The sequence below is a fragment of the Tauraco erythrolophus genome, chromosome 14 (assembly GCF_009769465.1).
Source record: "Tauraco erythrolophus isolate bTauEry1 chromosome 14, bTauEry1.pri, whole genome shotgun sequence".
Lineage (NCBI taxonomy): Eukaryota > Metazoa > Chordata > Aves > Musophagiformes > Musophagidae > Tauraco > Tauraco erythrolophus.
The window spans coordinates 8,910,361-8,979,726 of record NC_141478.1 but is presented as its reverse complement, the minus strand read 5'-3'; the positions used below and the strand labels follow the sequence as shown (position 1 = coordinate 8,979,726).

The following is a 69,366-nucleotide window of genomic DNA, read 5'->3' as shown; positions in this document are numbered from 1 at the left end:
GGTGATGGCGTTAGGGTGCAGAGAGCCAGAGCTCTGTTTCCTGGAGATGTAGAAGAAAAGCAAAGCTGAGAGGAAACAAACTTGATTCTGGCACAGGGAGGTGGATTCTGGGTGAGGCTGGTGGGGAGCCGCGGGAGTCTGGTTTTGGGGGTAGGCAAATGGGGAGGGGGCAGCAAGGAGCAGTGGGATGGCTGGGATGAAGGGCTAATCCAGAGCATCCCCATCTGCCAGATGCTTTCCTGGAGATGCACTGGCAACCACAGCTAAGTGGTGAAGGTCTGCTGCCACGGCCAGAGGTGAGCTGGGAGTGACCACACTCTTCCATGCACAAGGACCTGGCAAGTTGCAGGACCGCCTCCCAAGAGAACATGGCAGAAGTAGCACTGCTCTTTTGAAAACTCTGCCTGCGCCATCACCGAGTTAAATTATTGCTGTGGTGGTGCTGACGTTGTGTAATGATCACTTCTCTGGGCTGACACCACCTTGGCTCACTGCGGGCTCCACCTTGCAAAGCTGGTGTCTCAACCTTTCAAAAATGACGTCTCATCCACCACACGTCTGCTTGGAATGGACCAGCTTTAAGATCCTGATCCCCAAAGATCCCATGAAATCCGTCCTTGAATTTGGCAGTAGTGCCGCAGGAGGATTTTGCCGGAGTTATGCAGGGCTGGACATGTAGGGAGTGGTACAGGACTGGGAGGACGCATGACTAGGTGGTGGTGGTGGAGGTTCTCCTTCCAGATCAGCAAAGAGCTGCTGCCCAGCGGAGGCTAGAGGGTGCTGTGCTGCAGGGAATGGGTGTCCTTCTCCCTCCCTGCTCAGCATCCCTTCAAAGGCAGGTAAAAATTCACAGGAAGCGCTGCCTTTGAGGTGAGATGAAGACGAAGACCAAGGTGCTGGCTGTAGTCACTAACAACCTCCAAGGCTTTTTAAGACTAAAATATCAGCCCCGTCTAGCTCATTAGTTAGCACCCAGTAGGTGACATACAGAAAAGGTGGCTTTCCTCATACGGGTGAAACAAACAAAAAGGAGGGGGCAGAGACAGGAGTGGAGAAAAGGAGAGAGAAAATGAGGAACAGATCAGAAGATAAGGAAGCTGAGCAGAGCAAAACCAGAGAATAGAAGAAAAAAGAATGAAAATAGAATAAAGAAAGGAAATAGAAGGTGAAACCAATGCAGAGGATCACATCAGCTGCTGTGTCCAATTAAGGGCTTCAAATGTTCTCAGCGATGAAAAGGGAGATTTGCTTGGGAGAAAAATCAAGGAGCACTTCTTGCTGACGGCGGCTGAGGCTGAAAAGCCCTCGGCCGATGGAGCAGGATCAGCTCCTGTTTACCCAGCTGAGGTGTGGCTAATTCTGAGCCCAGCAAAGAGCAGAGCTGAGGAGAGGCAGAACAGGCAAGGGGGGGGCACGGGAGACAGGGCTGTGTTTGTACAGCAGCTGACAGGCAGCTGCAAGACCAGGCGAAAACACAGCATGCTCCCAAACAAGCAGCTCTCTGAGCAGATCCCTGCTCCTTGGAGAGCCTGCCAGCTAACTGCAGGCAGCCGGAGCGAACGTGCCTCCTGCGTGGGGCTGCACGTGCTCTGCAAAACACAGCCCTGCCACCCCGATGCCGCGGCTCTGGGGTCACTGTCCTCATTGCTGGCAAATTTGCTCTGCCAGGCTGCCTGCAGCAGGTGAGGCGGATGTGCAGGCGTAGCTAGAAGAGGAGGCAGCACAGGCAGATATTTTCTTACATTCCTAGGTTTTGCAGAAGACAACTTACCAAAAGTGAGAAGATGCAGACATGACAAAGGAGGAGGAAGACTGCAGAGGAGCCCCATTTCACAGCTACCCTAAAGGGACTGCACCTACCTGTGGGTCATGGGGAGGTTCTGGTGTTCTTTTAGGTGAGCAGCGTCCGTACAGCATGGTGTGCCTGTGAAGCCAGCCCTGCTCATGGAAATGAGACACATCAGGTCTTGATTTAGGTGACCTCTCTCCTGTTTTCCACCTTGAACTTGAAGTGGGATAGCAAGGACCGGGAGGGACCATCCTAAACTAGACAGATGGGGTTACCACACAAACCCCTAATAGCTGCCCTGGCCCCACCACCTGCACCGAACGAGGTGCTGGAGCTGTGTCCGTAGGTCCCTGGGGAACTTCTCCAGGAGGCACAAACGAACATGGCCCAGAACATAGACTGAAGGGAATGCTCCAGGGGGATGCAAAGCCGTGTTAGGAGCTAAGAGAAGCTGTGAAATCCACATTTTCACTCACTACATCTACCCTGGATGTGTCCAGCAAGAGCCACTGGTTTTACTGCTGGGGCTATCAGGGCAGCAGCCTATTGCCAGCAGAGGACAAGTGGGGACTCAGCACTGGAGCTGGGGCCGTTTAACTCCTCCAAGAGGCTCTGGGAGGATGCAGAGTAGGTGGGATTTGCATCTGGTATCAACTGGGCAGTGGGGCAGGACAAAGAGGCGAGAGGGAATAGTAACAGGAAAATGCCTGGAGGGGATTTGATGGCAGAGGGCAAATCGGTTCATGCCACAATAAAGGCTCCAGTGGAAGCTGGACAAGGTAATTGGTGTGGTGGGAGATCCCACCGAGAAGAAGAGGTGATTGCAGAGGACATATGGGGTATGATTAACAGAATGGATGTCTTAAAAACCCGTTAGCATACACCTCCCAGCAGGAGGGAGGGAGAAACACTTGGGAGACTTTACAGGGGTCTGGTACAAAAACTGAGCTCTAGGAAATCTCCTTTGGAGGCAATTTATGAAGCAGCCAGGGGATGGGTGGATACCCCTGCCCCTCAGGACACTGTCCCTGCTAAGGAGGTGTACACAAACCACGTGTATGGAAACTGTATGGAGACACCTGTGGATGTGCAGAGCTATCAGCTGGCTTCTTGCCCAGGAGCTGTTGTTGCTGCTGAGACATGAGGTAGCATGGCCCCAAGCAGAGCGGTTGGGGAGGACGCAGCTGCCCCAGCAGTCCCACAGCGTCCCCTGCTCCGGCCTCGTGTCCCGTTGGGCACGTGCTGCCCCCAGGGCTGGCTACGTGCGCTTCTCCATGGTGGGTCTGGACGCCCTGACCAGGCAACAGCCCCGGTGGGGCCGTGGCCATGGCTCTCACAGATGGGCTTCATTGAGGACACATGGCTGGCTTGGAGCTTGTTTTCATTTCCTTTTGAGGAAGAGAGGAGTCATGGGAGAGGAGTAACTGAGCAGCTGAGCAGGCTCTCCTGGACACGGACCGCAGTGCCAAATGAGCTCCTGCTGTGGTTTCCTCTGCGGCTCTGGAGGCTGCAGCCCAAGGGGCAGGAAGCGGCGGAGAAGGAGCTTCAACCAGTGTGCCAGCGGTGCAGGATCTGTCCAGGACAGGAGAGCAGCTTGTAGTCACCAGGGAAGGCTCTGACGGGTCCCGGGGCAGGGGGGATGTAAGGCTTTTTGCCAGCGTGGGAGCTCCTGCAGCAGCTGCAGCTGAAGGCGCTGGGCATCGGCAGCTTCCTCCCAGAGCAGAGGTCATACAGGAGCCAACATCCTGCATCAAGTCACCAGCCACCCCACACAGGCACAACTGGCTCCAGGTGGCCTCCAAGAGCTGCTTTGGGCTGCAGGAACCAAGGGAATACGGAGCCGTGTTTGAGGTGCGATTGCCCTGGATACTCCCTCACGGGTGCGAGAGAGAGGGAGGTGTGCAGGGACCTGTGCTTTCCTGCTACAATCAGCCATAGAGGTGGCTACTGAAATGTGTCTTAAAAGTGCCCAAATATGCCTCTCTTCAGGAAGAAACAAATCCCAGAGCTGTGGCAGATCTCCCCTTGCCTGCCAGGCTGCGGGAGAGCGGAGTGAGTGGGAGGCATGGAGAGGAGGGGGACGGGCAGAGTTCAAACCTTCTCATTATGCTCTGAGATACAGAGATCAAAAGGCAACTTCACAAATTAATGAGGCCCCAGCCTGGGCAGAGCCTCTCCCCGGCACGGATAGGTGGGAGGGGAGCATGCCGTCATGAGCAAACTGCCTCTTCTTCACCAGCCGGTAAGACAGGTTCTGGGCTCGGTGCAAACCCTGTGGCCCAGTTCGTTACAGTTCATTAGTGTTGTTACATATTCATATAGCATTAGTGCTGTGAGGTGCCTGATGTTTAATCAGGCTGCAAGCTTGCCTTGAGCCCTACAAGTATGGAGGACCTTCCTTCAAGCGTACGCGGGAAGCATGTGCACCAAATCGATGGCTTGAGTGAGGAGGGGTCTTGTGAGCGTGACAACAGGACAAGGATCCGTCCCTTTCCACAGAAAAGTTGGTTATCAGAGGAACCTCGATGATAAAGTTATCAAGTAAACAATTTAGTGCTTTGTGTCAAGGCAGGAGCTTGCCAAAAGCTTCCTGAAAAAGAACAAAAGAGCCACGGCTTATCTGCCTACGGCATCTGCTCCTCCTCTGCCACAGTCAGGCCACTCGTGCTGCTAATCTGCAAGTGGTTTCGATTGTGCATCACGGTGTACCACGGAGTGTCAGTTGGTGTTACCGGGTGGGTGTTTTCAACCAACGGGCTAGAGAGGGACAGCACGAGTGTGGGACGTGGGCTCTGCTCTGTCCTTCTTGGGCAGTCCCGGGAGACAGGCACCGCAGGGAACAGCCACCGCTGCTGTGCAGGGTCAGTGGTCGATGCTGATCCATCATCAGCCGGGACACAGCTATTCCCAGGGTGATTCCTCCTGTAGCAGATACGAATGACCTTTAGAAATGCTGCTGTTACCACTGGATGCTGAAGAGGTGTGTGTAAGAGGCCAAGCCTGCTTGTCTACCTTTTAGATGGACAAAATAAAGGGAGACATGTCCTTCCCTCCAGCCCTTCCAGCCCTTGGTTTCCCATCTGTCAAATGAAGATGAAGGCAACACCTTTCCTGTTGGAGATATGCATGGATAAATCCTTACAGACTGCAACGCATTCCAATTCAGAGAAGGGGGTTATATAAAGGTGCTTATATTAAGCACCTTACACAGACATACCAGCTCTAAGCTGGATATAATCTTGTTTATTGAGGTTAAAGCAAAGGACTTGAAGTTAAACTGGCCGGGATCTCATCTGAGCTCTGACATGATCAGCAGTGGGAATGGAGCAAAACTGGGGGACAGTGCTGCCCTTTGCCTCCTTCCTTTTAAATCACAAAGTTTTACGTACCCTGAAGGGCACTCAGTAGCTGTGCAGAGCTTTTCATGTCCTGAGGATATTCAGTATCTAGGTTTATTCAGATAGTCCTGAAATTCCTGGGACCTAAACGTTAGTATCCCTAAATGTAAAGCCTGAGCTTAAAGGTAGTGGAAAGGGCAGAGAGAATGGAAAGTTTTCTTTTCTCTAGAAAATAAACAGAGAAGTCGAGCCACATGCAAGGATTGTCCCAGCCAGTGGATGCTTTCTGCAGCCATCGGATACCATGTGCTGGCATGCTGGTGGGTGCTGCCGCCAGCCAGGGCTGCAGGAGGTTAGAGATGCTGGCACCGAGCACTTGGTTATCCTGTTAAAGGGATTAGGAGCAGACTGAGGCTTAATCCTTTGTGACGGTGCCGTGGATTGCTTCTTCCCACTCGGAGTGGCAGCCACGTGTGGCAGGACAGAGAGCTTGATCCCACAAACCTTCCCAGGACCTGTGCTGTGGCCTGAACCACAACTTTGGGCTCTAGGAAAGAGCTGTGCCTACGACGGACAAGGATGGCTACCTCTGCCAAGGATTTTTTTGGGCCCTCGGTGCTGGGGTGAGGGAAGAAAACCGTGTTGCTGTTGTGGGAGTGTTTTGGGTGGGGAATCCCTCCAGGGTGTAACGGCTGCCTTTCTTTTGAGATAAACCTAAGCCAGTGAACTCCTTTCTAAAACAGATAGCTGAAACAATAGGAGCTGCCACCCAAAAAAAGATCCATGCAAGGGCTGAATGGGACTTTGAGGGGAGTGGGGGGGTGACATTGCTATCTGGTGGGGTGGGGGAAGAGATCCTTTGGGTCAGAGGTGAGTGTCTGAGAGGGAGCAGAGAGGAGGAACACGAAACCAGGGTGATACCAGAGACATCACTGCAAATGCATTGACCGTCAGATGCACCTCGGCTAGTTTTATGGCGGATGGGGGCTTTATGCTTAAGCAAGGGGCAGGCTGTGTATTCTTCATCTCTTTCGTTCATGGGAAAACACCTTTGTATAAGCTTGGAAATAAAGAGGATTGCATCAGAGAAACACGCAGCCCCATCACTTATTTTCCTCTTTATCACCCCAGCTATGAGAACCAGGGTATTGGCTATCTGCATGGCTCAGAAGGGGTTACGGCATAGCAAAGCCTGGCAGATCTCCACGCAGAAGAAACCAAACCCAGCAGTAAATCCTGCTATAACAAGGCCTAAGTAGTCCCTGCAGAAGGGAGTGAAATTATGCCTGGCCTTCGACCTACCCAACTCTTTCAAGTAGAGCCATCCCTTGCAAAAACTTGGCGGCTATATGAACCTGGGGTGTGGTGTACATCTGTGGGGGTTGTCTCCATTCCTTGCTGCTTCCCTGTCCTTGACAGGTTGCTCCTCACTCTTCTATATCTCCCACAGCCAGAGCTTCTCTCTTCCAGCTGGGACAGCACGGGCTCTTCCCAACCCCGATTTCTCATTGAGATCCCCCATTCCATCGCAGGTCTCCATTCAAAGAGCCACTGGTGCCTCCAGGAAGTGCCATCTCTATGGAGAGCATAGCTCCATCTGGCCTCCACCACTCGCTTTTTAATATCCTTTCCCACGCACTTTTCTTGGGACATCGGCATTTGTGCCCCGAGGGACAGAAGGAAAACATTTGGCTTTCTGTTTTTAGAGAGGCTGATGATTTTTCTGCAGCTCCCTCTGAGTCTTGTGTCCTCTCCTAGACCAATCCAGGCAGTAGCCCCTCAAGAGGCTGAACAAACACCCTTGTCCTAGTTGCTTGTGCACAGGCCTGGGAATCTTGCCCTGTCCTCTCCTCCTCCTGACCTTGTTTTCCTCTGAACACCACAGCAGTAATTACCCTGAGGTTGAAGGGTTATTCGAAAGCAAGTACTGTGTCTTGTCTGCTCCATCCTTTCCAGCTGCTGTTTCTCCCTACGCTGGAGTTAAACTCTGCCTGGAGTTTCCTTTGTGTCGCTATTAATCGAAGGAAACACCAGCAGTGAGGGTGGTGGGTCAGGGTGGGAATATGTGTCCAGCTCCCTGTGTTCCTCATGCCGTGGGCTCCAACAATGCCACCAACAGCCAAATCGCCGGTGCACCAGGGCAGCGGGACCTGCCAGTGAGTCTGTCCTTGGGCTGTTGCACCCAGTCTGGGTGCTCTCATGGGCACTGGTTGACCACGTCCAAGAAAAGCATTAGCTGGATGCTGGAGTGGAGATGGAAAACAAGTTGGACGGACTGGTCAAAGTGCACGGCGCGCAGCTGGGCTGCCTCGCGCACTGCTGGCTGAGTTGGCCGTGTTGCCAAAGCTAGAAATGTAGCAACACTTGAGTAAAGTCAACATGTAAATATGAGCAGCAGGAGTGTCTGAGGTGGGTTAGTTAATGCTGAAATAGAGGGTTTTGCAAGAAGAGATAAAATCATCTTCATGTTTAGGAGGAGGGGTTGGAGCGGATTTCCACCGTGGGGTCAAATCATCTGGCATTCCCGAACTGTGCAGTTCTCTTTTCCAAAGTGTTTGCTGCTGAATATGAATTTAGCCTGAACATGCTTTAGCCTGACGGTTTCTGCCTTCCGGGGCAGAGCTCCCCACATGGCACCAGCTCCCCTCGAGAGCACAGCTGGGCTTTTCCAGCCCTCGGTGGCTGGGCACTGCTCAAAGAGGAGCTTCTTTGTGGCTAAACCAACAGACCTGTGGCGTGGTGCTTTGGGCAGAGAGCTGTTGTTCCCCTCAATCCTTTTACCGTGCACACACAACTTGCCTGCAAGCTGTTTTTCTTGATGCTGGTTAGGAGGAGTTTGGGAAAACCCGTGCCACTGGCATGCTGGGTGCCGAGGGTGGCACAGGGCGCTCATGTGTGCCCTGTCCTGGTGGAGGGGAAGCCTTCTCCAACTTTCACCCCACCCAGGGAGGGAAAAGTGGGGTTTGTGCTGCAAACCAGCTCTTCCTCCTACCAAGTGCTGGCAGCCCCCAGTGCACCCTGATCCAGCTCTGCACCCCTCTGCCTGCCAGCTGGGGCCGGGAGCCATGGGCACAGCCAGGCTCAGGAAGTCCTCAGCGGCCACCCGAGGGCCAAGGTCTGGAGTGGGATGAGCCGGTGGACCCCCCCAGCACCCGGAGCATCATCAGTGTGCCGTGGTGGCTAATTAAGCACCTTTGGCTCTGAGGCCGGTCTCCCAGCCCTCTCGCCCTCCCGCCGCCTGTCTGCACCCCGCAGCCCGCACCTCGGGGTGGCTGGGGTGCCCCCCTTGCTGCCGGCACCCCCCGCCTCCCCAGCCCGCAGCTCCCTCCCTCTCCCCGGGGGGCGGCTCTCCGGGGGGGCGACCCGCGGCTCACCCGCTGCCCGGCGCGGCGCGGCCGGTCCCCGCCCCGGGGGCGGGCGGCGGAGCACGTGGGGCCGCGCCGGGCCGGGCTGAGTCACTCCCCGCCCCGAGCCCGCGGCGGAGCGGAGCGGCGCGGCACGGAGCGGCTCGGCACGGCTCGGCGGCACGGATCGGGACGCAGCATGGAGGCGGCGAGGCCGTGGCGGGCGCTGCTCTCCCTGGGACTGGGGCTGTCGCTGCTGCTGGTCGTGGTCGGTGAGTGCCGGGATCAAGGTGCCGGGGAGCCCCGGGGTGCCGGGGAGCCGGAATGCCGGAGAGCCGGGGTGCTGAGGATCCAGAGTGCAAAGGATCCAGGGTGCAGGGTTGCCAGGTGTGCAGGGGATCCGGTGTGCAGGGGAGCCTGGGGTGCAAGGGGTCCGGAGTGCAGGGGATCCAGGGTGCCAGGGAGCCCGGGGTGCTGGGGATCCAGAGTGCAAGGAATCCAGGGTGCAGTGGTGTCAGGTGTGTAGGGGATCCGGGATGCCAGGAATCTGGAGTGCAGGAGATCCAGGGTGCCAGGGATCCCGGGGTGATGGGGATCCAGTGTGCAAGGGATCCAGGATGCAGGGTTGTCGGGAGTGCAGAGGGTCCAGAGTGCCAGGGAGCCCGGGATGCCAGGGGTCGGGAGTGCAGGGGATCCTGGGTGCCGGGGAGCCCGGGGTGCTAGGGATCCAGGGTGCAAGGGATCCAGGGTGTAGGGTTGTCGGGTGTGCAGAGGGTCCAGGGAGCCCGGGGTGCTGGGGATCCAGGTGCAGGGTTGTCTGGTGTGCAGGGGAGCCGGGGTGCAGATCTGGGGTGCAGGGTGGGAGGGTCTGGGCTGCCACATGTGGGGTACAGGCGTGACAAGTGAGAGGGCGCACAGCCCCAACGGCTGCTGCTGCAGGAGCTCAAGTCCACAGCCCTGTCCTTGCTCTGGAGCCGGGAATACCCCAGCCGGGCCGTCCCATGCTTTCAGGCTTAGATAACCGTGCCCATGATGTAAACAGCTTCCCTGGGACTGCCTGGCACAGCACACCTGGCCTGGCCAGGGGAAGCCCTGGGAGAATCAGGTCCATCATCACCCTGTGGGTCATGCCTGGGGTCTTTGACTCCGAAAGGGGAGGGGTGAGACCAGGGAAAAGGGGAGCAAAGCCCAAGTGCGGGCTCTGGGCCAGGGGATAAAGGGCAGCAGGAAGGTGTGCTGTGAGGAAGGTCCCATTTGTGCTCCCTCTCCCTGTGGAGAGGTGCCCATTTTGCCCTCCTGAGACAGACTTGACCTGACCTCCCCCAGCCCCGCTGGGATGAGCTGTCCCAGTTTTCGAAGGATGTTATTTTTGCCTTCCAGCCAGCCTGTGGGTTCATATAAGCAAACATTTCCAAAAGCGGTTGCTGATCTTTGTTGCCTTAGTTCCTGACTGTCCAGCCTGTGACAGCTCTGTCCCTGACCGAAGAAAAATGTGTGTGGGGAGGATGGAGATGCTGAACTGCTCCGAAACCAGGCTTGAAACAGCTGAGGAATAGGAGCATCCAAAACTACTTGCCACAGTGGAAAATGTGACTTGTGTACGTCGCTGCTAGGCAGGGGGCTGGCTAGCAAGACCACCACGTAAGGGATTAGTCTTGGGAGGGTATAAAAGGGAGGCCAGTTACTTGGGATAATTGAAGTATGAAACTAGGACCCCTCCTGTCCCAGCGCTGGGAGAAGCCCTTACTCCTTTGCTTCTGTGTCCCAGCCCAGAAACTCGTGCGTCGGAGGCAGCGTGGATGCTGGGGAGCACACGTTCGTTGGCGCTCTGTGCCTGGGGAAGCAGCTGGCTCGTGCTGTGGAACAGAAGCAGCTCTGTTGGCGAGGCCTTGGCTGGCTGCCGGGAGAGATCCTTGGGATGGGGTGGCTGGATGCGCCCGAGATCTGCGGAGGGGCGTGGGGCAAAGGCATCCCCACGTATCAGCACGAGCTCTCTCCTCCCACCCTGTAGCTCATGGCAGCGCATTGATGGAGCATGAGGTCATGCAGAACAGGCTGGGCAGCACAGGCAGCAACTTGAACCAGTGCCCAAGTTTTTCTGCCTCCCGAGGCTGGGCTAAGGGAGCTACAGCATCTTTTCGGAAACCTTCACATAAGGCTGGCCTGTCTGCCACCAGTGCATACCCTACAGATGTGGAGTGTCAGGAAGAGTAGGATTAAGTCAAAGGAGCCCTGCTATTAAAAGACTAATGAGTAGGAGCTCACTGAGTAGTAGCTTAGGCTAATGAGAGCCGTGCTGTTTGGTGTGGGTCCGGGCAACGAGCCCACAGCTCATTAACTTCCACCTTCTCCAGGGCATGCAGGTAGAGGGGGGTTATTCCTGGGTCTCCACCTGAGTTCAGACCTTGTTCTGACTCCTGCGTCATGGCAGAAAAGAGCCTGACGTCAAGGGATGTGCTGTCCCAGCGCTTGACACGGAGTTATTGAGGCTTTCAGCCAGATCTGTGGGAATCTGGTCTAGGTTTATGGAGAGTGTTGCCATCTTGCAGCTCTTGGGGCAGAGTAAATTAGGGATGGGAGGAATTTCAGCCTGGCCTTTGTAGTCTGATTCAGCAGTGCAATGGGGAGCAGAAGGTTGATGGGTGCAGTGGGTTGACCTCCGCTGGTTGCCAGGTGCCCACCCAGCCGCTGTCTCACACCCCTTCCTCAGCAGGACAGGGAGGAGAAAAGAAGATGAAAAAGTGCCAGTGTGGCTCCTTTCCATGGGGTCCAGACCATCAGGAACAGACTGCTCTGACGTGGAGTCCTCCATGGGCTGTGGGGAGACAACTTGCAGCACCACGGGCTGCAGGGGAATCCCTGCTCTGGCACCTGGAGCTTCTCCTCCCCCTTCTTATTCTCTGCCTGGGGTGTCTGCAGGGCTGTTTCTCACATTTTTCTCACTCCTCTCTCCCACAGCTGCTGCACTGTGTTTTTTACCTTATCTTACATATGTTATTGCAGAGGCAACACCAGTGTTGGTGATGGGCCCAGCTTTGGGCAGCAGCGGGTCTGTTTTGGAGTTGTCTGGGATTGTCACCAATGTGGGGGCAGCTCCTCTTTTCTTCTCGCAAAAGACACCCCTGCAGCCCCCCAGCTACCACCACCATGTAAACCCAATACCGTGGGAGATGCAGGAGGTGGATGGACAGACAGGGAAGACGGTGAAGCCCCACCATCTGCCCAGGGGAACCTGCCTGTGGGCTGGGGCTGCCTGGTGGGAGCTGCTCGGAGAGTGCTCGGAGTGAACGGTATTCCAGCCAGCATCGTGCAGGGATGGACCTTGTACTCCCTCCTCCTGTGTCTCCAGCACCTGGAGATGTGGGCTGCCCCTACAATGATTTTTTTTCAGTCTTTGAGTACTAACTCGTCAGCAAAACCCAACCATGGGACCAGCCACATTCCCTGAACAATCCTGTCCTGCTCATGCCTGTGCGAGCCCCAGCCTGGCCACCCCTCCTTCCCAGCTGAGCAGCAGAAACATTTGATGCGTCAAAGACCTGGGTTTCCCCTGGATTTGGTTTGATGTGCAGGCTCTGTTAAACCCCTTTTTTAATGTGCCAGGACAGGTCCTGACTGCTCTCTTGTCAACTATTGCTCTTGAAGGCCGACGGTGCCATGAAGAATCCGGCAGATGGTCCCTGCTGGGCGCTCCCCTCCCCATGGCATCCGCAGGGGAGCAGTTCCTGCCGTTGAGCCGGGATACCTCCATGTGCATCCGCAGGGCTCGGGTGGATGCCTGCCTTAGGGCTGGCTTGCAATGACACATGGTTTTTCTTCCAGGTGACTTCTGCGAGGTGAACCACTGTCAGAATGGGGGCACCTGCCTGACCGGGATTAATGAGACCCCCTTCTTCTGCATCTGCCCTGAGGGCTATGTTGGGATTGACTGCAATGAGACAGAGAAAGGTGAGGTGCTGACCCCATCACAGGGAATCCATCAAGTCCAGGAGCCTTGCAGTGTGGCAGCATGCTCTCGTGTCGTGGCCCTGCACCACTGGCCCTGGGGTCTGGTCCTGGGCTCCAACCCTGCTGATGGGCACATAGAGTGGAGATCCAAGCAAGGATGCTGTGACCTCCATCACTTGGGAAGGATGTGATGTCGTCAGGGAGTGACAGTGGCACTGGATGCTCTTATTTTCCACCTGTGCCCATATTACAGCCGTTTTTCCCCCTTCCCCAGGCCCCTGCCACCCCAATCCTTGCCACAACAATGGCGAGTGCCAGCTGGTCCCAAACCGAGGGGATGTCTTCACCGACTACATCTGCAAATGCCCTGCAGGCTATGATGGGGTGCACTGCCAGAACAGTGAGTACGGTGGGGTGTGGGGAGCTGGGGGGGCGGGTACTCTGTTGCTAAGGGCTTGGGGACCTCCCAGCAGCACCGTGGGGCAACTGAGGGCTGTTTGCAGCTGTGGCTCCGTTGGACACTGGGCTCTGTTGGGGGTCATGGGCTGGTTTGCGACCTTGCAGGGTGGAGGGAAGGACTGTGGTGCAGGGACACAACTGTGTCTGAGCCTTGCTCTTTATCTCTGGAGGGACACAGTTCCTTGAGTAATGGCGTGAGGGGTGCCCCAAGGCTCAGCCTGCTCCACGTGGGTTCCCAGCCCTGCTGTGACTGAGTGTCCCAATGCACCCATGTGTCTGCAGTCAGCGGGGACAAGGCTGAGGTGGCTCCTTGGGTCAGAGCTTCAACCTGTGCCACCGTATCAGCAGGGATGTTGCCATATCCTTGCTCAGGGAATGCTTCTCCCTTCCTGCTGCGCCAAATGAGGTGTCTCCTCCCTGAGAGTGGCTCTGGGGTCACCTCCTGAGCCCCCCTGCTCTGTCTCCTAGGCAAGAACGAGTGCTACTCCCAGCCTTGCAAAAATGGAGGCACCTGCCTGGACCTGGATGGTGACTACACCTGCAAGTGTTCTTCTCCGTTCTTGGGGAAGACCTGCCATGTCCGTAAGTCCCTGGAACCAACTGTACAGAAATCCCTTTCCTCCCTGTTCCCCAGTGCCCTGGCCTCCGTCGCCAGCGTGCCCAGAAGAGATCTCGCGAGCTGGTTTAGGGGATCTGGAGGGCAGCTGTGGGTGCCTGTGTGCTGGCTGCCCTTGGTGCCAGCAAGCCTGGTCCTCACGGAGCGACCATCCCCGGGAAGGTGCTGTCTCCTCTCTAGGGGAGCCCCAGTGTCGCCGCCATGCTCGGGGACGGAGAGAAGAACAACACAGAATTCAGGTGCAGGAGAAAATACCAATGCCAACAGCAGGAGCAGCAGCAGCAGTATCAGCAGCGGCAGCAGCAGCAGCAGCCGTTTATTAATTACAAATCCGTATATATATATACATAACATGGTTCACAAGGATGGCCAAGGCAATTGGTTGCTTGACCATCCACCTCCCAGAGTAATTGGCTAAATGCTACAACACCCATTTCAAAACAACTTCTCCAGTGTGCCATAAACAAGACTGCATAACAAGCTACAGATGCAAGATAAAGTCTTAGTTTACAAAAACCTCAAACTGTTTCTCAGCTAGCCTGCATGGGAAAAAGAACTTTCACAGGATGCTGCAGTAGCTGGAAAATTTCTGCTTCTAGCCTTTTTGTATCCACACCCCAGGGCAGACGTTTCCCCCCCAGAGCTCCATGCTGTGAGAGGGGCTGATGGACTCAGCCCTGTGTGCTTTTGCCTGAAGGCTGAGTTGGGGGGAATACATGAGGGACAGGCAGGTTCTAGTGCTGGCCTCCATCTCCTGTCCTGTCCCCAGACAAGAGGCAAATGACTGACCCCCCCAGTTTTACTCCCTGGTCACTGTCTCTCTTTAATGCTGATGTCCCCACTCTGCCCTCCCTTGTGTCCGTAGGCTGTGCAGTTCTCCTGGGCATGGAAGGAGGAGCCATCTCCGACGCCCAGCTCTCTGCATCCTCTGTCCACTATGGCTTCCTCGGCCTCCAGCGCTGGGGGCCGGAGCTCGCCCGCCTCAACAACCATGGCATCGTCAACGCCTGGACCTCCAGCAACTATGACAAGAGCCCCTGGATCCAGGTACTTGTAGCAGAACTGGAAACACTGGTGTAGAGAGCAGCCCCAGGAGCCACAGCTGGTCTTGCTGGGCTGCTTTCATGGGATTTCTCTGCTCCTGGTGGCAAAGGCAGGGCTAAATTACTGCAGCAAGGTGCCACCCAGGGGCATCTTGTGACATCCCTGGAGAAGGCAAGGTCACTGTGGGGGCAGATGGGGACCTGGAGTGACAATCCCCCCCTTTTCTGCCCACCCTCGGATGTGAGTCTGGCAGGATGGACGACTTTCACCCTGAGGATGTCGCAGTGCCCCGGGCAGTCCCTTTCCTGGTCCTGATACTGAGCGTGAGCCCACCCTCCCAGCCAGGCTCAGCTGTGCATCCCAGCCGCACTCACGCTCTCCTCTCCCCCTGCCCCAGGCCAACCTGCTGCGGAAGATGCGGCTGAGCGGGATCATCACGCAGGGTGCTCGCCGCGTGGGCCAGCCGGAGTACGTCCGTGCCTACAAAGTCGCCTACAGCCTGGACGGGCGGGAATTCACCTTCTACAAGGATGAGAAGCAGGACGCAGACAAGGTGGGCTGCGATGCTTCACGCAGGGGCCATGCCAGCTCCCCTCACCCACCACTGCTGGAGGTGCCAGCGTGGCTGTGAGCTGCATCCCAAACTGTCCCCGTGTTTTGAAAAGTGCTTCTGACCTGGGTCAAAGCCATGTTGGGAACTGTCCTAGCAGCAAGACGGCACGGATGGTTCCAGCGCTGGGCAGTGCTCTCTGGCTCTGTTTAATTGACCATAATAAGCACAACCAAAGAAGCAGCGCTGGCTTATTTAGGTCATTCAGATAACATCTTTATCGCTGACACACTGTGGGAACTGGGCACGGTCTGGAAGTGCTACTGAACAGCTTACACAGCTCGGTGCTGTGCCTGCACCATGCATGAGCTGACAGCGTGTCCCGCTCTCGAATCAGGAATACCCCCTGAACGCAGCGCTCTCCGCACTCAGTTTTTTATGTGAGGTGTCTCCTGATTGTTTTTTGAGCACCCAGGGAATGGCTGGGAATATCTGCCTTGCTTTAAAAAACAGAAAAGTTGCTCTTGTCTTTGCAACGGTGGAAAAAACACATGAAAACACGTCCTGACTCTCCTTATTATGTCAAAAAAAAAAAAAAAAAAAAGAAGTGAGCCACATCTCTGCTTATCGCGGTTTGGGGAGTGTTGCCATAGCGGGAGGGAGTAGGTGTCGCTATGTGTGTGGCTCTGTGGAGTGAGGATGGAGCAGGAAGTGTTGCAAAGCTTTGTCGAGAGTGTTGGAGCTTCTGCAAGGTCATGCACTGCTCCGGGGTGTGAGAGCAGGGCCCAGCCTCCTCTTGCCGTTGACGGTGCCGAAGTCTGTCCGTCTGCTGGGCAAGGGATTTCGCGCATGAGGCTGCGGGAGGGTTGGGGCACTGAGCCGTGCTTGCCGTTTCAGGTTTTCCAGGGGAATGTGGACTACGGCACCATGCAGACCAACATGTTCAACCCTCCCATCACCGCCCAGTTCATCCGCATCTACCCCGTAATGTGCCGCCGCGCCTGCACGCTGCGCTTCGAATTCATCGGCTGTGAGATGAATGGTAAATGTCGGTGGCTGTGCCCGGGGGACGCGGGGCAGGGCATCGCCTCTCGTACGGGTTCGGATCCCCCAGGACAGGGGATTTGTCAGCGCTTGTTTTTCCTCATGCTGGCTACGTGATGCCTGGAAATACCCACAGGTGCTTTTGGGGAGCGCAAGCTGTTAATCCCATCAGCTGAGCCGGGCTCGAGCTGCATTCTCACGCTGATAATGCCTTCCCAAGCTGGAGTTTTTTATTGTGTCCCCTCCCTGTCTGAGCTGTGAACTGGCTGCTTTTCCTGCTGGAGAGCTTGAAAAGCACCGGAGGATCAAAGTCCTCTGGGGAAGGTGAGGGATGATTAGCCTGAGCCCTTTTCCTGTGCCTCCCACATTCCTGCCGTGCGGCATGTCCCTGGCAGCCGAGCAGGACCCGCGTGCTGGGGTGGGAGTGGGGCACCATGGGGTCTTGGGTTGTGTCCTGCTGCTGCGTGGGTGCAGTGCCAGGCGTGCTTTCAGCTGGGGATCTCTTTGCATTGCTCTCTTCACCCGTGAAAGCATCCTCCGCTGCCTCCTGCTGAAGCCAACTGTATTCCAAGGCCAGGCTGTGCCGCGGGGACATCCGTGTGTCCCTGCAGCAGGAGGCACTGTGAGCCAGGGAATAGCTGGGAGCTGAAAATCCCAGGAAAAGGCGAGCTGGCTGCGACCTTGAGTCTCTGCCAAGCCTTTCCCTGGCCCTGCCTGCCACTCTGGGCGATGGGAACGTGGGGACATGGGATGACGCCTGCCAGGGCTGCGGGGTTTTGCTCGCAACGGTGCTGTGGACTCTTTCCTTTTCACCGCCCCTATAAACCGTTGTGTTACAGTGTATTTCAAAACGGCAGGTTGCTCGGAGCCTCTGGGCATGAAATCCCGCCTGATCTCCGACCAGCAGATCACAGCCTCCAGCGTCTTCAAGACCTGGGGCATTGACGCCTTTACCTGGCACCCCCATTACGCTCGCCTGGACAAGACAGGCAAAACCAACGCCTGGACAGCACTCCACAACGGCCAGTCCGAGTGGCTGCAGGTGGGTCTCCATGTCCTCCCTCTGTAACCTCGCTTCTCCTCCCCAGTTCCTCCAGCTCTGCCCGGGGCGACTTCTTGTGCCCGTGGCCACCTCCTGTGCCTGGAGCCAGCTCCTGTGCCGAGGTGGCCGGAAGCAGGACGATCATGGCAGGAGAGGCTGGGCAGAACTGCTGGAGCCTTGCCATGGGCACGCAGCCTGGCAGTGCTCTCCCTGAGCTGGGATCGCAGGGGTAGATCAGGATGGGGCTGCAGCCACCAGTTTTAATAGCGATGCTAGAGCTCTGGGTCAGAAACATCAGTGCCCGTAGGGACAGGGTAGTGCCATATCTGCAGACCTTCTTGTGGGGTGCACCGAACCCTCAGCACCCCTGTAGTGCATCACCCTCTTGGGAAGTGCCATCCCGGCCTAGGGTGACCATCCCATGACCTGCCGGCTGCCCAGAACACCACGTTTCTGTTTTGCAGGAAAAAGTCAAGATTGCTTTTCTCTTCCCGGTCTGGAATGGGAACAAATAGTTTTGAAATTTCCTTCTCATTTTCCTTTCCTCCCCTGTTTTTATACTTTTCACATGATTTCATGACATAATAGGACAAAGCAGTTTAGATATTTGTCCTGCTTTTATTTGGGAAATGATTAAAAGCAGCTGCTTCATGGCCCGAAATAAACCAGCTTATCAAGACGTCTGCTGATGAGGTCGGGATGACACGCTGAGTTGGGCTGTGGCACCGCAGGCTACCTGTTTGTGTACGTGTATATAGATTTACACATATATGTTATACATATAGCTGATATTGCATAAAATAGGAGCTAAATTAAGGCGACTTTCAGCTCGTTTGCTGGTTTGTGCTGTAGCGTGCCAGCAGCAGTAGCAGTGTGGCAGAGTAAAGAGAATAGAAACCATCTCACAACCCAAATGTCAGACCACACTGAACTGCACATTTTCTCAGCCAGAATCACTTCCCAGTGGAAATGCATTTCCTCTGGGAGTTCTTTACTTTTTTTTTAATTGAGATTTTTTTCCGTCATTCCCACATTGACCTTTTTGGCAAAAAATTTCAGGGCGGCAGTGGTGGGGAAGGGAGCTGAGACCGGAGGGCTTGCATCCCACTTTGGGTTGCTTCGAGGGATGCTGCGAGTGTTAAAGGGTCAAATATTTCACAGTTGTGTTTTATTAGTGCCTTTGACATTGGGGCAGGGGTCGAGCGGTATTTTCTCTACCCTTGGACCCCTGAGGGCCAGCATGTTCTGGCTGCCTCTGGGACACACAGTATGCTCCAGGGTGGGATCACTGCTCCTTCGAGGAGCCTCGACAAGCCTTGTCTCCGTGTCAGATTGACCTCCGGGACCAGAAGAAGGTGACGGGCGTCATCACACAAGGAGCCCGTGATTTTGGGCACATCCAGTACGTGGCAGCCTACAAAGTGGCCTACAGTGACAACGGCACGTCCTGGACCCTCTACCGGGACAGCCACACGAACAGCACCAAGGTGCGTGGTGCAGGGCAAGGCGGGAAGGGACGTCCCGGGGCTCGGGGATGCTGCTGTGGGGAGGAATGGGATGGTGCTGGGGGAATCCAGGTGGTGCTGACACCCATCTTTCCCCCCACGCCAGATCTTCCACGGTAACAGCGACAACTACTCGCACAAGAAGAATGTGTTTGACGTGCCCTTCTATGCCCGCTTCGTCCGCATCCTGCCCGTGGCCTGGCACAACCGCATCACCCTGCGCATGGAGCTGCTGGGCTGCGATGAGTAGGCGCCCGGGAAGGAAGGACGGGGCTGCTCTTCCCCACTGCCTGGCCTGCGCCCTGCCTGCCCCTACCCACGCCTGCTCCGACCTCACATCACCCCCCCCCCCTCCATGTCCCCAAACCTGGGAGGCGGCCGGGAGGGCTCCCCTGCCCCACGTTGGTGCTGGGGCTGCAGCACTGCACTTTACAGATGGGATGTGGGGATGGCTCCTGCCCTTTTGCCCAGCTAGCCAGGGGTGAGACCCCCTCCTGCAACTGGAGCTTGGCTGGGGGACCCTCTTCTGCAACTGGGGCTTCCTTGGGGGAACCCCATCCTGCAAACGGGGCTTTGCTGGGGGACCCTGTCCTGCAACCAGGGCTCGGCTGCATCCTCTCAGCTACCTGGAGACAAATTTTCTCCCCCTTTTTGCTTCTGCTTCCAGCAGAGAGGCTGCGGCCAGCAGTGGTCCCCTGCCCGCACTGCGGCTTGGGGCTCAGAAGTTTTGGGGGGCTTAGGGCAGGCACCCCAGGCTTGCAGCCTCCAATGTCCCTTCTGCTCCCTGCATGGTTGCAAGCAGGGGCTCTGAAAAACCTAGTTGGCTGTTGTCCTCTGCCCATTTTGCCAGGCCCTGGGTCTCTTTGCCTGCGGTGTCAACGCTGCATAGTGCGAGGGGAGTGATGAGACAGCTCCTGTCAAGAGGCACCGGGTCCCCATTACTGGTGGCTCTACCCGCTGGGCACTCCCAGCAGGCGCCATGCTGGCGTTTTGGCAGGCGCTGCCCATTCTCCTTCCCGAGGTGCCGGCTCCAGCGTCCTCCAAGTCTCAGCATTGCTGCCATTCCCACCTTACTGCAGTTTGGGGTGCCTGGAGGTCCCTTGTCCCCAGAGCCAAGCAGTGACCAGGGGGGCTGCAATCTGGTAGTGGGGGAGAGATGGTTTGTAGCCAAAGGATGCGGAGAAAGGGTGGGAAAGGTGGTGGTTAAACCACGTAAACACAGTAGGCAGAGAGCTGTGCCATGACCCTTTTTGTAACCTGATTTTTTCCCTTTCCGTGGGGTGGAGGGGAGCCTCTTGCAATGCTCAAGCCCTCGGGATTAGCAGTAGGAGATGAGCGAGACCCGGCATTGGCAAGCAGGAGTGCGGGCAGGGTGTCTGGGCAGCGGCGCGGGCGGCGATGCTTCCCCTGCCAGCTGGGATGCCGAGTGGCTGTGGGGCTGGGCCGGCCGCGGGTTCACTTTGGCAACCGCCGAGGGAGCCCGGATGGAATGGTGATGGCGGCCCTGCTCCGGGGTGTCTCTGACAGTATTAAAACCAGCTGAAACTTTGAGGCTGTTGGCTTGGCTGCTCTGTGCCTCCCTGAGAGCCACCTCCCAAAGCCTGGCAGGTCCGGCAATCCCCCGGGATCCCCTCCATCCCCCTCTGGCTCCTCCATCCCAGGGGACTGCCAGCTGCCATGCTGACCCTGCACCTCTCCTGCTTTTACAGACCCTCCTAGCTCCCTTTCTTACCCAGAAAACAGAGAATCAGGGCTTTGTGCATCTTCCCCACTGCCTCCACCCCATTGCAGCTGCTGCAGCCTGTGCTTGCAGCTGGCCAAGCGCAGCGGGATAGGACTTGGAGCGGGGAAGCTGCTATCAGCACCCCACACCCTGCATCTCCTCCTTTGGCCTTGATCCTGGAGCAAATCCCTTGGCTTGGAGCAAAACCAGCTCTTACACCCCAGTGCACTCCCAGGGCTGGAGGGAGCGGTGGGTTTTGCCAGGGCTGCCTGTGGGAATGCTCTCAGCAGAGCCCCTGTGGACAGGGCAAGGGGACGGTGGATGCTGCTGAAGCAGGATCCCCCTGCATTTAGGACAGGATCTCTGGTAGGGAAGTAGCACTGGGGTAAACAGGACAGAGGAGCTTTGCTTCTCTCCAGAGTCTTCTGCCACACTGGACAGGGACCCCTGAGGTTGGCACAAATGGCCTAGGGCTACCTGCATCCTGCCACAGATATCCGTCCCTGTGGCTGTGGACAACCTCTGTGCACCTTCCCACTGCTGGCAGTGCCCTGCTTGGCCATGGATCCTCTGCCCAGGCCCTGCCCGTGGGATGCAGGATCCCACCTGCTCCCGTGGGTGCCAGCTGTGGGCACCAGAGGGGCTGGGGGCTGCTTGCAGAGAGCGGGCTGAATTCATTGTGACTATGGCTGCTTGGTGACAAATAGCAGCCACAGCTAGAGCCGGGGACAGGAGGGACAGTCAGCCTGGTTCCCCTCCAGACATGCCACCCTTATCGCTGGGAAACTGGGGCAGAGATAAGAGCGGCTTGCTCTGAGTCCAGCCGAGACAGCCCTGAGCTGGGGGCACAGCACAGGCTCCATGGGGAGGGTGACAGGAGCAGATGCCGTGCATCGGAGCAGGGGATGCGTCCTCAGCGCCTGGCCGCTGCTTCTCCCTGCCCATTGCCACCCCAGGCAAGCCCTGCTGACGGGTGCTGAGCCCCTTCCCAGCTCTGTGGCATTTCCTTCCTCCTCTGCAGCCCCAGGATGGGGGGGTTGGCGAGGGCCAGGGCACCCCACAGCCATGCACGGCCCCTCGTGGTTTGTCTCCGTCCCTCGGATGCTCTTCCCGGACACGGCTGGGTTGCTGGGGCAGCAGGAAGGCCAGGAGCACCGGCATGCTGCGGCCACGGCACCCCGCTGCCTGCTGGCTTGGCCGACGGTGTTGCCAGCTGCCCATGAGCCGGTTCCTCAGGAAGCAGCCGTCGGGGAGAGCATCCTCTTGCATCCACCCGGAAAGCCCAACACAGATCACAGCCTCTTCCATCCCACCGGGAACACGGGTTTTCCTCCCCAGTTCGAGTATTGGGCAACAGGTTCCTGCTGGAATCATCCCACACAAGCGGCGTTTCAGTGAGAAATGTCTCTGGTGGGGCCACGGCAGAGCTGTCAGCTGCCGAGTTTGAGGCAGGGAAGACAGGGATGACATTTTTATGGCTCCCATTCAACCGAAAGCTCAGCTAGCCCTCAACACGTGCCCTCAACACGTGCTCCCGGGTCAGAGCTACCCTGACCCTGGGCAGCCTCGCTCACCCTGAAACCCGCGTCCTGCCCAGGGTCCCCCTCAGGGAGCAGAAACCAAATCTGGGATCATCCCTGAAGCTCCAAAAACACGGTGAGAGGCGGGACGGAGTGAAGGGGTGTCCTCCTTCCCTGGGGGACTGCTGGTGGCCAGATCCCTCCGGATGCCGCCTGCTCCCCAGGAGGAGGTGGAGGGCATCGGCTGCCACATCCAGACAAGAGCCGTGGCCGAATGTGAGCTGTGAGCTGTTGCTGAAGAGAGATGCCCAGAAGCATCCCTCTGCCCTCTTCCACTGCCCCTCTCCACCTCAGCCGGCGCAGAGGATGGCTCCTGGCAGGCGCTGCGGTGCAGGCAGCGCAGGCAGCACCAGGCACCGTGTGGCTGGTTCCTCGGCTCTGAAACAGTGCAAGGAGCAGCATGTCCCAACGGGGCTGTCTGTCCATCTGCACAGCCAGGGAGGTGGAGGGGACCATCCTGATCACTGGCTTACTGGGACACAGACAACTCAGGCAAGCAACTGCAGGGGGGCACTGGTGGCCAGGATGCAGCCCAGATGCCATCCCACCACCTCCTCCAGCCACGGGGCAGGGCCGGGGCTATCAGGGACCCTCGGCCCCAGTGCAGGCTGCTCAGTGGCCTCACGTTGCTGTGCCAGGAGATGTAATTGCCCCTCCACTGTGGGCTGTGGAGCAGCCGGCTCCAGGCAGGCAAGCAGGCAGTGTGCCCGGCCGTCACGCTCCCGTGTCCCTGGGCACCCTGGCCCCGCTCTGTCCCTCCTCGGACAGGGCTGGCAGGCCCCGATGGTGAGTGTGCAGGGAACAGGAGAGCAAGCAATAGCAGTGCCTTCAGACCCCGGGGTCCCTCACCACCATCCTGGTCAGGGCTTCCCACAGGGGACGGGGCTGCCAGGCTGGTGTTGGCGGCAGATAACGCTATTTCCGTGCTGGCTGCTCCCTATCAGCGTGGCGGTGGCGGGCAGACGAGATGGCACCCTAAGCACGCCATGCTGGGGTGCTGTCAGGAAGGGGTCCTGGCCCCCTTCACCCCACAGCCAGCCCCTGGGGCGGTTTATTTTTACACAAGTTGTTTTCTTTCCGGCTTGACGCCGTCCCGTGTGGCGGCAAGAGCCGGGCTGGGGCCCCCGCGCCTCATTTCCTTGCCATAAAACAACAAAGCAGGGGGTGAAGTGGCGCGCCGGGCTGGGGCGGCAGGTCGCTGGGTCAGGGCACACACTGCTCCGTGGTTCCTCTGTGTGCTCGGCCCCACCAGCCACCCCCGGACCGGCATCCCCCATCTGTGCTGCTGCCATGCTGTCCTTCCTGAGGACTCTCGGAGCTGGGGCTGCATGTCTGTGTGCCAGCGGGAGCTGGCGCAGAGAGCATCACCCAAATTTAGGCATGATGCTCCCTCAGATGAGTGCACCCAAGTATCCCAAAGCTTTTGCCCTGGTTTCTGTGCTTGTGCTTTGTCCCCATGGCCTCCAGCAGACCCTGAAGATGCTAAACCCTGCGGCTCCGCTGCCTCCCCTGCACCCCAGAGCAGACAGGTGCTGCCTGCAAATCGCAGGCACAGACCACCCCCCGCTGCAGCCACCTGCCCCAAGCCACTCGTGCCCGTGGTGCTCCTGCTTCACACCACCATCACCTGGGCACCATGGCTGGTTCCCCTGGCAGGACATGGGACAAGGGATGGCTCTTGTCCACTGGCCCTATGGCTTTACCAGGGTTTTGCACAGGACATGACAGGGTCCCACCAACCCCGCCCGATGGGTCACCCCACTCCCCCCTCCAAGTGGGGCAATGTTGGCAGCTGGCACATCACAGACAAGGTCTGCAGGCAGCGCGTGGTCAGTGCATGGGCAGTGCATGGGCACACAGCAAGGCTGCAACCCAGGCATGGTGGACAGGCAAGGGGCCGGGGGCACCCACCCCAGCTCCAGACTGCGAGCAGGGGGTTGGGAAAGGCGTGTGTTTCCCTTTAAGAGGCAGGCCCTGGAGCTGCTTCCTCCCAGCCCTGCAAGAGCCCTAAACACAGTGCATCTGCCTGCAGCCTGCCCGCACGCCTGCCTGCAGCCTGCCCACAGCCAGCGTGAGTAGGGCTTGGTCCCGGAGCCGGGGCTGGGGAGGGCTGGCACCTCGGAGTGCTGGGCACCCTGCTTACTGTGGAGGGCTGGGAGGGATGGCATTGCCACCGAGGGTGCCGGGCATCGTTGCGGAAGGTGCTGGGCATCGCTGGGTGAGTGCTGCAGCACAATGCTCGGTCGAGGACGCCAAGCGCCCCGGCACATCACCGCGACGGTGGGCTGTGGGGAGGCCCTAGGCACTGGGGGCACAGGGGAGCCAGGGTCGGTGTCCCCCAAAGCGAGGTGCAAAGCTGCTGGTGCCTCGAGCTCGCCCTGCTGTGTGCGGGCAGCACGTGGCAGCGTATCTGCTGGGCTTCAGCTCCGGTGCCTGCTGAGCTCTGGTGCCTGCAGTGCCCTGTACTGCTGATGCTGGGCTCCTGGGGCTGTGCTGGCTGCTGAGCCGGTGTACCCCACGCCCTCTGGCACCGGCTTTGCAGACCTCAGTGGGTGGCAAGCATGGGCTGCACCCCACGGGAAAGCAAGCAGTGGCACTGACCATGGAGGAGAGCCCGGGAGCGAGCAGTTGCACGCCCCGGTCCCTGAGACCACTGCTGTACCCTGTATCAGACCCTGCTGGGCGTGAGCACCCACTCTCCCATAGCTCCCCGTCCCAGGGCACCTTTACAGGCACTCGTAAACCGTGTCTAAGCAGGGGGCACAGATGTCAAACCCCTCCCGGGCTTGGAGGGGGGCTGCTGGAGGCTTCCCGGGTGCCAGGCCCCCTCTGCCGGCTCCAGGAAAGCTCGCAAGCCAGCAAATGCTACCATGAGCCACCCTGGGTGAGCCCCATGCAGGGCACCCTTGGGTGCTCAGGCCACCCGGAGGTTGGGGCAGTGTGGGTCTCCGGTGCTGCGGAGCAGCCAGGCTTCCCTCTGCCCCGAGGACATGGTTTGGGAGTGATGTGTTGTGTGGGGTCAGCGCCAGCTGTGTCTGGGGTGCAAAGCGGCAGCCCCAGGTTGGAGCCGGGGGTCCTTGGCCAGGCCGGCTGGATGCCGCCAGGCTTTGTCTGGTGCTGGGGCGGTGGAGGCAGCCCCAGCTCTCTCCTCCTCTCCTCATCTGGGTTGCACGCTCGGCTGCCTCTGTAAACCGAGCTTGCGACTTCCAGTGCGACTCGGCTGCTTCTCTCCCCCTGCATCCCCTACATGATATTTTCCCAGTGTTCCCTGTCCAAAGGACACCCTAGGATCCCATTTCACCCTGGCTGTCCCATCCCCGGCTTGCTCTCAGCTCCCCACTCTGAGCCATGTGCTCCGCAAACCCCATGGGCAGCAGTGGCGAATGCAGTGGTGTGCGGTGTGACCCAGGCAGGAGGATGAGGATGGAGGGGACTGGGAGCCCCGATTGTGGGGAAAGTCTGGGGACACAGCTCAGGTTGTTGCAGCCTCCCCTGTGGGCAGACGAGCAGCTCTGCCGGCTCTTCCCACCCCTTTCCTTGCATCCCTGTGATGGGGTTTGCCTGCCACCGTGTGCCAGGCAGTGCTGGGGCCTTCCCAATTATTTTGGGGTGTTACCGCAGCCCTTTCCCCCTTGGCAGCCCAGGCTCAGGGTTCAGCCTCGCTCCCCGGCCATGCTGCTGCTCCCGCTGCTCCTGGAGGCCACCCTGCTGCGGCTGGCCAGCGGCTCCCACCATCCCTTCTACAACGGCTTCTACTACAACCACATCATGAACGACAAGGGCAACGGGCAGGAGAAAGGTATATTGGGTATTGGAGGGCGATCGGAAGGAGGGGCTGGCAGGTCAGTGCAAGGGGTTGAAGTCTCCTCCCTATTTCTGGGATGGGGCTGGGACCCATCTCTTGTGGGTGGTGTGGGATCCAGAGGAGCAGGCAGGAGTGCTCCAGGGATGCTCATGGGATGCTCGGGCAGAAAGGGAGATGCCTGGAGGAAGGGAGCAGAGTGGCTGCAGGGAGATGTGACGATGCTACCCAGGCCTGGACTCTGACCACCCTTCGTGCCTTCCCTTCCTGACCCCAGTGGTTTACTTCAATGGGGCCAAGCTGGTGGTGGAGACCCCCAAAGACCCCGTCTACAGCTCCAATGGTGCCAACGTCACCCTGCCCTGTCACTACCATTATGAGCCTGACCTGGAGGCCAAGCGCAAGATCCGCATCAAGTGGTCCAAGCTGCGGGACGACTACACCAAGGAGCAGGATGTGCTGGTGGCCATCGGCAAGACCTACATGGCCTTTGGGGACTTCCGGGGCCGTGCTCACCTCCACCAGGCCGGCCGGCGAGACGCCTCGCTGGTTGTCAGTGATGTGCGCCTGCAGGATGATGGCAAATACCGCTGCGAGGTCATCGACGGGCTGGAAGACGAGAGTGACGTGGTGGACCTCCGTCTGCAAGGTGGGGGCATGGTGGGGACTGCATGACCCCCTGTGCCAAGCCAGTGAGCCTGGCCGTCCCATGGCACCCCCTCCTTGGGGGAGGCAGCAGGACGGGGGGTCAGGCAGCCTGATAATGGGCAGAAAGGGGCTGGGATGCTTGGTGTGACAGGGTGGTGGCTTGGGGCTGTCTGACTGTGGGGTCTCAGCCCGAGCGAGCCCAGAGCAGTCTGCCCAGCCGGGATGCTGGGGGTGCTACTGTAGAGTCAGAGTTGGGGGTGACCCTGTGGCTGCAGCGTTTCCTGCCTTTACCCACCCATCTTCCCACTACGCTGCATGATGTGCAGCCGCCCCCTCGCCTCCCAGCTCGGTGTCCCCATGCATCTTGTGATGAACCTTGGTGATTGGTCCAGCCTGTCTTGCTCACTAGCCATGAGGGACCTGACTCAGCCCTGGCTCCGCTGCCAAGCCCAGAGCTGTGGAAATGTTCCCCTTGCTGTGCCCTTGTCCACCCCCTTGGGCCCCAGGCCCTGCCTCCCGTGGTGGCTTGTGACTGTGGTCCGTGGTGATGATGCACGTGGTCCATCCATCCCCATGTCAGTGGTCCATATGTCCCTGTGATGCTGAGCCTCGTGTCCCTGTTCCTGTAGCCTGTCTGTCCGCATGCTGATGATCTCTCCATCCCCACAGGGATGGTCCATGTCTCCCTGGGACCACTGCTTGTGTGTCCCCAGGACTGTGGTCCATACATCTATATGGTGGTGGTCCCTGCATCCCTGTTCTCATAGTCTGTTCATCCCTGTACGTGCTGTTGCTGTCCCCATGAAGGGGGTCCGTGTGTCCCCAGGACCGAGCCCGTGTCCCTAGGCCACCAGATGTCGCTGGCAACTCGCTGCTGGCAGCTGCGTGCCTGCAGCAGCCCCATGCCGGCAAGCCTGAGCCTCGGGCTCTGCCACCCTGGGGTGGTCCCTGTCCCACAGCCTGGATTTGGGATGGGTCGGGGACTCCTGCGGCTCCTGCCGGGGCCGAACTCGGGGCGGGTGGGCTGCCCACGGAGCTGGCTGAGCGCCCCGTCTGCCCCCAGGCATCGTGTTCCCCTACCAGCCTCCCCATGGGCAGTACAGACTCAACTTCCACGAAGCCGAGCGAGTGTGCCAGGAGCAAGGCGCCATCCTTGCCACCTTCAACCAGCTCTTCCAGGCCTGGAGCGAGGGGCTGGACTGGTGCAATGCAGGCTGGCTGGCTGACGGCACTGTGCAGTACCCCATCCGCCTGCCCCGCAAGCCCTGCGGTGGGCTGCACCTCGCCCCGGGCATCCGCAGCTACGGCCCGCGCCACCGGCACCTGCATCGCTTTGACGCCTTCTGCTTCTCCTCCGGGCTCAGAGGTGGGTGCTGGGCCAGGGACTGAGGGTGGGATCCTGGGGAAGATGCTGTGCTCCGTTGGTGGCACCTTGCCGGCTTAGGGCACAGGACTCAGCCTGGGTTGGGGATGCTCCAGGCAGGGATGCTCCAGGCAGGGATGCGCTGGATGATGCTCAGCACTGATGCTCCCCTCTCCCTTCTAGGAGAGGTTTTCTACCTGGACCACCCAGACGGGATGACGCTGGAGGAGGCCAAGCAGAGCTGCCAGGATGCAGGTGCTGAGATCGCCCGGGTGGGACACCTGTACTCTGCCTGGAAGTTCCTGGGGCTGGACCGCTGTGATGCCGGCTGGCTGGCGGACGGCAGTGTCCGCTACCCCATCGCCAAGCCCCGAGCCAACTGCGGCCCTGTGGAGCCTGGCGTCCGCACCTTCGGCTTCCCCAGCAAGGGCAAGTTTGGGGTCTTCTGCTACAAGGAGAGATAAGGAGCTGGGAGGGCTCCTCCTTGGCCAGAGAATGTTTCCAGCCTGACGGTGCCCAACATCGGGTGTTTCCCAGGGCTGTTTTGGGGGTGACTGGGGGGAGGTGGGGTGAGGGGGGAGGCTTCTTTTTGTTTTATTTTGTTTCCTTCCTTTATATTTTCCAAAACTTGCTGAGCAGCTGGCACATGCAGCTGCTCGGGGCTGCTGCTGGCTGAGCCAGTGCGGGACCATCTCCATCGTGGGGTGCACATGAGGATGGTCCCCATCCCACCATGGCTGGCAGAGTGTGGGCTGCTGCCACCCTGCTTGGCCCCTTCCCGCGGTGGCAGCAGGACACCATCACCCGCCTGCCCTTCCAGGCTGGTCCCACTCCTGAGCTTGTGGGGTGGGAGCGAGGCAAGGCTGGATTTGGCCAGAGGCAGAGTGAGTGTCTCTGTTGCACCCCAGCCCCTCTTCCAGCCCCATCCACTGAAGGATGCCGTTGTGCCTGTCCCCCTGGGAGCGCCAGTGCCTTATCTCTATGCGCCCCTTGCCTGGACTCCACTTGAACTCTGGTGCCTTCTTCTTTGAGTGTTTGGTTATGAAAAGATGTGTTTTCCTGGAGCTCTTCTAATAAATCAGTGGAGAAAAGCCTGGAGCAATGTGGCTGTGTCCCCATCTCTGTCCCAGCATGAGAGAGGGGTCTGCCACAGAGAGAGGATTTGGGGATCCCTGGCTGGACACCTGGGATTGTCTCATCTTTGGCTGAGCATCGTCGCATCACCACCACCTCAGTGCTGTGTCCACCTTTAGCCCCTGCAAGGGAGCTCATTAATGAATGTTAATTAACACCCCCCTCCCTGCCCCTCCCCCCTCAGGTGTCAGGACTGGAAACTGGAGGGTGAAGCATTTGCTGCTGGTGATGGGTTTTAGGCATGTGGGTTAAACCTCTCCTGGGGCAGGGGCTGAACAGGGAAGGTGATGTCCTGTCCCAGGGTCCTTCTTTGGTTGGGGCTTGGGAATCATAGAATCATGGAATAGTTTGGGGTGGAGGGGACCTTTAAAGGTTGTCTAGTCCCCATGCCTCTGTTGTCCCCAGAGATACACCCTTGGGTGCTGGCTGGGGCTGCGCCAGTCCCATGTAGCCTGGAGCACCCTATTTGAGCTCCCCTTCCTTCCCCACTGCCTTGCCATGGGAGACCCCTCTCCCTGGCCCACACAGACACCTCCTTTCCCCAAAAAAAATGCAGCCGAGAAAGTGCCCGTTCCAATTTCACTCTCTTTATTATTTATCATTCTTTCAAAATAGGATATGTTCAAAAATATAAATAGGTGCAGGGAACACTGGTGCCCCGCACGGTCCCCTGGAAAGAGCACGTTGTCCCGGGATGGGTGCTGTGCTGCAGCGGTGGGTGGCAGGGAAGCAGAGAGGGGCTGCAGCCCCCAGTGCCCAGGTCCCAGGTCTCAGCATCCCCTCGCCTCCCTCCTCCCACAGCTCCTTCCACCGCAGGCCTCCGCCCCTCCCCACCCGCCCCAACGCACTGCAGCAGTAGGAGAATTCTGGACAAAAAAAAAAATAAAATAAAACCCCAAAAGGTGCTGTTCACCCTGGAGATTAAATAACAGAAATAATTACATTGTTTGTGGATAAATTCAGGAAAAAATAATCATCTTTATTATTTAACTTAACCCCCTGCCCTCTGCAAACCCACCCCCCTCCCTGTCCCCGAAGGCACGAAGATAATTGGAACTGGATGGTTAGTAAAAATGCTGAGATCTAATTTGCTTTGCTTTGGTGCTTGGAAAAAAACATTAATTTTTGTTTTATATATATACACAAAGGTGGGTTTGTCTTTAATATAATTTTTTTTCCTTATATGACAAAAAAGCAACAAAAAGAAGAAGAAATTGACTCTGTTAATATAACTTCCGTTAAAAATCTCTCGTTTTCTCTCGCTTTCCTCCTCCGTCTCTCTCGCCCAGCTCTAATGGGTGGGTCTGTGCACGGCTCTGCCGCTGGGTCTCGACCGGCTCCTGGGGCTCCTCTTGTATAACCTGCGCTGGTAGTTGGATGCTGTGGAAGAAGGAGGAGAAGAAAAGGCACCTTGTTAGCGGGAGCTGGGACAGAGATGCTGCTTGTCCTGCACTGGCTGCCCTGGCCCCTGACTTCCTGAAAAAACATGGGCAGCCGCAGGCAGCTCTGCCTGGTGGGCGGCTGTGTGTGCCCCAGCGCCAGCCTGCCTTCCCACCCAAATCGGCCCTTCTCTTGCCCTTGCTGCCAGCGTTTGCTTCACCCGGGGGTGAAGGTGCCTGGGTGCCTCCCCGGATCCTGGGCAGGAGCATCCTTTCCACGGATGCTTGTCCCATCCCATCCCATCCCTGTGCCCGGGTCAGAGGGCAGCTCTGCTAACGGGGGTGGGCATGGGGATTGCTTTGCCATCTCGCCTGCTGCCCTACCAGTCCCTCCCCGATCCCCTGGGACAGGGAGGGAAATGTCCATCAGCGGTGGGATGTGCTCAGGACACAGGAGAGGAAACAGTCCCGTCTGGCTGGCAGGGACAAGGTTTCTGCCTGATCTTTGTGGCCAGTCTCCCTCGAATTTGGCACTGCTCAGGCCAGGAGGGATGGAAGAGACAAAAGGTGGTTGGGAACAGCCTAGGTCTCTTGATTGCTGGTGGTCCATGCCAGGAGCAGCTTGCAGCTCTCCAGATCCATGGCAGAGCCAAGGGAATCAGCAACTTGGTCCACGCCACATGGACACCTCCTCCATCCCTCCATCTCCTCTCTGGAGCGGAGGTTTGTCCTTTAAGCCCGTATCGACTTTCCCTGGCCATGGGACTGTTGCTTTAGCTGTAATTGCCCAGCTGGACCAGAACCTGGCAGGGAGGTTACTGGACAGATGCTGTTTGGCTGAGGCTGATAAAATTACTGGGAAGCTGCAGGCGAGTAGGGATGGGACAGGGGTGTAGGCAGGCCTGGGAGTGGGCTGGGACACCAGTGGGAGAAGGCTGGCTGCCATCAGCTGGAGACCTGACAGGAGAAGGGTCAGGAACCCAGCCCTGTCGCTTGGCTTGGCTCTGCCACAGGGTTCCTGTCCGCTCCTGGGGCAGGGGATGCTGAGTTGGGCTTGGGAGGACCACAGCTCCCCCCTTCTATTCTCTCTGCTGCTGCAGGTGGTGCTAAAACTCATCCTTTCAGAAGCCATTTCTTTTTCTTTCCTTTCTTTAAGCAGCCTGGGCCCTTCATAAGCATCTCGTTGCCCTTTCCTGGCTCTGGACCTGCCCCTACCCCGCCTAGGTGGAGGAGTCTCCAGGGCATGAATCGTCCGGGCTGTCTCTCCAGCCAGCCCTTGTGGTCCACACCTCCCCACGGCCCCATCACAAAGGAGTTTTCAGCAAGTCAAGGGGACCACGATGTTCCCTTCTGCCTGGCTCATCCCCAGCTCCTCCTCCCTGCTGCAGGGATATGTCAGCCCTGACTCGAAGGCGAAGAGGCCAAGACGTACGGTTTATGCAGGATATCCGTGGCTCCTCCCACTGCCCGTTGGGCTGGCACCGAATTGTGGGCACGTGGCGCTGGATGTAGCCTTGGTTGCACTGGTACCGCACCATGGAGTTTATTTCATAGCGGTCCTTCTTCCGACCGAAGGTCCTGGCATTCTCCACTGCGGGAGGGTCCCCACAGGCCACTGCAGGAGATGGACAGAGACATGGAGGGCTCGAGGAGTTCTGCCTGGCTCACACCTGGGCAGCTGCCTGCCTGGCACAGGCTGGGCATGCACAGCCTTGTTGCTTAGCTTCTCCTGCACCCCATCCCATGGGGTGTCTAAGCATTGGAGAGAGGCAATAGCTCGACCAATAGCTGCCTGAAAGGCAGTCACTTCTGGGGTGGAACAAGGCAGCTGTGTCCACAGCCCTGAGATGCAGTGGGAGCGATGCCCTCCCCTGTTATTCCCCCCTCCTTGGAATAACATCTCTGATCTAGAAGGTGTCTGGGTCCTATGTGGGCAGGTGTCATCATCTGATCCTACCAGGCTTTTTTTTGCTCTATCCGTAGAGGGGTCATTTCCTTTGTTTGGGGGGAAAAAAGATGGAGACAGTACAAAAAAGGGGGAGTTGATTTAAAAGTTCATAAAACCTTAAATCCCTTTGAGATTGCCTCTGTCGAAAAAATTTAGGGGCAGGGGGATATGGAAATTCTACAATGGGCCTCAAAATTAAGCACTGGTCTGCCTCAGGGCTCCGTCCCTGCCTCCCAGAGAGCCAGTGAAAGCTGGCCATCATAACAGCTGCTTGCAGCCGTGGAAAGGCATGGAGAGGACACGAAACCCTGGCCCTGGTTCCAGTCCCACAGAGCAAGTCCCCCGGCGAAAGGTGCTGACCTGTTCCTTTCTTGCACGTGAAAGGGAGGTGATAGTTGCAGGGGACGTCATTCCATTCGCCTTGCTCGTGCCAGATCATCACGACGCAGTCCTCACCCGCCGCGAAGAAGTTATCGGGTTGGTTGGGCCGCCAGTTCTCAAATTGCTGTGGAGAGGAAAGCCCTTTGCCTAAGGCTGAGCCCTCCCCTCTCCCGCTCCCTCCATCCCTGTGGCTTCCTCCCCCATGCATCTCCCCAGCAGTGGCCGTGGGTTGCCAGCACTGCTACTACAGTGGTTATTTCTGCCGCGATGGTGCCCAGGAGCTTGGCTGACCAGCTTTACTAGAAGCTTGGAAAAACTATGAGCCTTACAAAGTTTAGAGCTATCTCCACCCAAAGCCCAACCCAAGCACTCCGCATGTAACTCATGGGGCTCTTCCCACCCAAGGGGAACCTCTTCCCCTTCACTGAAAGCCAGCGCCTGCCCACGCCATGGGCTGCAGGCTCACCAGGGAGTGCCCGTCAGACCAGCGGAAGTCGTTCTCCACGGCTCTGTCACTGAGGCCAACCCACTGGTAGTCCTGTGCGTGGCCTGGAAGAACCAGAAAGGGAGAGAAGAGTGAGTCATGGTTCCCTTACACCTTATTGGGAGCATTTCTTTGCCATCTCAGTTGTCACTGGCCCTGGAGCCTCTGGGTCATTCAGCTCCTTCCCAGTCACTAGCCCCTGATGTCCTTTTTAACCTGCATCGTGCTTGTCCATCTCCCTCCCCACTCAGTGTGCAATGAGCATGGATCCACCCACACTGGCATGGGTCACTGCGCTTGTTGCATCAAGTGAACATCTTGTGAACAAGCCACACTGGCAAAATAGTAAAAGCAAAGATCTGCCCTAGCTGAGAAAGGGTCCTCTTCTGTCTCATGGCTGGATGGTTCTTCCTCTTCCTCACAAGGGTGAGGCCTCATTTTAGCACCAGTGAGGGAGATTGTGATTTTTCCACCATTTTGGATAAATCTGCCTGTAGACTCAGAGCCCAGTGGATGGACCCCTGCCCAGTTTCAGGCTGCCTTGAGCACTCACTGTTCACAAATTCTTGCTCCTCTGGGGTGATGATACTGCTCAGGTGGGCTTGATGTTGTCGGCACCTGGTCTCCGCATCCATCCAAGTCTCCCTGTCTTCAAAGTGCCTGTAGCAGTGGCCCTGGAACTTGGTCCAGCCTTCCTCACAGTTTTCCAGGTCTGTAACACACAAAGAAGGGATGAAAAGGAGTTGGTGCATGGGTCTGGAAGGCTCCCAACTCACCTCTTAGCAGCTCATGCTCTCATGGCATGGGACAACACATGGTCACTTCCACTAAAAAGCAAACCTTGACACTGTTGCCTGTGGGAAATCCCAGGGAAAATGATCAGAAGGCATCCAAAACACATGCAGAAAGGGGAGCCTGTGTTGAAGACTCTGTGTTTGTAGTGAAAACTTGAGTGATATAAACTTATTTCTGAACAATTTGATCCCCATGGCATGTTCCTGGACTCTGATTTTGAGGAACTGACCAAGCAAGAACCTCTCTCTTCCCACTTGTGCTGGTCTGCAGAGTTTTCTTACTTTGGAAAGAAACTCCAAAACCTGAATCTAGGTGCCCAGAATCAACGTGTATGTAATGAAAAGGAAAGAGGAGAGGAGAGCCCAGGTTCTGGTGGTTGCATCATTTGGTGTAGTTTTGGGGCTCTGGAGGAGAAGCAAGCCTACCAAGATGGGAGAAAGGAGACGGGTCAGGAACTTAGCATGGTGGAGAGAGAAAATGAAATCTTAAGGAAAAAGCTTGAAAGCTGCTACAGAAATACAAAAATTTCTCAACTTTTCAGTACGTCTTTTACCATCTGAGAAACACTGAAGAGTTGAACCCATTAATTAAAAAAAAACCCAAAACAAACCACAGGTGAGGGAGAGCAGAGGCAAATGGAGAAACCACGAGAAAAGACCTTCAGCGGCTCCCATGCAACGCAACACCACACATCTGCTCCATGTGACTGAAGAAACAGAAAATGAAATGTGTTTAATCACAGCCTTTCAGATGTCCCATCTACCATCCTTTCTCAGGCACTTGCTGCTCTTGGAGTGGTGGACTTTCGTACCTTTCTCCCTTTCCTGTAGGGTTTTCTGTACTCAGTTTCTTTCTTCTGTTGTTAAACTTGGTAGGTCAAAGCACTTGCCACCTTCGATCACACTAATTCCTCCTAATCCACCCTTCTGATGCTCTTCCAGGTGGAGATTGCAGATGCTTCATAGATGTTGGAAGCGTTGTTAGTTGGAAGGGTTGGTAGTTATTTGAGACATTAAAAACATTTTCTGCCTTCTTCAACAGATCAAATGGATTATCTGGATGTGGCTGAAGCTCTAAGGATTCTTGTTTTTTGCAGGCAGATCACTTGCACAAGGCAAGCAGAGAACATCCTCTGTCTTTTGAGATTTAAGACATTTTTCCAGCAGCTTGAACACTACCCCTTGTCATCACAGCCTGAGGGTGGGACAGCACATGGCACAGAACCTCAGTAGGACATTTCCTAGGAGAAAGGCCACTCTTTCTTACATAGCTATTACTTATGGGGAAATATGACAGCAATTGTGTTGGAAAAGAATGACAAAAATCTTATTCCCTGCTAGGGACACTGTTGTGGTGACAAGAAAGACTGGCTGTGTGCACAGACGGCAAAGCTCACCTACAGTGTCCTGCTGTTCTTGAAGACTGACAGAAAGGATGGTCTGTCTCACAGGAATAATGAAGATTTGTTTCCCACTGAATTCGAGGCACTGGTTTCCTCTTACATCTAGGCTATAGAGCCCAGGTATCATAAATCAGAGAAGAGAGGAAATTAAGTCTGGCTTGGATCAAAAAAGGTTGTAAGTGGTTGCAGAGTAGAAAGTCTCCTGTTGGATTACAGGGGTCTTCAACAACAGGAAGAGGGTACGGGTAAATCAGGGTCTCATTAGGTTACATTAGGAAAGTGATTTTAAGACAGTACAATTCCTGCCCAGACGGTCCAGTGATCCTGAGCTGCCTTCTTATGGTCTACTCCATATGTTCATATTGGAAGCAGAAAGAGAGATACAGAAAAAGGGGAGGAGAAAATCCAATATATATTATCGTTACTTACACCAAGGTGAAGAGGACACTGCAACCTTATTTCTCCTTTGTTTGAGCAAGGCAGGAGAGCTTCATCTCAGCAAAGATGATAAAAGTTTGGACTTTCATCAGCTTTAAGAAAAAAAACCCAACTCTTTTTCTTTCCTTGTAGAAACAAAAAGAAATATTAGTGCAGGTTAGAGTACCTAATTTTGACGGAAAAATAGGTCGCTTCACGTTTTCTTAAAGATATAAATTCCCTGCTGATTTTGCCACAGGAAGCCACGTTGAAAAGATGACAAAAATGTCATGCCATGTCAGATTGGTGGAGATTCCTGGAGTGAATGAGGCTTCTCTCAGCTGCATCTGTTTCTTCACAGAGAGAAACAGGATCATTTTTCATGGCTCAGTTGAAGCATCCTTCCATGACATTCCAGTCTAGCAGAGAAAGTTTGCCTGAGGTGAAGATGTACTCAGGTGTTTCCCTACTGTTACGGATGAACAGAAAGACCCTTGACCCAAAGTGACAGTGACTTCTGTTTCTGATGTTGTTATGATCTGTATGGAGCTTCATTAGAGAATCCTCAAAAAGAGAAAGTAGAAGAAGACACCAGAAGCTCCTGCTTCAGAATCTTAGAGGACACAGCGCTGTGATGAACAAACTAATGAAAATATATAAGCAAAAGTCCCAAAGCTTTTCCATAGTGTATGTTAAGCTGCTGTTAGAGGTTAGCTTGCTGAGATGAGGGCAGGACTGACGGGACCACTTGGGATCAGCTTTTTTTTGGGGTAGGGTGGGAACAAGGTAGTGCAGCAGTTAGTAAGATTAGCTGAAGCCAGGTAGACCGTACCGATCTCACACAGGTCCCCTCCGTAGCTGGGAAGGCATAAGCATTTGAAAAAGTCGATGCCATCAACGCAGGTAGCTCCATTCAGACAGGGGCTTGGGTGGCACTCATCAGTGTCTGCAAGAAATCAAGGGCTTCCATTAGGGCTCTGGGCAGACAACTCCACCAACAGGAGAACTTGTTTCCTTGCTTGTTTAGGAGGGAACAGTAGTTGTTTTGGGGAAACTTGGGAGTTTCTAGGGTCTTAAAACATACTGCCACTGCTGCTGCTGGAAGAATGAAGGCAAAAGGTCCAACCCACCCTACAAGGAAGACATTGGTTTTCTGTCACTTGATGGTTGAACACCACTCTGAAGATATCAGTACAAGCTCAGCAAGATGGATCCAATACACAGCACTCTTGACAACTGGGGTAACTCTTCCTTATCCGCTGTCTCTGCCTGATGCATCAAATGTGCAAACTTGTGTCTGTGTCTCCATCATCTATGGGTCTACAAGGAGGGACGTGGAATTCTCATAAGGGATGGAAACATCCTGAAATAGATCTCTATCTCCTAACTGTCCTTCCTGGTTGCCAGTGCTCACTACTAGTTTCTTTCTAACCATAATTTAAATGAAGTTCCGGAGCAAGATATCTCCTCTCAGTGAAGATGAAGGAAGTGCAGAGAAAAAAAGAAGTGGACTCAAAGGGGGTTCAGAGACCCTCAACTTTTTCCTTTTGAGGATCTCAGCCTCTTCCTTGGTGAAGACTACTGGAGTGTAGTGCCATTTTCTCCAGACCTGTCTCTATTATGTGCTCTCTTTCTTGTGATAGGGCTGGAAGAATCTGGTATGTGTTTTCCAGCTGTGGATTTCGTCTTGGTGGAGGAAACTAGTCTTACTTTTCCATCCAGATAGAACAGCTCTTAAGATTCTTTTTGCTTTTCTGGAGATGAAAACAGAAGTTGGTATGGGAAGAGTTTGGTCCCCAACTCTCCAATGTTTCTCAATTTGCTAATTAGCAAAAGCCTGGGTAGTAAATGCAACTGTTCGGTAGCACTTCCCTCCCCTGTCATCTTGGGGCAGAAGAAAGGAAGCATAGGTGCTCAGAAGAAGGCCACAGGTAGCCAGTTTGTAAAATCTAGCTTCTGCTGGAAGTAAAAGCTCTTCTCACAGTATCTCTCCAGACTAAGCCTTAATCCTACTTACTGAGCTTTGGAATCAGAAGAAAAGTTATTCAGAATGGAAAGATTTCAGAGACATTCAACTCAGAAACAAGGAGGAAGACTAAGAAAGAAAGTGGGTGGACATCCACACACGTTAGGTTAAATGATGACTGGTTAGATCCTCATGCGAGACAATGCTTCTTTCTTTCACACGCAGAAGAAATGTAAGGCTTTAAAAGCGCTGACTAATGCTCCATGCTGTTCTTGTGGATGAGAGGGGTTAGTGAGGAAACATTCAAAGATGATAAACATGCTGGCTATGGAAACATCAGAGCAGAGCAGCGACTCCCCAAGTTCTGTGTTCATCTTCTGATAGGGGTATATTCCGTCCGATGTTGCCTTCTTGCAGAACCGTGGCCCAGCTTCTCAGTGTCCCCAGACACATGAGAGCAGACGTGTTATAGCCCCTGTGGCTGTCTAGTCGCTCAGTGGCCAATGTCTGATATGTCAGCTGAAACTTGACATGTTCTGTAACGTGCCTAAGTGATGGAGAAAATTCTTTCTGACCTTGGACGGTAAATCCATTTATGCTTTGGAGCATGAAGATTGTCATCTTTATTCTAGGCTATTCTAGTATCACTGTGAGCAATGCAATTATTCCTCAGATGGGTGATGAACCTCTTACTCCAATTTTGCAGTTTTTCTCTGGGAGAAGCAATTTTTTCCTCTGGATTGCCCTTCTAAATACTCATTAATACTTTCTGGATTTCTTTATTCACTGCAACATGAAGAGAATTCCTGTTTCCATGACACTAATAAATATTTTGAGACTTTCCAGAACAAAATGGGGGTCACAGGCCTAGCATAAGAGAAGAGCTGAACTCGGCTGACTAGTGCTTGTTAGTCACACTTGGAATTCCGAGAAGACAGAGAACATAAGGGAAGATGAGGTATCCTGGGAGAGGATCACAACTCTAGGGACCTCTTGGATGTCCTAACAGCAGAGGCAGCAGAAGATCGTGTTGATTCCGGTGGGCTCCAGCTGAACAAGTAAGGAAAGGCTCTCCTTTGTCTGTTAGGCTCCATGAAGTGGAATGCATGTGGCAGAAGTGGGAACAAAGCACACACGAGAGCTAAAGCAGGGAATAACGAGTCTTCTGCTGTCTTCAACCATGTGGACTAAAACTTGGCACGTCCAAGATCTCTTCTGAGATTCAGGAGACCTGCTGTGAGTTGCCATCCCTGGTCTTGGAGGACGAGGGAGCAGGCACACACATGCAAAGCCATTGCCACAGGTTTTCAGCTGAGAAATAACACTGGAACAGAATTTCCTTTACAGATATTGTATATAATACGATTGCACATATTATATATGCTGTAAAAACAAATCTCTGCGTAAAATATATATGTTATATATCTCTCCATACATATACATATATATTTTTATATATGACACATAGAGAAAGGGTGTGTACTTGTAGGTATTATTGGAAAAACAGACAACAAATACAAGTGAGACACAGACAAGTTTTCGTTCCAGCAGGGTGCTGCAAATGGCTGGAGAGAAGACATTTTAAACACATGATTATCATAAACACCAAACTCCCCTTTCAGCCTGTTGGGCTGTTGGGGCAGAGACTGTATCTCCATCTGGATGTGAAATCACCTCACCAAGCTGATATCAGGAAACTCAAACACATCTGCCAGGTTGGAGGAAGCTTTGCTGGTTCTGGTCCTCCCAGAAAACGTTGAGTCTTGGAGGTCTTTTAGAAAAGTAAGTCCTAAATGGTAAAATTGGCAGCGATGTTGTCTCTGCAAACCCTGGCGAGTCAGTTTGCGAGTGTTTCTAGGATATCACATCTAAGCCATAGGATTTCTGTGAGGTGAGAGCTCCAGTAAAAAAAAAATAAAAAATATCCCATCTATCATGCAACGCTTGGCTGTTTACTTCATAACCTTTTATATACTATAAACGTGTCCACTTCCATGAGTTTGGAGCTAGACGAGGTTAGTAAATCACCGTACACCTCTTCAGGAAGCCGAACAGCCTGCGGCAGGCGGGGTGTGCCGGCTCTGCTCAGCACGAAGCCAGCCCCCGCTGCCACGGCGCTGGCTGCCGGCTACGTCGACACTCCAGGATCTTACGCAGACGCGAGCTATTTATTTGCTTGGGTGAGCAGTCATTCAGAAATGCTCTGAGATGCAGCTCGAGTGCTTATCAACCGGCGAGAAGACAAGACTACTGCTATTATTACCCAGTGCTAACAAAGGCCAAGGGATGCGGCATGGGATGCAGAACAGAGGCAGCCCTCGCTTTCAAGAGCTTCGGCTCTAAAACAAAGACAAGGAAGAAAATGCCTTGTGGTGCTGAGAATAGGAAGCCATTTAGAATATATTATTAACTCACTTCTTGACGATACCGCAAAACTATCACCTCTTTAGAAGACGATTCATACTGCAATTAATATCGCCCAGAAGTTGCAAAAGATTATTCAAATCTATTGTCACAACAGTTTCTATTTTTTGCTACTAACAGGACCCAAGGTCTAACTCCTAGGTTTAAAAAAAACCAACAAGAAAACAATTAAAACAACATATCCAATATAGTGGTCTTGCATCTGGAAGATGTAAACTGTTGGCTGGAGAAAACAAGGGGACTTACATAGCTACCATGCAAGCTTTGAATTTGTTTCACCGTTTTCTTCCTAAGCTTTCTCTTACATTGCCAGATACATACTATATTTAGTCAGAACTATTTTCTTTTGGTGCAACTAAACACAACATAATTACTCTCTCAATGCTTTTGAAAGCAACTTGGTGTACTAGATCATGGAAACTGGAAAGAGAAATTCTTTAGAAATGAAAGAGAAATAGATTGGCCTTGTTTTTGCTCAGAAGGGGAATGTCAATGCAAAAGTGAACACACAGTGTCAGTGGTGAGAAGGAAATGCTTTTAAAATCCTCCACCCCAAGCTAAGAAGACAATACTAGAAACAGCGCTAGCACTTTTTAAAACAATACGGTCTGTGCTTTTCGCCTGATGGCAGCCTGTATGGAAGATGAGCAAGAATATCCATTAAACAAGGTCAGCTGCATGCTTGGAACATTTATTAAGGAGAAGCAGCTTGCCAGCGGAGAAGATGCTATCACCCAAATCCTGAACAAACTGTATAGTTTTACTGAAGCTCTGAGTAATCTGTTCAGAAATATATCCTAGGATTTAAACTGCTGTTTTTTTCTGTGGAGAGGAAAAGGTAAGACTGAAAGACAAGGCCTTTTCAGGATGTCCAACAGTCCCCGTTGTGCCCCTCACTCTTTCTTTATAGGCCTCCTTGTCAGTGCAATTATCCAAACAGGGATTCAGAGACCAGGTAGCTAATTATCTTCTAGAGACTGAGGAGAAAAGAAACAACCCAGGTACAAATTAAATTTGCTTTTCAGAGACTCTTGGGAAGTTCGAACTGCTGATGTGATAGCTCAAACCGTGAAGAAAAACATCGGAGCAATTGTAGGGTAACTCCTACAAGAAAAGAACAGGAGGAGTAGGGGAAAACAGTTCTCTCACATTTTAAATAAAGTGCTAGCATCGAACATCACATAGCCAGCTAGTGACTTACGATGAACAATTAAGTCATTATAACAATTATCTACATTAATTAAACCAAAGCCTCCATGCAGTAGAAGGGGCAGATATTGCTATAGCCTTAAAAAGTTATATTCATCTAGAGATCAGCAAGTTTCCATGAGAACCTGCTGATCTGCTGGGACCTTTGATTTGTCCAACACTCCTATGGAAGGAGAGCTCCAAAATATTGTATGTAGAAGTAAACTGATGCATATAAAATACTAGTCCAGGACTGTAGGTTGCCTCTTCAGAGAAAGAGTTTAATTAAGCTAATAAACTTGTGGTGCAAAATAGACAGTATATCCAGGAGACATCAAATCATCTGGTCAACCACAAACAGGCTCTGCTTTTGCCTGTCCCTCAGCCAGGACTGCTACCTCCATCTCCTTCTTGAGAGCATAATCTCCATTCCATGTTAGGTGAAACATCGTGGATCAGGTGAATGTTTTCTAGAATATTTTCTTCCAGGCTGATCTTCTCTGGGCCAACGAAACTCTATACCTTGGACTTTCAGAGTTTGAAGAAGGAGGAAACCCCATCAAGACCTTTCCTTATTTGGATTCTAACCTTCAGCTGTTCTGGGGACATAGGCAGTAGAGTCCATGAACTCATTTCACTAGAGACAAGCAAAAATTAACATAAATAGCTGCAACTTCAGCACATTTTTTTTCCCCCCCTGACCTGAGCAATTTTTTCAAGTTGTTGACTGGTCAGAGTGCTCCAAACCACAGCCTTTCACTGAAGTGCCAGAATGCTTTTTTCAGCTAATAATTATTTGTCTTCAAATGTTACCAGAAGCAAAAAGGCCCGCTGAGTTGGCAAAACTCTGGATGAGGAAGCCAAGCCTATGGACAATTCTTCAAGCTTGTGGAGTTCCTGTCCTTGTGGAGGAATCAAACTGCTGACTACAGATGTGTGCATGCGTAGCCTTCAATTTGGTGAAATACTAAAAAATACTGGCACTCCAAGTGTTAATCTTTGGTCTTCTTGTGCTTCTGGCTCTGGCTTTTAGGGAGAAGTAGAGGCTATAGCAAAGCAGAAAAATACCATTCTTCTTAAATCATCCCACTAAAAAGACTGATGGATCTAACTGGAACTCTTCGATGACAGGACAAGAGGGCAACAGCCTCTCTGCTTCTCACTGTAATCTCCATTTGTAAACTCAACTATCTTCACCTGTGTTTTAAAGTTAGCCAAAATTAGTTGCACTTAATGGGCACCCATTACATCCTACAAACTCTGAGCACAGCACAGGGTACAGATATAAGAGCCGATGTCTTTGCAGGGGCTAAATTTCAAGACTGGGAAGCTTCAGGTAAAAAGGCAGCTGCAGCATGGCAAATATAATTTTGGGTTCCAGCCTATGGCTCTTCCTTGAAGACTTTCCATGTTCACAATCCCCAGAGCACTGTAAAGAGTAACAACCCAAAAAGGAAATCTGTCATTAGTTTCCCCCCCCCCCCCCCCCCCCCCCCTTTGTCATTATTTTGCTCTAATTCTCTAGAAGAAGTTTGCCTTGTTGCAGAGGTGTTGCATGTTCCTGGTCAATACACTTTCTTGCTGCCTGGATGAGCTTCCTTCAGACCCTGACCAGAACTGCATTTAACTCTACAGAGACATTGTAGTAAAGAAGCTCACCAGTAAAAGAGAAGTTATACCCTGGAATATCTTTCCTGGTGGGAGCACCATCCACACACGTATACTGAAGCCTATCTCTAGTCTATAAAGAGTCTACAATTAAGCTTCATGCAGACGTTGCTTACCTCTCCCTGCCACTTGCTAAGAAACCCCAGCTGCTACATCGTCATCTCTGGGGCTTACAAATACACAACATGTTCCAATTTCAGAACATTTTTCAAGCTTCTTCACACATGAGCTGCCGAACACATGGTTTTCTTTCAAAATACTTCACAAGAATGTTGGCTAACAAACGCTCCGAAGAATCTGGCAATCGCCTTGTGGGTAATTTATAAAAAGAAAAAGCAGTGAAATAAAACCGTACTTTGAGGCCAATTTTTTTTTTTTTTTTTCAGAGTCTTGCTGGCAGTTTCCTTCCTTCCCCTCAACCCTGCCTTTGCTGGCTTATTTTTTTCTCCAGGCTTGGACGTGGCAGTGGGCATGGCCCAAAAGCAGAGCCCATGAGGTGTGTGAGGAGGGCTTTTGGGTGCGTAACTCCTGCAGCACCCTGCCAAGCCCCGGCCACTGTGCCAGGCTGAACCAGTGCTGCAGGAACGACCCTGCTGAGTTGCCCTCACCCTCTCCTGCAGCATCTGCTGTGCAGCTGCTCAGCAGAGACAGACAAGACCTCAAACGTGTTATGAGCAGGACTGAACAAAGGTTTGTGATTACCTGTTTTCTCAGAGGGAGAGAAGTGACGCAGAGGGAAATGCAGTGACTCATTCGAAACACTTTGGGGATGGAAATGAAGTTAGAAACGAGGCTGAGCTCCAAAAAGCCCTGCACTAACAGACCCTTACTGAGTCCAGAGCTACCTGTGCTGAATGGTGTAAATTAACCAAAAAGAAGCAGCAGTTCAGGAGGTAATGTGGGAAGGGGGTGGAATTAATACTACTTTTCCTAAAAGGAACTGGGCAAATCTCTTCACACATACATTTTATACCATACTTAAGCAACATGTCCTACATGAACGTGTAGCCCATCAAGAGCTGAGTACATGTAGGACCTTCATACAACAGCACAAGCATTGATGGTTTTCAAATGGGGCCTGTCCCCAGGAGCCTGCTCCTGCTTGCAGCAAAGTGAAACCAAGCAGCGGCCAGGGATGCCGCTTGACATCTGGTGTTACCAGGACTGGGCTTGTCCCTTGGCCAAGAAGCAGCCACCAGCAAGCACAACAACGTCCCATCTCATTTTTTTCTCATTCCAGTATCCTAATGCCTCCACGGCGTGTGAACACTGCTCGGGGGATGATTGTCAGAAAGCTAGTGGAGTGTTTTCACCATTAATGGTTACTCAGATTTAAATATTGTGTCTGTTTATACTTGGCATTAAGGGCTCCTACCAAAGACAGAGCGCTGAAACACCAAAAAGGGGAAGGGTGGAAGGAAGGGTATTTATCAGCTGCGCTGACAAAAGGTAGCGATGCTCTGGGCATCATCTCACACATTTAGCACGTTCTAGCTTCCGAGAGCAACGTAAGATGCAAACCAGAGGGCGTCCATGCTCTGTGCCAAAGGGACCGGAGCCGTTTGCCCAACACAAACGTTGCACTCAGCACAGATGATGCTGAGAGCAGAGATTTTTGTCCCCAGCTGCTTTGCTTTGCCTCTTACCCCTTGGCACCGCAAAGCTGCTGGGCCAGCCTCCCACTCCGGAGCAAGTGCTATGAAACACTTGGGGATACAGGCAGCAAGTCAACACACCATGGAAAGAGAAACAAAACGGGACAGAGACTTGCAACCTGTCTTGTCCAACTTCTCAGCTGCATCTGCTAGCCAGGGTGGAAGTCTCTGGTGGGTGGAGCTGTCTTTGCTCTTGTTTCCATATGAGAAGGAAAAATTTTTGTTTTCTCTAGATTATAGCAATAGCTAAGAGCAATTTCAAACGGGGCATGAATGCCCTAGTGCCTTCTCCAGCTATGTCACACCCAGGGTCCTGGTCACAGTGGCTCTCAATGACCATTCACAGAATATTCTCTTTTTGAGCCCTCACCTCTGGCAGCACAGAGGGCAGAGCTCACCTATGTCCCAGTGATGACCTGGGTACCCCAGGGGGGGCACAAGCAGATGATGCCTCCATCATGTTCCTGGCAGGTGCCAGCTCCGCCAGGCTGCTCATCATGGCTGAGGTGCAGCCATGTCCACCAGGAACAGCAATTCAGAGGAGAGACTGATGCCTACTGTTATGGTGCAATGGGGTAAGGCCAGGTATGCATCTCCTGGTGCTTCCCTTCAGCTGGTCCTCTGTTGCTCTCCCCAAGAGCACGTAACTGCCATGGGCAGGCAGGAGGAATGTCCTAGAGGCTTCTGGGGATGCAGCTATGGTGGCTGGATAATTGCCTTACCTGCCCAAACACAGACTATCATTTGTTAAGACAGGAGCTATTGAACATGACTTCACACGTTTATGGCTTCCCACCACAATAATGTTCGGCTCAAGCCTGTTTCCGTGTTAATATTTTCTGCTGTAGAAGAAGCAAAAAAGTGACAGCTATGCCCCCTCCCTCTCTTCCCCTCCATAGCTCATTCCTTTCCACACGAGAAGACACGTTACCTTCTGTAGTGGGTCCTAATGTGTCTATTGCTTCTTGCGAGACTTGAGGCAGGGCAGCAGTAGCGGTGGCCAGCAGATGAGGATTGTCTAGAACAACATCTGTCTCTGTCTCTTGTCCTGACACTGCGGGAGGGGAGGGCTCTATTTCGAGTTGAGCCTCTTCGGGGTTCCTGAGTCTCTGCGTTGTTTCGACATCTGGAGTACTGGTACTAATCACAATGTTTGGGATGGAGGTTTCCACTGAAACGCCTGCAATCGAGTGTGTCACCGCTCCAGATGCTGCATCAGGAATTTCTTTCTCCTCGGGAGCAACAGAGAGCTCACCACTGGCCAAAGATGTGGCAGCTGTTTCGACGTTAGCAGCAGGCAATGCGGATGTTTCTCCACTGGATTCGTGGACTGTGGATGTTTCTATGCTAATATCAGGGAATGCAGATGTTTCACCCCGCGCTTCTTGACCTGTGGATGTTTCTATTCTAATTTCAGGAAACGCAGAACTTTCCCCACTTACTTCTTGGACAGTGGATGTTTCTATGCTGATTTCAGGATAGGAAGATGTTTCACCCCTGGCTTCTTGACTTGTTGGTGTTTCTATGCTAATCTCGGGGAATGTAGATGTTTCCCCACTGATTTCATGGACTGTAGAAGTTTCTATGCTAATTTCAGGAAAGGCAGACGTTTCGCCTTGGGCTTCTTGATTTGTGGATGTTTCTATCCTAATTTCAGGAAATGCAGATGTTTCCCCACTGATTTCGTGGACTGTTGAAGTTTCTATGCTAATTTCAGGATAGCCAGAGGTTTCACCCCTGGCTTCTTGATGTGTGGATGTTTCTATCCTAATTTCAGGAAATGCAGAACTTTCTCCACTAATTTCATGGACTGTGGAAGTTTCTATGCTAATTTCAGGAAAGGCAGATGTTTCTCCACTGGTTTCATGGACTGTGGATGTTTCTATGCTAATTTCAGGAATGGCAGATGTTTCTCCACTGGTTTCGTGGACTGTGGATGTTTCTATGCTAATTTCAGGATAGCCAGAGGTTTCACCCCTGGCTTCTTGATGTGTGGATGTTTCTATTCTAATTTCAGGAAATGCAGAACTTTCCCCACTAATTTCATGGACTGTGGAAGTTTCTATGCTAATTTCAGGAAAGGCAGATGCTTCTCCACTGGTTTCATGGACTGTGGATGTTTCTATGCTAATTTCAGGATAGCCAGAAGTTTCACCCCTGGCTTCCTGACTTGTGAATGTTTCTATCCTAATTTCAGGAAATGCAGATGTTTCCCCACTGATTTCTTGAATGGTGGATGTTTCTATTCTAATTTCAGGAAATGCAGATGTTTCCTCACTGATTTCTTGCATTGTGGATGTTTCTGCGCTACTTTCAGGAAACGCAGAGGTTTCCCCACTTAATTCTTGAACTGTGGATGTTTCTATGACAATTTCAGGATAGCCAGATATTTCACCTCTGGCTTCTTGACTTGTGGATGTTTCTACGGTAATTTCAGGAAATCCAGATGTTTCCCCGCTGATTTCTTGAATCGTTGATGTTTTCTGTGCTAAATTCAGGAAATGCAGAGGTCTCCCCACTGATTTCTTGAATTGTGGATGTTTCTACACTAGTTTCAGGAAATGCAGATGTCTCCCCACTGATTTCTTGAATTGTGGATGTTTCTATACTACTTTCAGGAAACGCAGAGGTTTCACCACTGATTTCAAAAGCTGTTGATGTTTCTACACCACTTTCTGGCAATGCAGATGTTTCCCCACTTAGTTCACCAGATGCAGAGGCCTCACCACTTGGCCCAAAACTGTAGGGAAATGTGACAGCTGTTTCTCCACCCAGTTCCTGTGATACTGTTGGTCTTGTCACAACTTCCACTAAGTCAGAAGTGACTAAAGTAACTTCTGGAAGCCCTGAGGCCTCCCCACTAATATCAGTCACTGCTGAAGATTGTCCACTTAGATCTGTGGCTCCAGAAATGTCTCCACTGATGTATGGGATCCTGAACGGCTCTCCACTGAAGTCTCCTGTCCCTGAAGGAACCCCACTAGCCTCCATGGCTCCAGACCCTTCTCCAGATAGTCCTCTGTCTCCAGAAGGAAATCCACTGAATTCTATCATCCCAGATGGCCCTTCTCCCACCTCTTGTGCAGCTGATGTCTGCGTTACAACTTCCACCAAAGTGGTATCCACAAGAGAGACTGTGGGAAAGCCAGAGGTGAGTCCACTTTCCTCTCCAGACAGTAGGCCACTGGTCACATCAACTCCAGAGACTTCTCCGCTGCTGTCAATTGCTCCACTCGGATGTCCACTTATCTCGAGCACTCCAGAAACACTCCCACCAAAGTCTGCACGTCCAGAAGTCTCACCACTGATGTCTAAACTCCCAGATACCACACCTGACGCATCTTCACCTCCTGAAGGCAATCCACTGATTTCCAAAATCTCTTTTGCTTCTGCTCCCGTAATTGAGGGGGCTGTTGTCACTTCCTCCAAACTGGCATCTACAAAGGTAATGCCTGAGGCCTCACCACTTCCATCAATACCAGAAGTAAGACCGCTTACGTCCACCAGGCCACTGACCTCATGTGTTCCAGATGATTCTCCACTGATGTCCAGTCCTGAGGGCAACCCGCTGAGCTCAGGCACCCCCGAAGGCTCCCCACTGAGCTCGGGCACCCCCGAAGGCTCCCCACCGAGCTCGGGCACCCCTGAAGGCTCCCCGCTATGCTCAGACCCTCCAGACGGCTCCCCGCTGAGCTCAGTTCCTGAGGGAAACCCTTGGGCTCCGCCACTGGTGTCCAACTCAGTGGATGGGAACCCTGACAGATCTCCTTCACCGCTGACTCCTATGGATCCTTTTCCCTCCTCTCGCCATTCTGGCGCTGCTGTTACAACTTCCACCAATGTGGTATCCACAAGAGAGACAGTAGGAAAACCAGAGGTGAGTCCACTTTCCTCTCCAGATGACACGCCACTGACTGTCTCAGTGCCAGAGATTTCTCCACTGAATCCAGAAGGCAGCCCACTGCTTTCTACTCCAGATGGCATCCCACTAATTTCTGGTATCCTCGAAGTAGACACCAACACGTCTTCCTCTGCAGAAGGTAAGCCACTGATGTCAACAGTGCCAGAAGGCAGGCCGCTCACGTCCCCTGAGGAGAGCCCACTTTCTCCAGGTAGAAAGCCACTGGTATGCAAGTCTACTGATGGTAATCCACTTTCTCCAATCCCTGAGTGCTCGCCACTAAGTTCAAAACTCCAGAAGCCGGTTCTCCACTTGTATCCGGGACTCCAGATACCCACCCGGATGTCGAAGATTCACCACTGACTTGATGTTCTCCAGATTCAGTCACCTCCCCTGACACTTCCCTGATGGACGCTTCAGTACTTGTTTCCTCTGGTATTATGGTAGCTGGAGGAAAAGCAGATGGACTCACTGGAAAAGAAAGAGTGAAGAAAGAGAGGGAGATAGAAAAATTATTTACTAAGTTGTTTTAAAGAAGCTATTAACAATTTCCTGATTGACTTACCTCCAAACTGATACCTTTGGAATAAGGCGCAAAGTCCTATGTTCTTGCAGAAATAATTTGGTCCCTTCAAATTTGTTAATGAACGTTATATTTTAAACAACTGTGAATTACATATTTCTGGGAAACTGACAGAATATATAATCTTCTGACACAAGTCGATGGCAACAGTGAAACCAATTCCCAGGCGCCAAAATCAAGCTACTGCTTGCTCGGAGGTAACGTGAAAGAGAAAAAGTTTGGTGCTGCTCTGACCACTCTGCAGCTCTGTCCTCCCTGGAAGGCATGGCCTGAGATCTGTTTCTAGCCTGCCTTCTCCATCCTAGATACACAACAATGTATTTTGTGAGGTGCCCTGGCAGTGCCGTGTGTGCTGGCCTGCAGCATGGTAGGATGGCTGGGCATTTAGTTCAGTCTTAGAAAAAAGTTCAATACTATACTCGTGTAGTTCCTCCTGTGTGCACAGCTTCGGCCTTTGCTAATATGGTGATAATCATCTGGATTTAGAGGGAGTCCCCTGCAGCAAGGACATAACCCATTTATTTTGGGAGTGTCCCAACCCTACAACACCAGCCAAGCATGACCCAGCAGACAGGGAAGCTCTCACCCACCTGAGAGCAGTGACACATCTGTTGGAAAGACCTCTGTCCCCCAGGCTGTCTGATTCTCAGGTTGAGTGGCAAACTCCGTCTCCACGGTCACCTCCTCCCCGGAGGGTACCCCCTCCACTCCAGGGATCACTTGGGTTGCCAGCACATCTTCTTCAAAGAACGAGGTGACCCCCTCCTCCTCTGCAGGTGGCAGAGCTGGAACAGAAAGGCATTGGAGTGAGTTTCCAAAAATTTACAGTTCAAGATGCTGGTGAAGTGCTTCACCCAAACCAGCACCCTGATGTGCCCAACCTCCCTTGTGAAATCCCCTTGCCTGAGGAGATCAGTCTACACACCCTGCAAGGGGTGGAAGGGTACCTCGGAAGCAGAAGGCGTGATGTCGGGACAGCGGGTCGGGAAAGCCTGTCTGGTTGTAGTGCTGGTAGACGGTTCTCACGCCAGGAGCATCCCCCCACAGGCAGGACGGGGGCTTGTGATCGGATAGCGGAGGCTGCCGTCGGCTAACCAGCCAGCGTAGCATCTGTCCAGGCCCTGCTTCCAGGCAGCATGGAGTTGGCCAACAGAGGCCAGTGTGGCATTTTGGCTCTCACAGTACTGTTGAGCTTCTAGGAAGGTGAACTGCTCTGGCTGGGTTGCGAAGAACACCTCGCCTGAGGGGTGGGAGAGAAAAACAGGTGTGAATCCCTGCATCCACCCACATCCATCCACACAAGGATGTGGCAGTGTGAAGCACATTTTTGCTCCACAGCCATGCCCAGAGGAAGGGGGAGAATGTACCCTTGAGCCTGTCGATGTAGCAGTACACATCGTAGGTCTCTGAGGCCGGACGCATGCCATACGACCGCACACCTGGAGAGCTCTCTTTGTCTCCTACGCAGTTACTTCGGGGATTCACAATGGGATACCTACCAAAAGAAGAAGAGAGGAGGTAACCCAAGGTTAACCTTATGTACTTTGGACTGAAGAAGCTCAGAGTACTTATGAGCAGGACACAAACTCTTCACCATTAGAGGTGCACAGAGCCCCCATTGTGACTTGGAAACAATTCCACTTACAGCTCGGAACAACAAACACAAACTTTCCTCCACTTTTCCTATGTCAGAGGAGCTCACTGCTGCAGGATGTATACACAGGTTAGGAAACAGGAAGGACAGGTTGAGAAGAACAGGTGTATTGGCCACTAGATATTCTGGCCTGGAGGCAACCTTAGGTCAGGAAAGCTTTAGATGCTGATGAGCAGAGCAGCAGGACAGACCAGAGTAAAGACTCAACTTCATGGCTGAACAGTCATTTTGATAGGTGTCTTCCCCAAGTCTATATAGTTTTACCTGACTGTCTGGTCCCGCAGCCAGCCAGCATCGCACTGGTCAAAGCCAGCCTCGTAGGCAGCCTGGAGCTGTTCCGGAGTGGCGATAACTGCGTTGTTCTCCAAACAGGCCTGCTGGGCTTGGACGAAGGAGAAGGCGTATCTGCTGGTGGCAGCACGGTAGTGAAACACCACACCTGGGGGAAGAGAAGTCATGGTGAGAGAGCAGATACGAGACCCCACCTCCAGTGAGATGTGTGACCAGAAAGGGTCTTTGTGACAACAGTGCAAGGACCAGTGCCTGTCAAACCCACTGTGATGGAGATGCCTCATTCATTGAGCTCCACTGCCATCAAGGGTGATGTTCTGGGGATCTCTTTAGCCCTCTTATAGGATCTTCCTACCTTGACTTTCCCTTTCCATGGAGCCAAATGCACATGCGAGTGCAGAGTGTGACCATGGCAGCCCCAAGCATCAGCCAGCTGAGCCTTTTTCAGCACACGATGAGATGGCCCACAGCCTCCTCCTCACCCCTCTTGTCCTACTGTAGTGGAGGCACTCAGCCTGTCCCTGACCCCAAACAAGCTTACACACCTCCAGGGACTTGGATGCCCTCTGTGACGGCAGAAGCTCAGACTGTTTTCAGCTGAAATGTTACCTCTAGGAGAAACTGATCTCCAGGCTTCTTGGAGTCCTGGTGACTTACCTGTGGGGGAGATGGGCTGCTTGGGGAGGAGACCAACACCAGGGGCTGCTGTCACTCGCATGAGCTGATCTTCCACTGTGAATGCCGAGGCAGACTCTAGTCCTGGTGTGGCAGTCACCCTCACAACCTCTTCCACCGAGCTCACCTCTGCTGTTTCAGCGGTGATGGCAGTGCCCAAGGCTATGGTGGTGACCTCTTCAGGTACAGCCCACACCCCTGTGACAGCCTCCCTGGTCACATTCTCCTCCTCTGGGGCAGCTGTTTCTACTGTGACACCAGTGGGGAAGAGGTCGGGCAGGACGGTGAAGCCCTCGTACAGCTCGGTAGCAGTGGGTGTGATCTCAATGGGCTCCAGGGTGGCGATGCTGCCCCGGGCCTCCTCCTCCGTGGCGTTGCGTGGCAGAGGTAGCTCCACTTCGGTTTGGGTGACGGTCTGGATGGTGAAGGCGCTGCCTAGCTCTCTTCTCGTCTCGTCGATGAACTCCCCGGGGACCAGAATCTCAACGTCATCTCCTGTATCAGGAGACAAAGCAGCAGTCAGAGAGGACATGGTCAGTCTGCCAGGCTGTACTGCACTGGTGCTGCCTCCGAGGAGAAGCTGGGTGTTTGCTGGCTCTGAGAGGAGCAGGAATATCATGATGTTCTTGTAAAACAAATGGTTTTCCTTCTTCCACTATGGCTCTGTACAACACCCCAGCATGGAGGGCGTATTCATGAATTAGAGGCAATGAGCCACCACAAGCTCCACGGCTGGTAAATCAGAGAGGAACTTTCCCTGCCCTCCTCCCAGCTCTCCTTCCCCGGTACACCTTGACCATATCCAAGTCTGCACTGACCTCTAGTGCCTGCTGCAAGGAATTTAAGGTGGCCTGAGGGAAGTAGAGGAGCTTGGATAACCTCCGCAGCAGGTCTGAGCGGTGGGAGAAGAGACAACTGGATTCTCACATTCAATACATGAAGTCTCACCAGGGTTGCTGTCTCCTTCTGCTCTGCCCGGGCGAGGACTTAGCTCATCACACGTAAACACACTAACCCCATCACCAAGGCAGCCGAGGCAGTCACTTGCTGTACCATATACATTCAAACAACTCCTACCTTTCCCCTCCCAAATCACCTTTTTGCTCAAGACACGTCCCTGGCTGTTGGAGAACGTGCTTAACGTGTCACTGACATGGCACATTGCCACATCACAGCTCACGTGCTGTAGGCAGGTCAGCCGACAGCAAGGATGGTGTTTTAAAGAGCAGCATAAACTAGAACTGGGCAGGTGAGGGAGGGATGAGACATCTTGGATATGCAGTGAGACAGGTCTCAGCTGGGGAGGGAGAAATAAAGAGGCACTGCCAGGTTTTTCCACTAATACTGCTTTCCCTGCTCTATTTATTTCCAATTCCATTTTCCTGCTAGTTTGCTTTAGCCGGTACCTCTCAGACCTCATGGGATTCAGAGAATTAGACAGAGGCTCAGGCACGGACTGGCTGTGCACAGCAGTCTCAGAGACATCCCCTGAGATAACCAGAAGGCTGTGGCTTGGTGGACCAGTCTTTAGCTTGGCCACGTGGCTGGATTACTCCCAGCAATCTGTGAGGTTTTACAGGGCCTGGCATGCATCTGGGCACAATAGGTCTGTGTCAAAGGGGTTTCAAAACATATTTTAAAATACTGTTATTATTTTTTTAAGGATAACTATCCTATTTGAACTATCCTCTGGTTGTCCTGAATAGACCGTATACCACTGTGTTTTGCCCACTTCTTGCTGCAGGGAGAAGAGTGCAGTTAGAAGAAAGGGGGAGTAGCTGAGATGCTCTCGACTTCCCAGGCACAATTTTGCCCCATTTCTGAATCTGCTGCAGCCTCTGATTCATCCCAGTGTGGAAACTCAGGCACATGCCCACACCACATCACAGCACTATACACACATTCATGGTCAGATCTGTTCTCTTTTTCCTTCACTTCCATTTCCAGCATTCAAAGTCTGGTACATGAAGCACCTGAGTTCTGCTCCATGCCTCCAGGAGAGCTACCAAAGCTGGAAGGTGTGAGAGGACTGGTGAGAAGAGGACTGTGTTACACCCACCTCCTCAGAGCCCCCCCATACAGGGCAGGCATCCGTACAGTTCCTGGATCTGCTTCCTACCAGAACATGAATGGGAGACTAAGTCCTTTGCCAAACCTGCTTCCCTCCATCCCTCTTTTTTTTTAAAAAAATGAAGAAAGAGGCAAGAGGCTAGCTCTGGCCAGGGAGCTCCTGCTTGCTGATGTGTAGAGACCCAGTGCTTAGTCCCACAGTGCCCGTACACTCACCACCATAGCATATGGCATCGTAGCGGGAGTCGGGGTGGGGGTACCCCGTCTGGTTGACGTACAGGTACACTGTCCGCACGCCCACCAGGTTTCCTCCACAGTTGGGCCGTGCTCTGGAAATGGGGTAGCGAACGCTGCGATCGGCCAGCCAGCCTGCGCTGCACATGTCCATGCCATCCTTCCAGGCCAAGTACAGCTCTCCCGTGGTGGCCAAACGGGCTCCCAAACTGTGGCATTTGTCAAAAGCTTCTTGGAAGGTGAACTTCTCGGGGGCGGTGGCATAGAAGACTTTACCTGCAATCACATCATGAATTAGCTGAAGAATTTAATGCTAATTTTCCCTTCCCATTCCTGAGAGTCTGGATAAGATGAAGAGTCCTGTGTATTACAGTTGAACTGTGACCCCATGTTGGTGACTGTCTATAAACACCAGAAGAAAAGGAGCCTTATAGATGAAATACAGAGTGGAGCAAAACGTACCAAACTAGCTGAAGCCACAGAGCAAGAGGAAGATGAAGGACAATTTCAGTTCTGACGTCCTGAATATTTCAATGAATCCCTGTCATAAGCATGAGTGATGGAGACCTCTGAATGTCACACCCTCAAATGGATGACCAGAGACATGCAGGATGTCACGGACTCTGGTGGAGGTTAGATGGACTCCACCCTCTGTACTGTATTAGTCATTGACATTTAAATTGTCCAAGGTCTAACAAAGAGGCTGTAGAGAACATCTGGCCTTTCTGCAGTATGAGCTTTTCCATCTTTAACCTGTCTGGCCTCTAGGCCCTTTGCCTCTGTATTTACTGTTGTCCAGTCTAGGGATGATGAGAGCTTTGGCTGCTTCTGTGTCTGGTAACAATAAAAGCCCCAATCACCTTGCATTTGCTCTGCATAGCAGTAAACATCATAGGTTTCATCTGGCTCACGGACACCGTAGGTCCTCACTCCTGGAAATTCATCCTTGTCACCGTAGCAGCGCTCCCGGGGCCAGTGGATGGGGTACCTGGGGGAGAGGCAGTGTGTAAGGAGTGGGGGGCAGCCGCAGCGAGGCTGGAAGGGAGCTGCGGAGTGCTGTGCAGCGTGATGCTTTATGGCTTTTCCTCAGTTATGGGGAAGGTGAAGGATGGTCTGCTGTCCTGCCCTCCGTCTGATGGTCCTGAGCACAGCAGGTCCCTGGAAGCATCAGCCAAAACCACCAGCCTAAGGTGCCTCCCCAGCGAGGGATGCACAGCTCGGTATGGTTGAGCCACACTTGTGCATCTTGATGTAGCATCTGTTTTGGTCAGAGAGGTTGAAGGATCAGGATTAAGCCTTTGTCCACTCAGCTGTCACCACCAGCTGAGGAGGACAGTGGTCACTCTGCTTTCCTGCTATTGATTTGCCCTGGCAGAGAATGGCTTGCAATCCACCCCCTCCCTCTGCACACCAGAAATTACAACAGCTGCTATTTAGCAACTGTTTCTCAACTGTTTTCAATTGGTGGCTTCATTACAGAAGTCCTTCCCCAACAACCCTGCTGTGGCTTTCCTTTACCCACCATGGTTCGTTACCTGACAGTCTGATCAGCCAGCCAGCCAGCATCACACTGCTCGTACCCATCCTCATAGGCAGCTTGCAGCTGCTCGGGAGTAGCAATGACCGCGCTGTTCTGGATACAGGCCTGCTTTGCTTTCTCGAAGTTCAAGGTGTACCTTGTGGAGATTGCTCTGTAGTGGAATACGATGCCTGGAAGACACAATGGCCATCACTCGCACGTCTGCTAGGGAGAAACCAGCCCTTTTCCTTCCAAAGAAGTTAAGGATTCAAAGAACAGATACTACAAGTCAATTAGAAACAATGAAATTTTTATGCTGATTGTCTGTATTTGAGCATCTCAAGTCAAGGGTGACTTGGTGGTTTGCTTTCACAGGACTTTGTGGAGCACACTGGTGACCTAGGACAGTGACTGCTCTCCCATGGTGCTGTAATAAAGTCATGGTGCATTAAAAGCCAGTACCTGAATAGTATTGCGAATAGTGGGAGGAAACCCATTCCCCAGAATGCAGAGTTATGTCACTGTCAGAGGGACCCGATACTTTCCTGTTTCAGCTCTGTGCAGCATTTTAAATGCACAGTTCAGAAATCAGCCAGTGGGGCAGAGCAGGGACCGTGCTGCTGTGCAGGTTTGAAAGCTGCAACTCCTCAAGGTCCTGCTCAGGACCAAGGGTGCAGAGTGTCAACCATTGTACAAACACCCAGGAAACAAGAGGCAAATCCACTTGAAATCTCCAGATCTGCTGCAAACATATCTAAGTTATATTTTCTGACGAACAGGGATCTTTACAAAGGATGGTTCTCTGTATAGTCTCGTCTGGCATGAGCAGACCGTGGAAATTCACCAGGAGGTAATAAGGGGGCTCCCAGCCTAACCCTAACCCTAACCCTCCACCATCAGATATAGACTCCAACGTATGTGACCAGCAGGGACCTGCAGGTTAACTGTTGTAGTTGAAGCTGTCTCCTAGACCTATGCTAAAAGCAAAGATCATGATTGTAGGAAACATAACTTTAGTCGTTTTATCCACCTATTACTACAACGTCTTTGCAAGAAAACTATGGGGAAAGTTTTCCGGAACAGAACAATTGTCCAGCTGAGGGCATCCCATCTCCTAAAATGTTTGGAAGAAATAAAAGGTCTTATAACATCCCTGATCCAGCTTCCTCCCTCTGAGCAATAGCCCAGTGTATTCACTACCACTTCCTGCCAAGGATGTCGTCTTGCTGTCTCTGTAACTCTCCTTCTGCCAGAAGAGTCATTTATTGCCATGTATTCTGCCATGAGTCATTTTACTAGTTGTTTAGTCTGGTCCCAGCCTGCTAAATAAATGCCTGGCCTATGGCTTCTGCTCACCTACCCGTATGGCTTCTGCTCACCTACCTGTTGCCTTACCTGCGACGGACTGAAAAGGTTTATAGCTATGGGAGAGCAATACCTCCTCTGCTCCTATATTCCTTCTTCCCCTCTGCCCAGGCCAGACAATAAGATCTTGAGAGGAAAGAGCAAGTGCAGGATCTCACCTTTCACTAAGACCTCTATTGTGTCTTGTCTGTCCTCAATCCCGTACATCACTTCACAGCGATAAATCCCAGTGTGGTTGGATCTCAGCGCCTTGATTTCCAAGGTGGCATCGGTGGGGATGGCGGGGTAATTGGGCAAAGAGATCGCCTCCCTGTACTCAGTGTTGAGACGGATTTTCCCACCAGTGGCCACTAGCAAGACAACTTCGGTACCATTTGAGAGTTTGCTCCATTTTATACGTGGGGTCAGCAGAGCACTGGTGTCCTGTTCCTCTGGGATGTTGAAGTAACAGGGAATGTTCAAGGAGCTTCCCAGGACAACACGCAGGGGAGACTGCTCAGGTATCTTCACTTCTAGGCCATCACTACTGTCTGCTGGTTCCCAAACAGAGCAATGGTTACATCAATAATGCATTTAATCCAAAATATCCAGGGCTTCCATATGCTTCAGTGCTTATATCTGCTTTGTAAACCCGTACCCACATATTCAGACATACCCTTTTTGGTCTAGTCTGCTGAAAATAGCTTGTGAAAGGGAAGTTACAACCATGACCTTTGTGCCATGGTTGCTTTTGGGATTTGGACTAGTGCTGGATGTGAGAATTAAAGGAATGAAGGGCTCTACTGTGGTGTAGCTGCTGCCTGTGATACAAGATCACACCTGATAGGGTTTTAAGACAAGGGAATGCCGAAATTCCCTTGGTTTCCCCATAAATCTGTCTTTGCTTGGAGCTATGTCCCTGACTCCTCAAACACAAGAAGAGTGAGAGGCTATGGCACAGCAGCCATCCAAATAGAGGAGCCCTGTGTGTACACAGAGCAGATCTCGGGTAGGCTTATCTCCAGCAGCTGCCTGTGCTGGGGAATGGGACCAGAGTGCAGCACGTTGCCGAGTCCCACTATCCCGCACCCTGGCGCACGTACCTGAGAGCTCCACAGAGACAGCTGCGGTGATGACTCGCAAGCACACAAACACTAATAGTAAAGTGGTCATAGTTTACCTGCAAGAAACAACACAGGAAGAAAGGATTTATGACAGCTGTACGTTCACTGGGAGCCGAGAGTTGCGGATGTTGCTGGGAGGCAGCATGATGATTTCAGCCCCCCCTTAAGACTCCTACACATGGCTGGCAGTGCCAGCTGGTCCTTGGGGAAGGACACTGTCTCAAAGTGCCTCTGGCTTCAGGAAATGAGTCTGTGAGACAAATAAGATGCTCTGCTATGTACAACAGACTGAAGTGTTATTATAGATCACTTATTATATTGCTCTCCTGTTCTCTCTCTTGTGATTCAATCTTCCCTGTGGAGCAGAAAGACAATTTTCCAACAGATCTTCACACTTATTATGCATTTACTCAAGAGGGACCATCACATCCACTAAGCCTTCACCTCAGAATAGGAGCTGCCTCTCACCAGCATACTCCATCCAAGCCAGCACTGACTCCAGGTCAGATGATTGGATGCATTTTGTATACCTTAAAATGCTCTGAAGGGAAATCTGCCCTCTATATGGTGGAAAAAACAAGGGTTGTAATGCTTTGGTCCAATATTCTTGCATTGACAGCAAGCATAGCCTTCACTGCAAATGAATCCTGAACTGGTACAATAAATCCAGGGGATACAAGTCTGGGCATTTTAACACCTTCCCAAAAATATCCTTTTGGGATCTCTCAATTAGTCAGAGCAACCTGCTACTTTTGAAAGCTTTAGGGAAGGGAAGGAACATCCTCCTGACATTGAATGGCAGAAGAAGCAATACAGGGAGGCCACCTAAATTATTCCTAACCGGATTATCATCCAGTATAGTATCATGAGATTTTAAATAGCCATAAATGCTCAAGTTAGTTTTAATATTTCAAATAAAAACCATGTCCTCCTGCGACACAGCACTGTTTGGTGTCACATTTCAGCACTGACTCAGAAGGAAGGACCACACCTACTGAATCGCTGGTGTTTCCTTTGAGGTCACCTGTCCAAATATTGGCTGTTTAACTCCTGCGATCTAGAAAGATCCCAGCTGACTTCATCTGACAGGGAACATTCTGAGCATACACCTATTAACCTTGCAGAAAAGTCCATTAAATGTCTTCACTGGCACCAGAAAAGGCCAAAAGTAAACCTCATCCTGTACAGTCCATCATTAGACTTTCACTTATGAAAAAATTGACCTCCATGAACTCATTAATTTCAACCTGACACATCACAAAATCTTATCTTTATGAAATCTTTAGTTAATAGAGACACCTATACTGGCAGAAAATAAGACAGAACAGTGCTGGAAACCATAGGCAGAGAAGCATGGAGGTTTGAGTTTGCAGCTGTAGGGCTGAACAAGATCCAATGGACATATCTCAATTTCTGCTGGGCCTGGGAATAAAATTTCAGGTAAGTGCCAACCTCAGGGGAAAACCATAGAGTTGTGTGTTTGTTTGGGTGCCTCTCCCATTAGTAATGATATCTCCATAAGCAATGTATTATGGACCTCTTTTGCAGCATGACATTTGGCTTCACCATTTGCCACTATTGATGGCCAGTACCAAGTCAACTGCCATGCTGCAGAAGAGGTCAAAGTGTTTGGCAGTCAGTACCTGGACGATGGCAGGCAGATGTGCCCATAGGATGAATGAATAGGGGCAATGAAGTGCCTTCTGCTCGTCAGTAAGCAAGGAGAATTGGAAACACCATCTGCTACGGATAAACAGTCTGAAATCAGCTTGGCTAAACAGCCGTACCAGAGAGTCCTCAAAGAGCTGGCTGAGTAAGTTGCTGGCCCACTGATGTTCATTTATATTCTGTGTCGGAGCACTGGGGCAGGTCCCGAATACTGGAGCACTGTGCCAATAGTCAGCCGAGATATACAACGATGAGCCTCATAAATACACGCTAGTTTGATTGACACAAATTCCAGGCAAAATAATGGAAAATCTGATACAGACTTCAATTCATTAAGCACTGAAGAATAGGCATAATATTAATCTTAGTTGAGGCACTTGTATTTGAAACAGGTGCTTCCAAACTTGTTTTTATTAGTTGGCATGATTTTAAGTTTGTCTGATCAAGCCGCCTGCATAGTTGTAACATAATGTAATTAGATTTTGATAAGGTTTGACTTTCAGAGGGTTCCATGATACAAAGATATGGAATGTCAGTAGTACACACATTAAAATGGCTTAGCAGAAGCCTAGCTGGCAAGTCTCTAAAAGGAGCCATCTGAGAGACACTGATATTGAAGGAGGTATTTCTAATGGGCGTCTACAGGGGTCAGTGTTGGGTCCAATGTGTTTCCAAATAGACTCTATTTTCATAGAATCATAGAATGGTTTGGGTTGGAAGGGACCTCAAAGATCACCTAGTTCCAACCCCTCTGCCATGGGCAGGGAAACCCTCCACTACACCAGGTTGCCCAAAGCCTCATCCAACCTGGCCTTGAACACTTCCAGGGATGGGGCATCTACAACTCCTCTGGGCAACCTGTTCCAGTGCCTCGCCATCCTCATAGAATTCAATAGAATCAAATATAAAATTATACAAGGGATGCACAACATGTCTGACATTGGGATGTTGTGTCCTAGAAAGAGTTACTCGGGAGAGCTACTGCCATCATCTGACATAAAACCAAAGAGGAATGCTTCTCTGTGCATCAGCGGTAAGCAACGGGAATTCTGTGTGCACCTCTGGCTTGGCATAAGGGTGTCAGAAAAAGATGGTGCAGAATATATACGCTAGCAAGGATTTGAGGGCTGGAGAAAACGCCTTATGGGGGAGACTAGGAAACCTGAGTCTAACTATTGTAACACCACTGCACAAAAAAAAGACTGAGAAGCTGACAACAGTGCACAAATATTGTTTCAAGCAGGAGGCTAAATGCTAAAAGGGTCTTTGATCTAACAGAAAGTCATCACCAGAACTAATAGCTGGGAGCCACATGCCAAGCAAACTCAAATGGGAAACAAAGCCCACATTCTAAGCAGGGGGTGGTGGGTCACTGGGACTGGTACCAGGGGAAGGAATAGAGTTTCTGTCCCTTGGTACCTTTGAATCCAGACTTGAAGGCTTCTTTGGAAGACATGGCTTAGGCAAACGCAAGTTAGTGGGCTCGATACAGAGGCAAGAGGGTGAAGTTTAAGGAGTCTACATTCCCAGAAGATCAGCCCAGAATGGTCCCTTCTGACATTAAAATTCATGGATATGAATGTATCACTGTTTCGATCTCTGCTCTTGCATTATTCATCTTGTCTGGCTTTAGGCAGTACAAAGAGTCATGTTTATGAATATCACACATTTTTTACCTGCCTTGTAGGATCTAAGGCAAAAAGGACAACTCGTAAAAAAAAAACCCTTCCCTGTGCAATCTAAGTCAGCCATGCCTTAAGTCCGCACAGGTGAGACACCCCCGGCTCTGTGTCAGGCAGGGAGAAAGGGATTCGGGGGTAAGCTGCCAGTGGAGAAGGAAAAGAGCTTAACCTGTATTTTGGGAAGCATCTCCAGATTATAGACCGGTCACTGCTAACACATGAGGCACTGCAGGAAACTTGAAGCAGACACAGCTTCTGCGTTTTGGCCCATCTTTAGACTTTGGGGCGAAACTGAAGTTCACTCTCTGAAGCATATTCTTGTTTAGTTAGAAGAATGCTTCCTACAAGAACAAATAACTGTGGAACTGAGCATCCAGAGCCCTCCTAGAGAAGGTCACTGCTTTCACTATGGACCAGCTTGACATTGCCTGAGGACTGTCTCCCTGGAATCAGATTGTGGGGTGGGCTCATATTATATCTACTTGCACCATTCCAAAGCTGCCGTTCCAGTGGATATCTTCCATTTTCATCTTCTGGAAAAAGGAGAAATAGGAAAGCAAAGGTCACCTGAGCCCTGGGAGCACAGATGGACCCTCCAGGGCAGAAGGCACTTGGAGAGGATTCAGATAGAGGACACTCTCCTAGCCATAAGTAACTAAGTCTTACTCATGATACCTGCCTGAACATTAATTAAAGCTCTTAGTTCTCCAGGCTCCTTAATCAGGTACTTTTCATCTGGCTCTGTGTTTTGCCAGAATCAAAGTAAGCTGAACAACCCTGAGTGTCATGTGATAAACTCAGCCAAGAGAGGCAGGCAGCTTTAGACCAGGATTGCCTACTAAAGAATAGAAACATCCTAGAATATGGAGACAGAGATGTTTAAATAAAACAGGAGCTAGCTGGCTGAAAAGACTTTTAGGGTCTGTGTCTACAGCAAACTGGTATTGTTCTGAGTCCCACACAGCTGTTATTTCTGTGTACATTGCCAATGGGTAGGAGGAGAGCAGGTTCATCTGTGCATCAGTTAGACATCATAGAACAAAATTCCCTAGATAGAGGAAATCCGCTTTGTCCCAAAAGCTAAGACAAGCCAGGTACTCCTAGCCTTAGTCAAGCTTTATGCTGATCTTTCAAGAGGAAAAATAGCCTCATATGATAACAACTGGGACCAGCAGCATCTTTGCAGTTCAGTTTAGCTATGGAAAAAAACCCAGCCTCCTCTTATCCCGCAGAAGCCCAGAGGCAATGGCTTTTCCTTGTGAGCAGTGGTTAACAAATCACAATAACACTGTTGCGGGCGTATTCTGCGAAAGTGTTGACTCCCCGCCAATAAGAAACCCAACCTACTCCTCAGGGTGCTGTTTGCAATGCTGATCTCCATTTTTTATTCCCCGTAAGTGCACCAAAGAGATCCAACCCTGAATCTGCACACAGCTCTTGTTGGGATTCACTATGCTGGAAATGCCTTTGATTAGCGTCCCGTTATTACAGCAATGGTTTCACACTGCAATACTTCCACTCCACGCTGTCTCTAGTGGGATGTCCAAGCATGTGATAACAAGCAAACAGCTGCTTGAAGGAGCAGTTCTGGAAGTAAGTAAACACAGAGGTCTGTCTGAGCAGACATGGATAGCACAGATGATGGAGACCTGGTCTGTCTAGCCAAGGGAACTGGGGAGATCGTTCATTTCATTGTTAAGCCACATCTAAACCAGATTATATAGTGTGTAACTCAAACTGATGATCCCTCTCCACTGACTGTCAGAGCAGAGGAGAGTGACCAGCTCAAGTATAGATGTTGCTCTACAGAGGTGTGAATTCAGATTAGATAAACTATGCCGAAGGAGCATGAAGGTACAATTCAGTGCATGGGAGAATCAACCTGGAGCAGTGTGTGCTCACTGAGATGAGAGCTAGTACAGAGGAAAGGTTTTTAGGAATAAGGAAGTGCCTGAGCTTCATGACTGAGCAAAAGCAGAGTAAAGCCTGGAGCAGGCAAGCAGTGGCAGGAATGTCCCCTGCTCAGCATCTTCCTGATGATCCCAAACTGTGGCTGAATGGCTAAGGAGAGAGGTGGACCTGAGCAACATGTTGGGGATACAGTCAATGTCTCTACCATATATGTTATAAATAACACAGGTTTCTGAATATAACTTCATTTGACTAGTTTTTTGAAAATCATCGAGGTAGCCTGACTACTAGAAAAAGGTGAGCTACTGAACCTGTGGGAGCTACCAGGTCACTGCTGACCAACTCCAATTCAGTTGCAGGGTCCTTATCTTCTAGTAGAAAAAGTCACCTAGAAAAGAAGAGGTTCTTCAGACACTTTGGTGGAGCTCTTCCTAGGGTGATTACTAAGAGAGGACTGTCAAAGCTCTAGCAGCGAGCACAGAGAGGGTCTAAATCTTTGCAGTGCAGAGCCCTACACGCAAGCAGCAAGGATCGTGCTATGCTTTCTGCAAGGCCATTGCTACAAAAACGCCTTCCAGCCCTGCAGATTGCTTTCTTGCAAAAGTCCATTTGTGCTTGCTAGGAGAATGACTGGAGCAGGCATCTTTTATGGTGAGAAGGGAGGAGGTAGGACAAGTTACAACAGGTCATGGCTATGCCTCTGCATCAGAATAACTGTCCCTGTGCAGGGCACCAAGCAGTCTGGAGGAACAAGAATCCAACCAAACTGCCACAAAAATCCTGGTCATCCTACCTTCTCTAACCGGTGACCAAGACAGAAGCAAGACCCTCTCCAATTCAGCATGGGCCAGGGAGAATTTGGGAAAAGCTCTTGCCTTTCCAGAAAAGACAGAGTCGGGAAATGCTGGTAGGTTCAGGAGCTCTCCGCCCCAGAGAACAACTGTCCCTTTCACTGAAGTTGATTGCCACTTTATTTTATGCCTAAGGCCGTGCTTCTGTATCAGGTTGTGTGCAGACTGTCCTAAATTGGCTGCGTATAAATATGTTTATTTGAGAACCTGAGTGTGTGTGGAGGGAAGTGTGTACATATGTGCAGACAAGTTTAATCCCTTGCTCTTCCAACCCTGTCCCCAGGTTTTCAAAGGACTGAAGAATCTGGAGGGAGCAAGAAAAGGAAAAGTCACTGCAGTGAAGGTCCAACAAAGTGCCTACACAGCAAGACTGTACAGTGGAAAACAGCCAGATGGCCCATTCGCAGCACACTCGAACTGGTTTGCTTGCTGGAAAGCGTTTTCTGTTCTAGTCTATTTTAATTGAGTCCCATCTGCAGTTTCTCCTGTGGCCTTTGCTTGTTCCAGACCATGTTAATCACCCTTGTTGCAATTAAATTTATTTTCATCACCCTTAATCCTGCTGTTGCTTTTTTTTTTTTTTTTTGGATGGGGGCACATGGGTCATTTTAAGCTTCCTTGTTTCTCAATTTTGGAAGACCTTTAGTACACTTACGTATTGTTTCTGGCAGCTAATAAAATGCCACTCATTACCTAGAAGATATGCCTGGGCATAAAGGTATTTCCAAAGACAATATTTCCTTTAAAATTGTGGAAATAAAGAGGCTCCTGAACAAGAGTCAAAACCAGCACTACTCATTTAGCCTTGGATTCTCTCTCTTCAACTGATTTTCCATCCCCTGTTTACTCCCCATCAGCGAACAGACCTTAGTTTCTCTAAGACACATTGTCACCTCCATCCAGCACTATTATTTTGTCCCCACACTGGGGACCAAGGGTTTGGTGAGGTCTGAGGAGACACCATCACCCAGCAGAGACAATCGAAGGGTTCTCGTGTATGTTTAGACAGCATGTCCCACGTCCTTGTAGGCTTCAGCGTCAAACGGTGGTTTCTCCACCGTGTAAAACTACAGACTGTTCCTCTATGATCTCTACGAACAAACACTTTATTGTCCCTCTCCATGTTCCCAGCCTCTGTGCAGGACTGAGAGCTTTTCTGTTAAAAACCTCAGCCTGGTCCAGGAAACGGGAGGGAAGGAGCGGGGGGGGGGGGGGGGGGGGGGGGGGGGGGGCGGGAAAGTGAGGAGGGTGGGCAAAACCAGTTTTATGTCTTCTTTTTTTAACTAAGGCAAACTTTGGAACTGAAATATGGCAATAAATGCACTCCTGTGATTTTTCATGTTTTTTCAGCTGTAAAGAAAATAGGAGAAATATTCCATTCTGTCTGGCTTCCAAATCATTCTGAGAGTAAGCTCTTTATATACAGAGCAGCTTGGATGCTGCTCCCGCCTGCTCTGTTTCTGAAACCATCCCTGGAAAAATAAAGTCCTTTTTTCCCCCCAGTCAGAAAGACAAACGGCAGTAACTGCTTAGAGATTTTGTCACTGGGGGCTGTAGACCGCAACACGCTGACAGTCCTGCAGTGTTGGCTGCCTGGATTGCTACAGGAGATGGCAAACTGACGACACCGATGTGTTCTGAGCGCGTAAGGCACGGAACAGAGAACATTTGTTGAAGACTAGGAATAATGGCAGGTTTCACCTCGAACCTCAGCTGGCTCCTGTCCTCAAGCACCCTGGCTACTGCAGGCATGAATGTGGTCAGACACAGCTCTGCTAATACACCCTGGTGACTGTACCTTGACTGTAGGTGTAAAAACTGCTCAGCCATAACTAAAACATCCCTATATTATCAACACTGTTTCCTGCACAAATCTGAAACATAGTCTCATGCTAGCTACTATAAAGAAAATTAACTCTATACCAGCCAAAACCAGCGCAGTGCCCCTTGGCAATAACATGTGGTCCAAAGCTCCTCTCTGTCCTCCTCCATAAGGAATCAAAGTTGCCTGGACCTGTAATTCTGGTTCTGTGCTATTCAACTTTCAATGTCTTTATGACTTTTCTTTCAATGAAAGAGTTGCAGTCTGTTATAATTCGACCGTTTATCTAATTATATTGCACATACACTGCAGGAAAAACCAAAATACCCAAGGATGTATGGAGAAGCTTTCAGTAAGCAAGATGTCACAGGAAATCTTAGCAAAACCTAAAGAGTCAGATGCTAGGTTCAGTCAGAGATCCAAACTCATGTTTATGATCTGGAACAAAGGTCCTACTGAACACAAAGAGCTTTATAAGTGTTTGTCTCTTTTCTGGTATCTACCACAGAATGGCTCTCATTCTCCCCTGATTTTCATTGGGTTTACATTACATCTCCATTCACTTGAGTAGCATTTCTCCTTTTCTTTCTTTTTTCTTTTTTTTTTTTTTTTTCCCCCCTGAGAGATCAGAAGCAAGGCAAATAGATGGACTCCAGAACAGCAGAAACCCATACCACTGGCCACCCCAAAGGAAAACCAGAACTGTCTCTCACTGGCAACACACACATCCCAGCAATTTTCCTACCCTTCAAGGACAGAGGAGTTGCAATATGTCCATTATGGTGAGCAGATGACAGCTGGAGCCTTTCATGCAAGGTGTGGGATCAGCACCAAGTCCTGAGCTGCCATGGCTCTGAGTGTCTGCTCAATATGGAAAGCAGGAGCCACATTCAAACAGCCCCTAGAGCCTCTAAATTCAAGGGAACAATGAGCCTTTGAGACCAGCTGAAGCTTGCGCTCAAAATCCTCTCTACTCCAAGGGGAGAAAGAGCAAATTCTAAAGGGCAATTCACCTCCTTATGAAATAGATGTCTCAGATGAGAACCTTTAAAGAGTGGTTCAGTCATTTCTCTGTTGGCTAGTAAGGGAGCCTGGAGCACTGTTAGACATCTAACTTTTAGAGATGGGAACATGATTATGCGCTTCATAAAACCTCCTTATACCCTATTTTTCGTGCACAACAGCCAGATGTAATTGGGATGTATCCCATCGTTTACAAGGAAGAATTTAATCTACAAAAAAGCAGTGGAACTTGGGAATCTCTTTCCTCTTGGATATGGTGTCTCTAGGAATGACAATCACCCATCACCCTTTTTCTCTGGTAGAAAGAGGCAGGTAAACAATTAAATCCCAGGGAAAGAAAGAAGCAATCTACCCTTGTTTTCTGGAGCTGCTGTCAAACTCAAATAAAGCTCCTCTGGACACAGGAAGGAAATCCACCAAAACACAAAAGCAGAGAAACCAGATCCTCCCTGGATGTCAGGTGTGAAGACAGCAGCTGGGCCATCATTGAGGGAAATCAAAAGCAAGCCCTTCAAGTGACAACTTTTTCCATTCACTGACTCACTATGAAACTGTTGAAATGAAATATGAAAAAATAGAAGTATGAAAGCTGTTGTTTCTATGCACCTAGGATCCAAGCTACATAAGCCCGGTACAGAGCAGGAGAAAGAGAAGACTGAGAGACTTGGAAAACCCTCCTTCCATTAGCTTGGTAAGGCCTCTCTAAATCACCACGTAACTACCTGGTCCAAGAAGGCATCAACTAAATAGGCAGGTAGGTCCTCTGCAGGTGCTGAGAGTGCTAGTTTGGGAAGAGTAAAGCTCAGCTGAGTGACAGCAGCTACTTGCCCCAGCTGGGAGATGGTCCATTACTCTGTTGGAGTGTGTGAATGATGCACAGGCTGCACTGGGGATTTTCACTTGTGCAGAATTTGACTTTTCACTTATTTCATGATGAGGCTGAAACCTCATTCGTGCAAAGCAGCAGCCTTAAAAATGAGGAAAACATCCCTCTCTGGCTACAGAACAAGATGCGAAAGTGACTGCAGAGAAATATGTCTCTGCAATGCTTCTACTCTGGCAGATGATTCATGGACATCTTCTGCCTTGCTTCCTCTCTACTCCGACCGAGCTCAGCCCTTCAGAAGGCTGGTTTTCCAGAAATACGTAACACCTTTGAAATCATGTTTTGATACAGAGTCCATAGGCATGGAGACCTAAGTCTTCACTTTACTGCCCAAATCTGCCTTGGATGCAACATATGTGTTCCTAAGAAATGCGGTGTGAAAGTTCACCTAACAAGGCCATGGGCAGGACTGGAAGAGACATCATGAAACTGGTCCCTGTAAGCTTCACAATGGTAAAGATTGCTCCTCTTGCTGTGCTCCAGGTGCAGAGAAAACATCACACTGGCTTGGAAAGTCAACAAATTTAGGAGATTCAAGGTGAGAACCACGAGACCATGTGCGTGGCTGTAGGGCCTCTGTAATAACTGCACATTTGGGTCATGCTAATGACATGTAATGTGACCACATTTCTGACTGGTACCAGTTGTATTGCGCACAGCCTTGTCTTGTATTAACTCCCCTTCATGTGAATAGGCACCTCTCATAAGATGCACAGGCTGCAACAACCTCTTGCTAAGGACACATTCCACTGATGTGCTACCTGCACCATGCTGCACCACGATCTTTGGTGAGGCCATGCGTGCTGGGAGTACACACAGCTGGTAATACTGAGCATTGTCACACTGTCGTGGCTTGGACACAAAAGAGATAGGTGAGACATCACGTCTTATCTGGCCTTTGCATTACCAAGTATAGCATGCTGCTGGTGCTTAATGGCAGTAAAAGCCACCTTCCATCCAACCTGGAGGAAGAGCTTCCAGCTTCATCACAGTGTAAGTATCTGCCTCTTTTTGCTCCCCTTTTTCTCTTCCCAAAGTTGGCACCTGAAAGTTTTCTCTGCATTAATTCCAGACATCGTGTAAACACTCTGCTTAGATTTACTTAAACGAAGCTGTTTCAGCCCTCGCTTTCCTCCAAAGCAGATTTCCTGTCTCATAAATTTAAGACATGCACAGTTTAATTTTGCTAGGAAGGTGGAATCTCGACTCCATCCTCCCTCTGGGATGACCTGGAAGACAAAAAGGCAAATGGCATGGGAGAGGGCCTGGGGCTTTCTGGTTACTGTCTGGAAAGGGGGAAGACACTCTGCCATGTGCTGTTCAGGAGTTAGTGCCAGTGGTCCAAATGAATGTTACTGCTTGCCATAAATAATCTGCAAGACTTGAAATCTATTCATCTCTTGGTGGTTTTTTTCTTTGTAACCCCAGAAGATGGAGAACTATCTTTTCCTACTGAGCAGATTACTGGCATTTTCAGTGGAGAAGCAAAAGA

At 51.9% G+C, this 69,366-nt stretch overlaps 3 protein-coding genes across 4 annotated transcripts; 2 read left to right on the top strand and 1 right to left on the bottom strand.

The window, feature by feature from the left end:
- Positions 1–8,670: 8,670 nt before the first annotated feature.
- On the top strand, positions 8,671–18,929 carry MFGE8 (milk fat globule EGF and factor V/VIII domain containing). 2 transcript variants are annotated; one of them, XM_086620219.1, is made up of 10 exons: positions 8,671–8,743; positions 12,294–12,419; positions 12,694–12,819; positions 13,347–13,460; positions 14,360–14,541; positions 14,936–15,091; positions 15,986–16,130; positions 16,990–17,174; positions 18,506–18,661; positions 18,786–18,929. In XM_086620219.1, exons 1-10 carry the CDS (start codon positions 8,671–8,673, stop codon positions 18,927–18,929), a joined length of 1,407 nt encoding a protein of 468 aa, XP_086476345.1. The 2 variants fall into 2 exon arrangements, with proteins under 2 accessions (XP_086476345.1, XP_086476344.1); XM_086620218.1 differs by having other exon boundaries at positions 16,972–17,174.
- Positions 18,930–25,654: 6,725 nt separating this feature from the next.
- Positions 25,655–28,259, top strand: HAPLN3 (hyaluronan and proteoglycan link protein 3). The gene is made up of 4 exons (XM_009992250.2): positions 25,655–25,781; positions 26,062–26,433; positions 27,496–27,798; positions 27,979–28,259. Exons 1-4 carry the CDS (start codon positions 25,655–25,657, stop codon positions 28,257–28,259), a joined length of 1,083 nt encoding a protein of 360 aa, XP_009990552.2.
- A 1,961-nt stretch (positions 28,260–30,220) lies between these two features.
- Positions 30,221–58,080, bottom strand: ACAN (aggrecan). The gene is given in 21 exon segments (XM_086620049.1): positions 30,221–30,309; positions 31,741–31,923; positions 32,617–32,761; positions 33,104–33,186; positions 33,675–33,833; positions 36,568–36,681; positions 45,568–46,334; positions 46,515–47,000; positions 47,122–48,832; positions 48,835–49,008; positions 49,711–49,905; positions 50,068–50,163; positions 50,166–50,360; positions 50,488–50,615; positions 51,039–51,213; positions 51,723–52,235; positions 54,027–54,320; positions 54,905–55,032; positions 55,580–55,754; positions 57,087–57,458; positions 58,011–58,080. Coding segments are annotated over 21 exon segments (6,252 nt in total).
- Positions 58,081–69,366: the final 11,286 nt, after the last annotated feature.

Coding starts and splice junctions, on each gene's coding strand:
- MFGE8 (XM_086620218.1), top strand. CDS start 8,671: ATGGAGGCGGCGAGGCCGTGGCGGGCGCTGCTCTCCCTGGGACTGGGG. Junction 12,820..13,346: donor TGGGGTGCACTGCCAGAACA/GTGAGTACGGTG, acceptor TCTGTCTCCTAG/GCAAGAACGAGTGCTACTCC. Junction 14,542..14,935: donor ACAAGAGCCCCTGGATCCAG/GTACTTGTAGCA, acceptor CCCCTGCCCCAG/GCCAACCTGCTGCGGAAGAT.
- HAPLN3 (XM_009992250.2), top strand. CDS start 25,655: ATGCTGCTGCTCCCGCTGCTCCTGGAGGCCACCCTGCTGCGGCTGGCC. Junction 25,782..26,061: donor GGGCAACGGGCAGGAGAAAG/GTATATTGGGTA, acceptor TCCTGACCCCAG/TGGTTTACTTCAATGGGGCC. Junction 26,434..27,495: donor GGTGGACCTCCGTCTGCAAG/GTGGGGGCATGG, acceptor GTCTGCCCCCAG/GCATCGTGTTCCCCTACCAG.